The sequence below is a fragment of the Erigeron canadensis genome, chromosome 9 (genome assembly GCF_010389155.1).
Source record: "Erigeron canadensis isolate Cc75 chromosome 9, C_canadensis_v1, whole genome shotgun sequence".
Lineage (NCBI taxonomy): Eukaryota > Viridiplantae > Streptophyta > Magnoliopsida > Asterales > Asteraceae > Erigeron > Erigeron canadensis.
Genome location: NC_057769.1, coordinates 25,077,510 through 25,149,598, shown reverse-complemented (window position 1 = coordinate 25,149,598; position 72,089 = coordinate 25,077,510). Strand labels below are relative to the sequence as shown.

Here is a 72,089-nt window from a genome sequence, read left to right as displayed (position 1 = left end):
AAATGCATCATATCTAAACATAATCCTTTTCAAGATTTGTATATCCTCAAAATTTGGCTTCCTTAATTAGTTGAGTCTCGTAATCGGATGTATAGGTGCAAGAGAGAAATTAATTTTTAATTGAAGATTGGATTGAATTGGTTCACTGATGTGGGTAATTTTAGGAACTCGGCTAAATTAAATATTAATTACATCTATTTAGAGATGTTCGTTGATGTATTCAGCACTTGCCTCTCTTTCGAGCGTCCTAAAAATGAGTCAATTGCACTAAAAATGTAACAAATCGTGAATTGTCACACCTAAGAATGGTCAGGTGAAGCAGGTTTGATCATGGTTTAAAATGTGTTAGGTCAAAACGATAACTTAACCTTTCCCGTACAAGTTGGTAAAGCCATGAATTGAAAGGTTAAGTGGAGTTGAGCAGAAATATTGTATCACTGTCATATGTACTTTTTTTTTTCTTTCTAAAAATTATCTATATTTCCTGAATAAAAGGATACAAGAGGATTTATTATGACCAAAAATGAAATATATATAGCCTAATGAAAAAAAAAAACAAACAAACAAACTATGTAATGTACTAAAAACCAATATAAAAAATACAAGCTTATAACACTCTTCTAATTTTCTAATCTTGTGTATATCCTAAAGCTTCAATCTTTTAACTTTTATCTCTAAACTTTTATCTTTTAAATCTTGCTACAATCAAGGCTTTCGGTTTTAGTTTCTTGATACAAACTTTTTAGGTTTTTATGTTGTCCTTACTTTTAAACATTTTGGTTTCGTTTACGTTATATACATTTTTTAATATAAAGTAATTTTCATCATTATTATATCTTACATTCATATAACATTTAAAACGATATAATAGATTACATGTTTGTTGTCAACGAGTAATATTGTTATTACTAAAAATCACACATTTGTGGAGATTTCTAGTGATAGTATACTAATTAACTAGAGGATATGATAAGAACAATAAGATAAGATAGATAAATGAAAGGAAATGGATGATGACTTCTAAATTCTGCCACGTATGATCATTGCTTAGTCATGTATTTAGTTTTATAACTCTTAAACTAATTTTATATTCAATCTCCTATCTATTTTAGACCAAACTATATATATATATATATATATATGACAATCAAATAAAAACAATTTTAAAATAAGAACGGTGAGAACATTTAAAAAACATTATTTTGATGCATTAAAAGTCCATAAAACTAACATAGTGCATAACTTATTATCATTATTTAAGTATATAACAACACATTGGTCTGTTAAAATCAAGAAAATCATATTTTTTGTTTTGTGCATCCATCTTGGATGCATATTCTTCAAAATGATGCATCAACCAAAAAACGTGGTTTTTTCAATTTTGACGGATCAATGTGTTGTTAAACACTTAAATAATGATAATTAGTTATGCACTATATTATTTTTATGGACTTTTAATGTATCAAAATGATGTTTTTTTAATTGTTCTCACCGTTCTTATTTTAAGACTGTTCTTATTTTAAAACATCATTCTTTTGGTGCAAAAGACTTTTTAAAAGTTTAGACCATTCTTGCTTACGTAAAGTATCACATAAACAAAAAAAATGCAACTAGTTTTGATAACTATATGTCAAATATAGAATTTTTTTCTTGATCTCATCTTTAATTTTATCAATGTTATGATTATATTTTTAAGATGAAATTATTTTTGATTTAAAAAGATAGATCATTGTCTTGTATAAAATCAACGACCACCTATGGTTGAAGTGTCGCGTCACAACAAGCCTTTATTATGCCAATAAAATAAAATATTACATAACTGCATATATAATGTCAAACATTTTCGCTTTAAAATCAGTACTCGTAACTCGTATTTAAAAAATCAAGTACCTTAAGTCGGACATTTGTTTTGCCTATTTTAGAAAAAAGAAAAGTCAAACATTACCAATTCAAAGTTTATACCATCTAGAAGTCAAACGCTGTTTTGCTGCCTTTTTATATTTTTTTATTTTTAAAACCATCAGGTTCGATTTTCACATTCTACATTTGTATGAGTGAATTATTAAGAGGGGTTATTTACACACATCAACTGTTCCTAAAAAGACATCTGAAACGCCCTGTTTTATGTAAAACGTTGCCGCGTTTATCACCTCGTTTTTTATAAAACGCCGTGTTTGGCCGGTGTATAGATAGTAAAAGTTATAAGAAGAATTACACGTGGTCTGACATGTTTGGCCGTGTTTTATTTACCGTTTAACCTAATACGTATCGTTTTATGTAAAACGGTAACTAATACGGGGAAATGACGGACATGTGTGTCAGACCACGTGTAATTCTCCTTATCGTTTTTACTATCTACACACCGGCTAAACACGGCGTTTCATATAAAATGGGGCGATAAACACGACGTTTACATAAACGACACACTTCGGATGTATTTTTATGTACAATTGACGATGTATCTGTAGTAGTACTACTCTGCGAAAAGTTCTTATTTGCATTAATTGTATGTTCTTTAGAAGATAGCATCTTACCTTATTTTGCTAACTAAACAAGATATCAATAACTCAATAAGTATTATCGTCTACATCATAAATTTTCCAACAATATTTTGTTATAATGTATATTAACATTACCTCAAACAATAGGTTATAACATTTTGTGCATTACGCAGATAAAAAAATTCTAATATATATATATATGGAAAATAGAAACTTTTAATATTTAAAAAAAACAAATTATATATGACATTATCAAATAATCAAATGATTAAAACCCGTTTAATTGTATATGGTCGTTCATATATTATTAATTTTTTTTTTTACAGTTTGACACATTTTATTGAAAGAGAACTTAGATTCCTTCAGCCAGTAGGTGGGACGTGGACGACATAGAATTTCTTGTTCTTGCTCGATATACTAGTGGCGAATTCAAAATTTGTGGAGCCCTATCTATTGTGCGGATAAAACTATTTTGGGGTTTTTTTTGTTCCTTTAAGTTTGTGGTATTTTTATGTTTCTTCACTTTAAGTTAGGATGTTTTATATCTTGCCTTTTGCATCCGTGGGTAAGATAATTTTCTCATTACCATGTCCATTAGTTTTTTATGATGCACCAATTCGCAGGTATCTATCAACGAATAAAATATGTTATCTGTGTTCATTATTCGTGGTTATACAAGTTTACATAGAGATCCGTGGGTTATCATTTTAAATGCTAGACTAGAATCAATTATTTAATATCCTTCAACAGTTTCTTCAAAAGTCTTCCTTTCCCAATCTTTTTATCCGTTTAATTATAAACGCCCTTTTTAAATCGGTATTTAATGAAGCTCTAGTCTGTTTTTTTAGAAGATACTTTATACAATAAGATACAATATAATTTATTAAAAGAACTAAATGAATGTGAAATTTAACTTTCACAAACAAAGCTTTTTAAATTTTACTGCAATTAACAATGTGAAACAATATCACATTAATATCTACAAGTCTACAACAAGTACAATTTAAATTGTATATAAAATTAAATAATAGCACGCAGTTATTGATCCACATGTCACTTACATGGGTATCACGAGTTCATGGTACGGATTTATCCATGACGGATATAGTAAACCATTATCTGCCTGTAACCCGCAAATGAACAAATATATATACCCGTTATGTATCCACGGGTAAAATTTGTGAAAATGACCCATCCATGACAAATGGGCATCTGTAGGTTACAAGTTTTTTTTTTCCATCTGTTGTCATCCCTATGCCTTATGTAGTATGTTTTGTCTTTTTGAACTGCATATATGTATATATATATATATATATATATATTATGTAATTAGTGTTGAAATTTTAACTCTAATTAAATATTTTGTAATTTATTTTATTTTTAAAGTTATATAGTATACAATATTCAAATTTATCATAATATTTTAATTTAAATTTGTGACATCAAAGTGGATTAAACCGAAACGAACAGAAATGATCACCTACGTACCCCAGACCATATTCAAGGGAACTAGCGAATCGTGATCCCGAATCGTGACCCTAACTGGAGCAAATGGCAAATCATTTGATTATGATATTTGTTTTAAAGTAAATAATATGGGTAACGATGATATATGGATTTTAGTATATATATATATATATATATATATGGTGTTTGTTCATTTACATCTTTAATTTTTCATGAATCTCAAGGGTTTAATCTTAGCCCTTGGATCATTCCCATCAATGGTTAAGATTAACATTTACCCCTTATTAAAAATAAAACACGGAGGAGTATTTTCGTAATTTATACCAAAATAAAGAACCTTATCTTCCATTTCACTTCTCCTTTTTTCTCCTGATCAACACACACACACACACACACACACAGTCTCTCTCTCCCTCTCTTCTCCTCCATGGACGGTGACCACCACCACCACTACAATCTGGATCTTCATCTCAAATCACTAGCATCAACAACAAATGGAAGATGATGTTTAGATATTATTAGAGTGATATTTTATGTAGTTTATGTTTTTTATATAAAAAAAAAATGGATAAACAAACCATTTTTATCCATGATTTGTAGTTTTTTCTCTTATTTTTGTTTTTTCATATGATAAGAAGTTGTATCTTTGGTTGTTGTTGTTTAAAATTTTTATAATGAGTTTTGCCCACAAAGTGTTTGATGAAATGTCTAAACCAAAGTGTATGTACGAAATCAAATTTGATTATATACGTATTTACTGATTGTACAGCCAATCATACTCGATTGTACATAGATCTATTCTAAAATTTGAATTTGTTAAATTTGTGTTTTGTAACTTTGTTTGTGCAATCAAATTTGATGATGTATTGAGTTTTTAGTTACATGTGTATTTGTGACTATATGTCTATAATCAAATTTGATTATGTGTTGATATTTTAGTGATTTTTCTATTTTTGCAACTTTATGTCTAGAATCAAATTTGATTATGTATAGAGATTTTGATTTTGTGTACAATCAAATTTGATTATGTATTGAGTTTATAGTTACCAGTGTGTTTGTGACTATATGTCTACAATCAAATTTCATTATGTGTTGATATTTTTAATGATTTCTGTTTTTACAACTTTATGTATAGAATCAAAGTTGATTATGTATAGAGAATTTTGACAAAACAAATGAGTTTCATATCAAGAAACCTATTCAAAATCAAATTTGATTTTGTGCACACATTGAGACAAAACAAATGAGTTCCATACAAAGAAATCTATTCAAAATCAAAAATGATTTTTGGTATACAGTGTAAAAAGCTATACAAAATCAACTTTGATTTTATACATACATTTAGACAAAACAAATGAGTTCTAAACAATGAAACCTACAAAAAATCAAATTTGATTTTACGCATATGGTTTCAAAAACCTATACAAAATCATATTTGATTTTGTGCTCACATTGACACAAAACAAATGAGTTGCATACAAAGAACCTATTCAAAATCAAAACTGATTTTACGCATACAGTGTGAAACTATACAAAATCAAATTTGATTTTATGCATACAGTTAGACAAAACAAAGTTAGTCCATATCAAGAAACCTACACAAAACCCTTAAGCGTATCATATACATCCGTTCCCCCACTGTAGGCTTTAGCATTTTATGGTTTAGATTTTCCCGGATATTTACATGGTAGCTTAGGGTTTAGGTTTGAAGTTGTAGGGTTAGCCTACGACTTCAAACCCTAAACCCTTAAGCGTACTGTATACATCTGTCCCCCACTGTAGGCTTTAGCATTTTAGGGTTTAGCATCTAGGTTTTTAGAATGCAATAAAATCAAAAATGATTTTGCATAGACTTCCGGGGTTTTTACATGGTAGCTTAGGGTTTAGGGTTTGAAGTTGTAGGGTTAGCCGTTAGGCTAACCATACGACATCAAACCCTAAACCCTTAACCGTACCGTATACATTTGTCCCCCTACTGTAGGCTTTAGCATTTTAGGGTTTTAGAATGCAACTTTTCTAAAATGTATACATAACATCAAAAATGATTTTGCATAGATTTTCCCGGGTTTTTACATTGTAGCTTAGGGTTTAGGTTTTGAAGTTGTAGGGTTATGTAGGGTTAGCCTAGCCGTTAGGCTAACCCTACAACTTTAAAACCTAAACCCATAAACTTACCGTATACATCCGTCCCCCACTTTATGGAGTTTTTCCCAAATATATGTGTCAAATCATTTTTGATTTTGGTTTCTAATCATTTTTTATTTTGAATAGTTGATTTCATATTTTACCTAAGTGAAGGTTATTTTAGTTTTTTTGACCTATTTTATCTTCTGATAGAACAACAAAAATGATATACACAAAAATAATTAAAAACAAAAAATAAAAAGACACACACTTCCCCCTCGGATTAGCTTTTAGCCCCCAAGGGTTTAGATTTTAGGGTTTTATAATACAACTTTTCTAAAATGTATGCATAAAATCAAAAATGATTTTGCATTGATTTTTAATATTATATATGTGAAATCAATTTTGATTTTACACAGATAGTCTTAAAAAAACAGTTATACCTTAAAACGTACAAACTTGAACAAAATCATATATGATTTTGTATAGCTTTTTAACGCTCTATTCTTAAAATCAATTTTGATTTTGAATGGTTTTCTTTGTATGGAACTCATTTGATTTTGTATAGGTTTTCCCCAATGTATGCGTAAAATCATTTTCCCGGGTTTTTACATGGTAGCTTAGGGTTTAGGGTTTGAAGTGGTAGGGTTTAAAATCATTTGATTTTGTATACCTTTTTTTTTTTATCTCGTGATCACACTTTCCCCTCGAATTTGATTTTGAATAGGTTTAGTGAAATTCCAAATATCTACACAAACAAATGAAATTCCATCAAATTTGATTTTGAATAGGTTTAATGATACCAAACTCATTTCTTTTGTCTAGATGTATAAATAAAATCAAATATGATTTCGTATGGGTATTTCACACTGTATGCTTAAAATCATTTTTGATTTTAAATGAGTTTCTTGGTTTGTAAATCATTTTGTTTTGTTTCAATGTGCTATGATTTTGTATAGTTTTTCCCCAATGTATGCGCAAAATCATTTTTGATTTTGAATAGGTTTCAGACTTTATGAGTAAAATCAAAAATGATTTTGAATAATTTTTTTTTAAGGAAGACATTTGGTTTGACTCAATGTGCTACAGAAAATCATATATGATTTTGTTTATTTTCTTGACAATGTATGCATGAAATCATATATGATTTTGTATAATTTTTTACACTGTATGCGTAAAATCAAAATTGATTTTAAATAGGTTTTTTGTATAGAACTCATTTGCCTTGTCTCAAATTTATACGTAGAATCGTATATGATTTTGAATAAGTTTTTCATGGTGTATGCTTAAAATCGATTTTGATTTTGAATAAGTTTATTTGTACGGAAGAATATACAAAATCATATATGATTTTGAATATGTTTAATGATACCGAACTCACTTTTTTTTGTCTAGATATATGAATAAAATCATATATGATTCTGTATAAGGTTTTGACACTCTATGGATAAAATCATTTTTGATTTTACCTGGTTTTCTTTGTATGAAACTCATTTGGTTTTGTCTCAATGTGTTATAAAAAATCATATATAATTTTGTATAGATTTTCCTTAATATATGCATAAAATCATTTTTGATTTTGAATAGGTTTTTCACAATGTATGCGTATAAGTTTATTTGTACAAAATCATATACAAAATCATATATGAGTGTACAAAACAAAGTTACAATACACAAATTTATAGAATCTATATACAAAATCAAATATGATTTTACACATACAGTTACAAAAACACAAATCTCTACAACCTCAATCAAATGTGATTTTACATATATAGTTACAAACAAATGGGTTTTATATCAACAAACCTATACAAAATCAAATTTGATTGTACAAAACAAAGTTACAATACACATATCTATAGAATCTATATACAAAATCAAATATGATTTTACACATACAGTTACAAAAACAAAAATCTCTATAACCTCAATCAGATGTGATTTTACACATACAGTTACAAACAAATGAGTTTTATATCAACAAACCTATACAAAATCAAATTTGATTCAGAATCATAAAGGTTATCAAACTTTGGTTTAGACATTTCATCAAACACCTTAATGCAATACTCAATCAGATGTGAGTTGATACTAAATCATATATAAGAAACTTTGGTTTAGACATTTCATCAAACACCTTATAGGCAATATTATACCAAACAACAAAATCAATTAAATAACTAATAAAATTTAACAAATTTAAATGTTAGAAAGATCTAATCACATGTTCTTTAATTACATTTGAATATTTAGAATTTACACAACAAAAAGTCATCTTCAAGATTAATTGATGATGATGACAGAGGCAACGATGGCTATACCATATCGATTGAAACGCGATGGTGACCTGAGCACGGAATTGGTAGTGGTGGTGATTGTGGGAAGAGAGAGAGAGATCTAATCTATGTGTGTTTGTGTGTGTGTGTTTGAAACTAGAAAGAAATAATTGAGGTGTGAGATAATGTGCAAAATTACCCAAGTACCCCTATGTATTTTTTTTTTTTAATCTCAGTCGTGGATTGCTTTTGATCCAAGGGCTGAGATTGAGCCCTTGGGTTTCACCAATTTTGGTGGTTTCACATGAATGCAACTCATATATATATATATATATATAATGCATTCTCCTAATATATATTAGTAGAATTGTCAATTTTGACACGAAACTTGTTAACACGACATGACATATTCTTAATATGTTTCGTGTTTGATCTTGACTGGTTGATATTATGATTTAATATATTATTTGTATTAGTTAAGATATCTATAAACTTTTGTAACCATAAAAATTATTATCGTTATGTATTAGTTAAGATTTTTAAGAGCTTTTGTATCATTAGGGAATTTAAAAAAAAATATAAGTCAAAACTTATATATATATATATATATATAGTGAAAAGTTATTTTGAAAACCTTTTTTTTGCGAGAACCTTTGAGAACTTTTCAAATTAAGCTCAACCGATGATTATTCGTTACATGAAAATTGTTTTTTTAATTGTTTTCTGAATTACTTATGTGTAATTTTGAAGTTTATAATTGTGTGGAGGCATGGATTATCATCCGTTATACAATTATGTGAAAATTTGGATTCTTGATAACATGTGCACGAATATTGCTATGATTACATGTGATCGACTTGCATATATGTGATCATAACAATATTCGTGCATATGTGATCAAGAATTCAAATCTCCACATAATTGTATAACGGATGATAATCCATTCTCCACACAATTATAAACTTCAAAATTACACATAAGTTATTCCGAAAACTATCAAAAAACAATTTCCATGTAAAGAACAATCATCGGTTGGACTTAATTTGAAAAGTTCTCAAAGGTTCTCACAAAAAAAAAAGGTTCTCATAATAATTTTACCTTATATATATATATATATATATATATATTATATTGTAACATTCGTGATTCTTGACACTTTGACCATACCTACAATTTAACTAATTTTCGAGTTGGTGTAACACTCCACCGTTGGCGGAAATATGAGGTATCATAAAAAGTACAGCACGACATGGAATTATATAGATACTGTTAAATGCAATAGAATATAATGAATATATTCTCAAAACATGAGTTCAAAGTCATCATAATATTAGGAAAGCTTATTACAAGTACGCCCATAAATAGGAATAGCCCAAGGCATGTAGCCTTAAAGTCTGCTAAAAGAGAAGGAGCATTAATCTCCAAAGTCCAGCCTAGCATGCAAATCTTTATCACTGAATAATCTGAGTACCTGAAAAGTATACTAAAACGTGTCAACACAAAGATTGGTGAGTTCGTAGGTTTTATGTCAAAAAGTCTAGTCAAAGAAATAAGTCTTTTGTCGATTATTTTAAGTGAAACCAAGTATTTGTTCAATATATATAATGAGCAGAGTTACGCCATAGCCAGTCAATAGTCTCAAGTCTCAATGTCACACTTCTCAAAGTCACGAGACCCAAAGTCTCAAAGTCCGGTCTTACGGTACCTGCCTTAGTCCAAAGTCTCCAACACACACAGAAAACACGTCAAATAAGCACGTCATAAAGCACGACAAATAAGCACACAATCACATACATATAACAAGAGTCAAGCACGTCAAAAAGCATAAGTAACTCTATACGCACAGGCTCAATATTGAACATAAACAGAAATCGACAAAAACTGTTTGCAAAATAAGTATACTTTCCACCCTAAAACTTGTAAAAAGATGGGCTACGAAACTCACCTGAAAGCAACACAAGCACAAATATCCTAGATCAACGAACAAGAACACGAACAGTCAGATACACTCGAAACAAGCTCACTATCTGCCCAACAGTCCTACATCGTTCACAAGTCACTCCATAAGAACTTAATTAATTGCACAAGTCCATGTCCTATACTAGTGTCTTAGGAATGCCATTATGTCTTGTCATATGTCATAATATATATATTATCGTCTTTTTGTCCTTGTAAATTGTCCAATAATAATGTCACGTCTCATGTTTATATCTCGTCAATCATTTATATGGAATGCCATCATAAAATATGTTAAGTCCGATGAGTCATTGATAATTATTATACAAATGTATAATTTATATAGTCCTTACAAAGTCTTTTGACCAAGTCGACCAGCGTTGACCGACGAGAAAACGACTACCAAAATTAGATCCAAACACCATTTCATACCCAAATAAACATTTAGAAGTCAAAAATGTTAGAATCGGCCGGTTTGACCAAGTTTGACCGGCGTTGACCGAACCAAAACTCAAGAACAAGTCTAGATTCAAACACAATACGTAATCCAAATCACTTTTACAACCCGGATCTAGGTTAAATTTAACCAAAAACATCCAAAAATCACTTTTATTCCCGTTTGTTTCAATATATCGGTTTATATGTGTAACAACCCTCAATTTCCAATTAGGATAATTTACTTGGACTTATCTAGGTCCTTATCCCTAGAGGTTTATTAAGAGAATCGACCTTCTAGACATTCAAAGCATAGCGATAATTGCCCCCTAGTACAGTGAAATGCCATAAACAATAACTATAATTATTCAATACGATGTCAAGCTACAGATATTAGTTCTAATTGAACTTGACAAAATGCCAATGAACCAAAAATTGAATCTCGAGAAGTTAAGTTATATAAATAATAAGGTAAGACTCACAAGTTGTGATAACAATCATAAATCTTCACAAAGGACCAACAATTCAAACGCCAAACTAATTGACGTACATTTGAACACAAAGATATAATGACCATCTTGAAAATAGATTTATAAACTATTATGTACATAATAGTAAGCTTGAATAATAATAAGTACATAAATATATTGCAACATTTGGATAAGTCTTCCAATTAAAAGATATGCACACAACTTAAACTTATTATACATATAAACTCTTATAAAATCCACCAATCAACATACAACTAACCCACTTATTCTTACACTCATACATAAATATACATCACATATACATATACATACATACAAACACTAGTTAGGACTTAAACCCAACACAAACCACTTGGGTTAACCAATGAGTTCACTCCTAACCCACTACACCACTCCATTAGACCAATAGGCATCCTCCTAACTCCTTTTCTTCCTCTCTCCCACGTCCATACATCTGCACACACCACCCCACACCTTTCATTTTTGAAAACACAACACACACTCCTCCCAAAAACTCTCTCTCAACTATCTCCACCTCCTTCTCCATTTTCAGATTTCTCCAAGGCAAAATGGAGCTTGAAACTAACTAATCTAGTGTAATAATAAGTTCCATTGATCATCCAACAACTAGAGTCATGTATGGTGGAAGCATGGAGTCGATTTGGAGGCAACAAGGTCACGAAATCAGCCCTCTAAGGGGCTGATCGAACAGCAGCAGAAAACAGGAGCAAACAAGTCCCATCTTCTTCCTTCCTTTTGGTTCTTGATTATCAATGGGTACCCAACATGTTCCTTTGTTTGTTCTTCATCCCTTCTTTAATTTGATAGCTTATTTTCCCTTATTTTTGAGCTTGTAACAGCCAACAAATGACTCATGGGTTGCCATCAAGAACAAGACCCAACACCACATCCCATCTTGTTATTTTGATCTTCAAAGGTTGATAACTTGAACTCTTTTGATTACCACTCTTTTTACCTTTCATTTTATCACTAAATACACATATATCTATTCATGCATGCATATTTAAATGATGGAATAATAAGAAATAATCATTAAAAAGTCTCACACATAAAAGATAATAAGTTGATTGAGCTTGAAAGTGATAGATCTTAACATGCATGCTTAGATTTGCACTAGTTTTGATTGATTTTGATTTGGGGATTTGAGATGGATGGTTATGATTTTGAATTTGATATAATCTGTATATTTGATGTTAAGAGATACAAAACAAAGTAATAATTTTGTTAGTGGGAATCTAGAGGTTAAAGCAAGCAAACAAAACCATTGGTGGGATGCATTAACCAATAAACATTCTGACAGAATTGATCTCCTGTCTTAGAACGGGTAAACTGAACATGTGAGGACATTTTCAAGAAAAACTATCAAAATAAAAGTTGTAGACAAATGAGTTAAGATTAACCTCCAACTGGAATTACTCAAAAACAATAAACCAAACGAAAGATATGATTTTTCTACTGAAACTGGTCAAAACTGAAATTTTGTATGAATATTTTATAAACTTTAACAATTTTTATCTCCTAATCCATAAAGTTCCAGGAGGTCATACTTGGTGGAAAGTAATTTCAATGTGTTGTGAACTTAAAATAAAATCATGGGATTTTTCTAACAATTAGAACATCAAGAACTTTTATAAAACTTCTGATGTCGCAAGCAGTGCCCATTTGGGACAGTTTGTGTTTGGATAATTTTTACGGACACCAAACATCATCTAAAAATTCACCAAAAATTCACAAAAATACTAGATACATATAAGTCACTGTGTAAAAATCATGAAGGTCCAAATAATTCGTCTTGACCCCAAAATAGTAGCTAACATTTCTTAAAAATAAAGTATAAAACAGAAAATTTGTAAGTAATCTTATAAATGGCATAATGGGCTATGTAATGAACTAAGAACCATAATGGGCTAACCTGGCCCAAATAATGAACCCATAAGGAACACAAATCAGTAGGCCCACTTGGCCCAATAAGCCTTATAGCCCAATAACCACTATGACCCATTATGCACCTAACCCAAATAAGGTAAAGCCCAATAACTAATGTAAGCCCAAAACATTTAAAAGCCCATGACACCTAAGGCCCAATTGATAATGGCCCATAACACTTAAAAGAATTTCATGAGATAAGTGTAATCAAAATAAAACAAAGATAATTAAGTGAGATTGACATAAGTAATTATGTTAACCAAGCTATATATTGATATCACAAATGTTAATTCACGCTAAAATCGATTACACAACAAATGATGAATAAGGATAACATAACTTAATATGATATTTCTACATGATGACCTAAGATGCCAAGTGAAACCACAAATAAAGCCAAGTTACCAAAAATCTAACAACTTATAACTACGCATGTAATTAAAGTAACCTTTTACACCATCAATCGCTACAACCAAAACAATGCGAATGTTGGCATTATACTTGGATTCCACAATTGATAGCAACATAATGAAAGTGGCATTTCTAAGTGATGACTTAAGATAGGAACTTACATGTATTAGTCCTATCGTAGGGATAGTCTTGGCTTTCAAATGTGATTGAGAAACGTGACGGATGTATGATGGAGCGATTGATGGGAAGTACCCATTTTGGATAAGTGAATATAATATGCGGCATATCAAGGTGAGTCATAGCCCCCTTTCAAACTATTTTATGTGTTTAACTTTCGGGGTGAAAAACATGATAAGTAAAGTTATTTTATACATATATATGAAGTGTTTCTTGAAAGAAAGTTTGATATATGAAATGACTCTTGATAAGTATGATTATGATATGAAGTTATAACGTATGTTCCAAGTGATAATTGTTATATGATGAACTTGAGTTCTGTCTACCCGTTTTCTTTTCGGTACACTACTATTTACTCCTAAGGGAGGCCTGTAGTTAGATAGTTGCGCAACTAGGAATCGTCCACCCATCCAGAGCGTAACGGTGGAAGGTTGGTTACCTTTGTGATGACCATCACTTCTAGTCCGACCATTAGGGTGTTCTAGCTACGTAAGTTTAATCGGTCGTCCTCATGACACGATCCCAAGTATAAGTAAGGCACTTGATTGACAGCTTGTGCAAAGATAAGAAGTATTATAAAGCTTGGACTTGAAAATGGTAGTAGTAGTGGCTCAAGTATTTATTCATCAAAAAGCTATTTAAGTTTTGCCCTCGTGGTTAAAAGAAATTGAAGTTGAAATGATTGGATATTAAGATTTGAGTATTAAGATTTGAACATACGTTTTTGGAAAAGAATATTCGTAAAGATATTTGAAGGTCCTTCTTGGTGGTTCTTTATTTTTGGTCATAATTGGAAATTGTTTGGACACACGGATTGGGTATTGTCCCTCATATGATATCTTGAAAGACGTTGAAATTGGTGATATAGAAATGATTTTGGTAATCGAATGATTTTGGTATGATATACGATTAATCGATTTATATACTTTTTCTCTCATGATGATTTGACAAATGAGAACCTGAAATTTTACTATAGATTCTCCAAGTCTTGATATGACATTATGGTATTTGGAAACTTGATAACATGATATGAAAATTTTGTCGATCATATGGTTTGGATATTTCGAAATGTAATAGTAATCAGTTTTTCTAAGTATTAAAACGGTGATGTACCAAGATTTATATAAAAACCTATGCACTCACCAACTACGTTTTCGTAGTTGACACTTTTTCTACATGCTTTTCAGGAAATAAGCTTAAGCATTGAGGATTTATATGCTTCATGAATATTTGCATTGCCCTTTGGAGTCAAAGATCAAACCTTGTGATAGGCAATGGAATCCGCCTTGATCATTGTAGTACACTACTTCATGTGTTTGTTATTTGTTTCGTGAACTTAATATTCAAGTACGGTGGACGCATTTGTACTTGGAAATTGGTTCACATGCTTGTACAATTGTAAATTCTTTTATCAAATGAAACTATGGTGAATGTTATTTATAATCCTTTGTTTTGGATACTCGACTTTCTGTACATCTCATTGTTCCGCCTTAGTTGGGGTGTTACAATATGTACATGAACAAAAACCAAAAATCACATTACCACATCAAATCTTACCAAGAACAAAGATTTCGGATCAAAAGGTTTCGAATTTGAAGGATTTCGGTTACAAGTTTTCGGATCTAACCGATTTATGGCTCAAACTATTCGGATCTTCATATATTTTGGTTTTGTTTCCGGATCTATATAGTTTTCGGATATATATATATACATATCCACAAGCATTTCAACCGAAAATATATACAAAAATATAAAGATTTCGCCTCATACATCAAGGATTTGAATGATTTTGGGTATAACATCTTGGATTCAATGATTTTCGGGCCTTACTTCTTGGATCTAAACATTTTCGGTTCAAAAAGTTTTCGGATCTTAACAATTTTCGGATATATATATATATGAAGATTTATCAAGAAAGTTGGATATATATATATATACCCACATATATAAATGACCGAAAATATATATATATATAATTGAAACATTTTCGGGTTTGAGAAGATGAAGAAAAGAGAAACTGATTTATGCTTATTTTTGTATAAATTTTCGGACTATATATTTATATATATGAAAAATATATAAAAGTGAAAGAAAACAAGATTTTTGATGATAACAACCATTTTAACACTTGATCTAAACACCACTTACCAAGATCTTTGAAAAAGATGAAGAAAAGGTGGTGGTCGATGGTGGTTTGAGGGTGGTCAGCGGCGGCTGGATTTGAGTGAGAGGGAGGGGCGGCTAGGAGAGAAAGGGAGGAGAAGGAGTGAAGTGAGAGAGGGAGAAATGAAGACTAGGTTTAGGGTTTGTAAGGTTTTGTCCCATTTTATCCCATTACCCCCTTCTTTTGAATTTCTTTTAATTAGGTTTGACCCGACAATCTAAAAAACACCCTAGACCCGATAAAACATTTCGTCGACATATTTAAAAGTAACTTTTCAATAGCTTTCTAACGGATATAAACATGACTATATTTATTTATTAAATCTTTAATAGATTAAATTTTAAGTATTTCATTTTATTTGGCATTTGCAGAAGACAACTAGTATTCCTCTTGTTCTCGAGTTCACGTACAATTTTTTTTTTCTAAAGTCTAATGCTCATTAAGCCCGAATAAATCACAAACCCATTTATTCCATGATAAAGTCTTAGAGTTCTAACGACGTACATAAATGAAACAAACTAAAAATGATCAGAAAAGTACTTCGAGAAATACGATCAGATGACGGTTGTCACAGTTGGCCAACACAGATCAAGTGCAATTTGGAGTTCATTTAAGTGCATTGTGTTCATATAGATTATTTTATCATTTAAATTAGGACTTATGTGCTAGTCGAGGTCATTAGTTGCGCTAATCGAATTTACATCTTGAGATGACATTTAGATTGTTTGGCTTTACGGTGCTTGACGACATTAAATCTAGTTAGAAACATGAAATGGATCCTCCGTGGGTTTCACCCAACCCTATTCTTCCCCTTCTCCCCTCTCTTCATTTCTTATCTCTTCTTTCTTTCTTCTTGCAAGAACCACACACACACACACACACACACACACCTTCTCTCTCTCTCTCTCTAGAAAATTCTTACCAATTAATGTTGTTCAACTTAGATTTGTTCAAGAATCATCATCACCATCATTATATCTTTGTCATATCAAAAATTTAGGTTTCAAAGTGCAAGATTTCTAGCCATTTTGGGTCAAATTCGGGTTTGAAGACTAGGAGAAGATGTTGGTAAGCTAAACTCATCTATATTTATCATTTTATGTTTACTTTCATGTTTCTAGTTGATTCCAAGTAAATTCGAGTCACAAATCGAGTCAAAACGCGAATTAGGGTTGTTGATGGTTTAATTAAGGTTAAAAACGATTTTGGCATGAAATTGATGTAATGAAACAAATTTGTGAAGTGGGTTGAGTCTAATTATGTTTATATATGTGTAATTTATGCTTAAAAACGAGTTTGAGAGGTCCTTGGATCGATCATTAGGTCAAAATGGGGTTTTGGGGTGTTTTGGCTTGAAATCTGCTGCTGTTTGGGTGCAGATGGGGTTGATTGCGGTGCAGTGGGGAGTGTTGGTTCCCACTGCGGCGCAGTGAAATGTTGCTGAAGTGAGATTTCCTATGTCAACTTCAAACGCTTATAACTTTTGATCCGTAAGTCCAATCGAGTCATATGACCTATCGTTGGAATCATGAGAGAGTCTACTTTCTCATGGTATAGCCCTTTTGGTCTGAATCCTTGTCCATTTTAAAAATTTTGGGTCAAAGTGTTCTAGTTCATGCTCGGGAGGGTCATTTAGGCGTTTGTGGGATTTTGGCGTGACTCAACCTTACTTAACCAACTTGTGTAAGGTTATAGAGTTGACTTTGATGATACTATGATATACATTGATAGGTTGTGGGCACGTGGCGGTTGTTGGACTCTTATAGCTCGACATTAACTTGTCGTTTTGCTTGGAACCCGATCACGAACTCACAACCCCTTATGTTTATCCCTTTGCTATAGTCGAAAAATCAAAACCCAAAACCCTTTTATTAATTTGATGTAGTCGACCGAACCCAAAGAAGAGAGAAAAGAGATGAATTTTTAGGGTTTTTACTTATCAATTGTCTTTAAAAAATCCTTAACCGGAGCAAATTGCAAATCATTTGATTATGAATTTTTTTTTAAAGTAAATAATACGAGTAACCATGATATATGGATTTCAGTATATATATACGATGCATTCTCTTAATATATATTAGTAGAGTTGTCAATTTTGACACGAAACTTGTTAACACGACACGACATGACATGTTCTTAACACGTTTTGTGTTTGATCTTGACATGTTGATATTATGACTTAATATATTATTTGTATTAGTTAAGATATCTATAAACTTTTGTAGCCTTTAAATTATTATCGTTATCTATTAGTTAAGATTTGTAAGAGCTTTTGTATCGTTAAGGAATTTAAAAAAAAATATAAGTCAAAACTTATATATATAAGATGCGTATTAACGAGTTTCTTAAGGATTTAGTTGGATTTAACTGGTGCATCTGTTAACTTTCGTATTGTTAGGATTCAATCAATTTGTCACATACAAATAACACGAGTACATAACAGAAATAAATATGTAATATAAAGTTAACAAAGTTAAGTGAATGTGTACCTTTTAGCAAAGCTCCAAGAATCAATAATAATATTTATTATTATTGGGGTTTAAAGTAAAACTCCTCTACGATCGCACACTTGACACCACTACGAATGTATGCCCGATCACGAACTCACAATCCCTTATGTTTATCCCTTTGCTATAGTCGAAATCACAACCCCTTATGTTTATCCCTTTGCTATAGTCGAAAAATCAAAACCCAAAACCCTTTTATTTGATGTAGTCGACCGAACCCAAAGAAGAGAGAAAAGAGAGGAGTTTTTAGGGTTTTTACTTATCAATTGTCTTTCAAAAAACCTTAACCCTTAACCCTTTATATAGGGTTAATTGTAGTTTAGGCTTACAAAAGCCTTGTAAAAACCGGCCCCCATTATGTGAAATTAGGAATTGAGACAACTCTAATTCCTAATTTTCATTTAAGTCCTTATCTTTTCATAATATTTAATTAACAAACGTATATTTAACTTTTAACGAACGTTTATTAATTATTTCGTGAACATATTAATTAATATATTACATTAACATATTAATTAATTAGATAGTGTACTTGTGTCAATACGTGTGATTCCATACGCTTAAACATTTTCCGGACATGTGTTTATTTAACATGATCATATTCTAACACGTATTGTGCTCGTGTTTAATAAAAATGACACAATTAATAGTTAACATGTTGTGTTCGTGTTTGACTTTAACAAGTTTGTGTATTAACAAGTTTAGTGGAACCTGTTATAACTACTATATATGTACGGCGTAGTGTGGTATAGGAATTCAGTTTTTACTAAATATATTCGATCTCCCACTCATTCTCAAATCACATATACAAAAATTAGATATCATGTCTTCTGACACCTTTGAAAAGCCTGACCCCCCAAAATTTACATTCAAAGACATACAATTGGCCACCAATGATTTTGCGGCTGAAAATCTGATAGCTGAAACTAGTACTTCAAAGGTTTACGAAGTGCAACGATTGCAATCAGAAGAGGATGAAAAAGTAGAGCTTATCAATGTCCTGGTACATGTGCTTAAGTACGTTCTTACGGCTGAAACTGTATTTAGACTACCTGAAGCATGTTTCCCTTTGTTGTCAGTGAATAACAATATAATTTCTGTTGTTGGGTATTGTGGGAAGCTGGACGAAGAAGTTACGGTGATTGTCATGCAGAATGAGGCAAATGGAAGCCTGGATAAACATTTAAGTAGCAAAACCCTCACTTGGATTCAAAGATTGCGGATATGTCTTGGTATTGCTCGTGCAATACACTATTTTCATTATGGTTTTCGTGAGGGTATGAGTGTGATACATGGTAACATCAAAAGTTCAAGAATATTATTAGATGATAATTGGGAACCCAAATTATTTGGTTTTGAATTCTCCGTTGTGTGTAAACCAAGTCATCCACTTGTACGAATAATTAAATATGGAGGTTCATTAGAGTATATGGATCCAGCATTTGAGAAGACAGGGGGTATAAATCAGAAGTCAGATGTTTTCTCGTTGGGGGTGGTTTTATTTGAAGTCTTATTTGGGCAGAGAGCAAGGATTCAGAATGATAATAGATGGTATTTTGCTGATCTGGCAAGACGCCATTACGAAGAGACAAGATTGGATGAGTTGATCGATCCTGATCTACGACAACAAATGGACTCACAATCATTACACATCTTCTCAGAAACAGTGTATCGCTGTTTAAAGGAGCAGCGAGAACAACGTTTAGATACAAGTCGACTTGTCAAAAAGCTTGAGAAAGCCTTGGAGCATCAGCTAAGACATGAGAATCCTGTAAGCATATCTATATTTTGATTTTTCACTTCTACCTTTTCATCCATATAATAACTTTACTAATATAATTCTCATTGTTGAAGGAACTCGCGCCAGATAAACTTACCTCGATCGATAGCTGGAAGGTTATTTAATTCTTTCTAGCTTTTGTATAATTTTGCACATACTACACACGTAATTAAACTACTTTTAGTCTTGTGCCGAGATGAGATAGAGAAAGATTCAGACCCGAATTCTATTTATTTTTATTTTTTTATATAGGAGTATATCAAATTCAAAAGGGATAAGTACCTTAGAATGTAATGAACTATGCAGTAATGTTTATGTTATGTAATGAACTACTTAGATGTTTATTATATGTAATGAACTTTTAAATCCTATTTATTGGATGCAACCGGGTATATGTGACAACCATATAAGCTGCCACTTGTAAGTATTTTATTGGTCGGATACATCCAATAACTTGGATTTGAAAGTTCATTACATACAATAAACATCCAAGTAGTTCATTACACAAAATAAACATTTGTGCATGGTTCATTACATTTCCAGACACTTATCCTAATTCAAAAATACTAAAATATATCAAACTTATCTATACTATATTATAAAAGAAATAACCCATTTTATTTATGAAAGTGTTGAAAATATGTAATATTTTCACTTAGCACCCCTTAAAATATTTCAACATACACTACCCCATAACATTAATGATTAATTTACACTACCAATCCTTTATTCTTTAATATATTTTCATTAACCATTTACATCAATTATCCACACCACTCAACACCGTTTCCACCACCAACACTCGACCCCCCACTACAACGGCATTGTCACGACCACCGCCGCATTGCGCGGGTAACATGCTAGTCCAAAATAACCAATTTAGCCCGCTTATTACACTTCTGAAAAAGGATCAAAGATTTATATGACTATTTTATTCTTTTGTTCGATCTTGCCATGTTAATAAAATGAAAAAAAAAAAATGTTTAACATGCCTAAAAGATTAGTCTAACGATAAGATAAAACAATAAAGAACACATATCAAATTAAACTAAGGTAAAGATTAGGATAGAAAAAATGTGTTCATATGTTAATAATTGATTAACATGTTTTTTGGGCTAACCTCTCATTACTAAAAAAAAGGTAATAGCAAATGATCGACATATATCAAAATCAACGGTAATGATTAAATATAGAAAATGTATAATCAATATATCAACGATTGAATTCATTAAACATATTTTCGAAAATACATTGTTGGAATTAGTCTTGGAATTTGATGAACAAATCACAAGTTAAGATATAGAGTTAAGTACTTTTTTCGTCCCTGTGGTTTGTCGTTTTATCACTTTTCGTCCTCACCGTTAACTTTTGGCTAAAATCATCCCCGTGGTTTGCATTTCGTCCTTGATCAATTAACCCAGGGGCATTTATGTCTTTTCATCCATCTTAAGTGCAAAATTCATCCTTATGGTTTATCGTTTTTGCATTTTTCATCCTTATCTTTAACAAACCTCCAAACAAGAATTTAATCAAAAACCAAAACAAAATCAAATCAAAAACCTATATATACATACATATGAAGATATAATTTAACACCAGCGGTACGACTAATTTAATTTAATTTATAAAAATGTTATAAATTTTACTATAATTTAACTCAATCGTCAAAATATAATTACTATTTACTCAAAAAATACCAAATAGGTGCTTTATTATAAAGTATAAGTTTTAAAATTCAAAATTAAAAAAATATAGTATTAAAACATTAGAAAAAAATTTTTAAAAAAATTCAAAAAAATAAAAAATGAGAACACCAGAACGGTATTACCGTAAAATATCAAAAATGCCAGAAATAGTTGTATCGGAGTACCACCCCCATACCGGTATTGCCGGTAACACCGACCGGTATATACCTGCATTTAAAACATTGTATATACGTGTTTGCATTTGAAGGTGATTGAGTAGATTCTCTAATATATATATGTATATATAAGTTTTTGTTTTGTTTGGATAAGTTGTTACCATTATTTTTTTAATTTTTTTTTAAAGAGAGGATGAAAAATGCAAAAATGAGAAACCACATGGACGATTTTTGCACTTAAATGGGTGAAAAGACGAAAATGCCCCTCACGTGACTTGCATGTGAGGGGGTTAACGGCAAAGTTATAACGGCAGGGACGAAATGCAAACCACGGGGATGATTTTAGCCAAAAGTTAACGGCGGGGATGAAAAGTGATAAAATGATAAACCATAGGGACGAAAAAAGTACTTAACTCTTAGATTTATAAACTTGCTATTGTATTGCTACTTGTAATTGTTGTTCATACAATCTTAGAGACTCTCTTGGGTATGTTATACCCTTTGATCATACAGACACCAACACACACTAACACACACACACTAAACTGACACATGACATAGAGATACATAGTTTTTGAATTGTGTTTTTGAACCGTTGTGACTGTTTTAAAAGGTACCATGACACTTACAAAACTATCTCTCATAAAACATTTTCGTACATAAAAACATTTACATAGACAATCCTTACATTTGACACATATACATACAATAACATATTTTCAAACTTGACATATTTAACTCAAAGTTAAGGTTTACTTTTAACCCTTCCCCTTAAACTAAACCTTGGTTTAAAACGGGTCAACTTGCGTCGTCTTGCTTTTCACAACAAGGTTGGTTCTTCTTCATCATCCATTGAGATAAAACTCTTCTTGTGTGTCTTTCTTCTTGTCTTTTCACTTTGAACATTCCATTTTTGTTGTCATGCTGGTTGATTACTTGTTTTTTCTTGCTTGTGTCATACATATTTTATTTCTTGCAACACACAAGTCTTTTTTTCTTTCTCTGTCATGAAGGTCTTTATTTCTTGCTTTGCTACGATGGTCGTACTTGCTACTAAGGTTTTGATTGTATAGAAAGTCTTATTTGCCACTAAGGTCTTACTTGCTTGCTTAGAATCAAAGTTTATACTAACTCCTTGTTCATGATCTTATTAATGATCAAAATCCTTATTGTTTGGGCTACTTGCTACCCAATTCACTTGCTTTATGGGCTACTTGCAACCTAGTACGAACGTTGACCAACTTGCTAATCAACAATCGCACTCTTAACAAGTCTCTAATTAAGGCTTAACTTGTTTTGACCAAAAAATATGGTCTTTGATGCACCATGCAGGTTTGTTCCTTGCTATGAACCACAAAGGGCTCGATCTAACATATCATGAAACACAAAGGTTTCTTTTACTTTGATCAAGATTGATCTTTCTTATGTACCACGAAACATTTAATATCTCTTTGATTGAAATTTCTAGAGTTTGCACATACTTAGTCAATTTGAAATGCTAACATTTTTCTTACTTATTTTTGAAAAACTAGATTTTTACTTACTTTAAAACATCAAGGTTTCAGTAAACACTAGGTTTCGTAAAAACGATAGGTTTTTTCTTACTTAGTGAACCTTTTACTTTGTGAACCACGCGGGTTAAATTTCTTACTTCAATATTAATATATTAATAATCGAAAGAATTTTTTCTTGTAAAACAAAATTTTTTTACAATCCCAATCAATTAGAACTTAAAAAAAAAACTAATCGTAATATAAGTTTTCTTTTATAACAAATTTTTAATTAAAAAAAAAATTCCTTTAAATTTATGCAATCTTAAAACTTTAAAAGTAATACTAAAATTATATTTATCTATAATCCCATATATAGAGGATTGAGTTTAAGAAATTCAGCATAATTTTTTGTTCCCAAAATACCCCACTTCATTTCTAAAGTTTCAAACTTACCCTTCCACACACACACACAAAAAACCCACACATCCTAGAAACACAAATCCATACAAACAAAAACTCACCGGTGTCTTTTTTTATTTTTCTAATGATGTCACCGGCGCCGGAATCTGATTCCCACCAGTGTCTTTTTTTTTTTTTTTGTTTTTCTTGCATGTTTCGTATGTGATCACCGCAAAGTTGTTGTAAAAGTTAAATTAAAAAAAACTTACTATTCAAATATTTTGTGTCTTAAACTTTCTTTGTTGTCGTCACTCGTCATCCACATCACGAAAACAAAATAATACTCCTTCTGTCCCATATTAAGTGTTTATATTTAAATTTTTGAGTCTCTTGCTTTCATCATTGACAGTAAATATTTATGTTTGTGTTATATAAAATTTGATATAATATATATGAATTGATTGAGTTTTAAGTATTTTTTTATTGACATAACTTTTATCGATTAATATATTAACACAAAGATATATATGGTCAATCGGGGGAAAAAAAAAAATAGGCCAAGTAAAATAAGAAGGATGGAGTGTTGTTTGTTTTTTTCTCTTCATCAACACACCCTACTGGTGTTGGGGTGTTGTGTTATCTTCTTCCTTCCTTTTTTCTGTTTACTTTCGAACCAACGAGAAAAAAAAAAAAAAAAGAGGTTCCTCTCCCTTTGTCTTTGTTCTAGAGCGGTTACCAGATTGCCAAAAAAAATAATTAGGGCAAAATGGATCCCCAATTCTTTTTCTTCTTTCATCTTCACCGTCGCCATAGAAGAAGGTTTAAACATAATCAAATTCTGCTTCGCGTTCTTGGTTAGAAATCAACAATGTTCGATTTCTGGCGACGGTGGTGGTGGTGACTGGTTCAAACAGAAACACCTTCTACCGTCTTCTATGGCCACGGTGGTGGTGGTGGTTCACTTACACGGCGGTGGTGGTTCTATCTTTCGTGTTTTGCGGTTACTTCGCGGAATCCGTTTAGCTTCTCAATTGTTTGAATTAATCTTGCAATATGATGAACAAATCACAGGTATGGATATATAAACTTAATATTGAATTATATATATATAGGTTTTAGGTAAAACAAATAAAACAATATGTTCCAAACATTAAATTAAAACAAATAAGATAAGATCTTGACCTTTAGATCATGGTTAAATTGATGCACGAAGATTATTTCTTAACAAATAATGTTGCAGGGGAAAAACTTGGAACACCTAAGAATCCCACTTAGTGAAATAAAGTTGGCGACTAGGAATTTTGCAGAAACAAATCTTATTGGCTCGGGTGGATATGGTATGGTGTACCGAGGAGAACTTGATCATTATGATATTAAAAATTCCTTGAATAGAGAAGAGAAAAATAGAGATGTATGGCCAAAAAGGCGTAGCATTGTAGCTATTAAATGCATCCTAGGCACACAAGGAAAGCAAGGATTCTTTGCAGAAATTGAAATGCTTACTAATTGTAAGCATCAGAACATTGTCTCTCTTCTTGGTTTTTGTGACGAAGATCGTCATATGATCCTTATTTATGAGCTTGTTTCCAATGGAAGCCTTGATGATTATTTGGGAAGCACAACTAACTACATCAATCTAACATGGGCTCAACGCATACATATATGCCTTGATATTGCCCATGGATTGGATTATCTTCATACCAACACTAAGGACAAGCCAACCATTGTACATCGAGATATAAAGAGTGCGAACATTCTATTGGACAACAATTGGAATGCGAAGATTGCTGACTTCGGGTTGTCTAAACTACACCCTCTGAATCAAATAGGTAGCACCCTTAAGACTAATAATTTAGCTGGCACAGAAGTGTATATGGATCCAGAATATATGAAGACGGGTAAGTTGAAGAAAGAATCTGATATATACTCTCTTGGAATAGTATTATTTGAAATAATGTGTGGGAGGCTTGCATATGATGAGTTTTTCTATGTCGACAATGACAAGGGGATTCCATCCGTTGCACGACGTCTCTTTAGCGAGGGAAGATTAAAGGAAATGGTTGATCCAAACATAAAGCAAGCTTATGGAAATATCTTGATGATAAACCGAGGACTCAATCAAGATTCTTTGGACACATTTTCAAAAATAGCATATCAATGTGTGGAAGAAGCTCAATCAAGGTGCCCAACAATGGAAATTGTCATCACTGAACTTGAAAAGGCATTATTCTATGAAGTAAGTCATTGTTTACAAAATATTCCTCTCTTCTTTTCTTCTATTTTTGATCCCCACTACCGTTCTAAACAAAATGTTGAATTTATGTTCCCAATCAGGATTGGATTCCATGGAACAAACAGAAAGCTAGGTTCATATTTAACATGTTACATATGATAAATTTATCCATATCTCATTTCTCTATATCAATATAGTAATTAGAAAAAAATTATGATTTACCTAAAGATTAAACTCCCAAAAACCAGCTAATATAACCTATGTCGAACGTTAGACTATATACTTTCGATTCATAAATTATGGATTTGACGTTCATAGTATCTTTAATTTCGAACTTAAGAATAGATTTAATGCCACAACATAGTCCTATATATATTTTCATGGTGCCATCTAGCAACTAGCTGGTTGCCTTTTTCTTTAAGAAATTTGTAGTTATAAGAACATGCGATCACACTGATCTTACCATTCTTTCATTTTCAGTGATAAGAACATCTGTCAATTGTCAAATATATTGATTTATAATCAAACGAGAAAAATTAGATGTAACAAATTAAAGAGAGAAAGTTGTTTTACAAGGTTCTCAAAATTTAATGATGTATGCTTGCACTTGATTATAATCATTATTTTTAAGTTTGATAAATATAAAGTCACTATAAAATCAGAAAATTTATCTTAATACAGAAATTGTAGAACGGTTCAGTCCCGCCCATTGGACGGCCTATTATCTAATAAGTTTTGTGTTTAGACAAACATAATTTATATATTGTTGAATACAAATTGAGTAGAGAAAATAAGAATAAACATTGGAGAATTATAAATTATGTAATCTGAATGTTAACTTTATATGGTAATAGAATGGAATATTAAAATTAGGAACTACATTTACTGAAGAAATGATGATTCACAGGAAAACCACAAAGACAATCTCAAAATATCAGTTGAAGACATCAAATTGGCAACACAAAACTTTGACGATAAGAATTGTGTGGGAAGTGGAAGATACTGGAAGTCATACAAGGGGCAAGTTTCACATTCTAACAGTGATGGACATACAGCTGTTGTTGTAAAGCGGTGGGATACCAAGTTTGATCAAAGAGACCATCAATTTTTGTCCGAGCTAGATATTCTTTTCAAGTTTAAGCACAAGAATATCATTGATGTCGTGGGCTATTGTGAAGATAAAGATGAGAGAATTGTTGTTTATGAGAATATGTCTAAAGGGAGTCTTGATAAGTATTTAAATGATGCTAGTTTTACATGGATTAAACGCCTAAAGATATGCATCCATGTTGCAAGAGGATTGGAGATTCTACAGCAAGGTAAAGCTGAAACAGGCGAGACAGTGATACATGGGAGAATCAGAAGTGCTAACATTCTAATAGATGGTGACTGGAACGCAAAAATTTCAAATTTCGACATGGCCTATATGTATCCACAGAGTAAGAGTAAGGAAATCGATGATGCCATCAATGACGGTAATGAACTATTGGGTTACCTGGACCCACAGGAGATGATGAATATCGTATTTCCCCCTTCGGATATATATTCATTGGGTGTGGTTTTACTTGAGATTTTGTGTGGGAGATTGGCATGGCCAGAGAAATGTGAGGACCACTCTCAATCTTTAGGCCCTTTGGCTAAAAGTCGCTATGATGAAGGAAAACTTGATGAGATGGTGTTTGAAGGTATAAAGGAACAAATTGTACCTAAATCATTGACTACATTTCAGCTGATTGCATACAAATGCTTGAATGATGATCTTGAAAGGCGGCCAAAGGCATTGGAGGTGGTAGTGGAACTTGAGAAGACATTGGAATTCCAGGTATATTTTTGTAAAGCAAAGAACTATCAATTTTTACTCTAAAAATATTTACTTATTAAAAAAATAGTAAATCACTTGCACAAAATAACTATTTGTTGAAGATATTGATTGTTTCTTCAAAGGAAATGTTTATGTTTCGAAGCCAACTAAGCAATTTCAGACAAATTCAATCATTTTATTTTTAAAAAATCCACTCTGAAACTACCCACAATAAGGCACAAGGGTTAAAGAAAATGTTTTAGGTGAATCACATTTCTAAAATCAAAATGAAGAGTAGAACCATTATTGTATACACTGTATTTTCTAATTCTAAATTCTATTTTTTTGACAATGTGATGTTCTCACATATGAATATAAATAAAAAATAAATAGAATTTATTAGGTACATGTTTATTCTATAATAGGAGGATGTTGAAATATGGAAGACCAAACTGCCTAAAGATTACAAAGAAATACTTCAAATGTCAAATGTCTCGAGTAACTACTCTGACAAAAACAACAAGGAGCTCTATGACATGTTCAATAATGGAATGCTCATTCAAGAGAACAATGTGGTAATTATCTTTTAGCTCAGCTATATTGTATTTGGTTTTCATGCATGTTTTGCTCTTGATTTAATACAATTAAAAAAAAAGCATCCCAAGTATTCTGAAATCGCAAAAAATTATAATATCTTAAAATGGAGGATCTTTGCATACATTTTTGACTTTTCGTGCAAATGAAAATTGGTTTCTATTATTTTTTAAGCCTAATTATGATTTGACTGTGATGTATACCAGTGGTTTTCACTGGGTGAGAATGGAGAAAGAAATGAAATGATATCAGCAAGAAAATTTTGGTACCAAAGGCGGTGGTCACGTAAATGGCGAACTGTTCCACAATCAAGGTTAATCTCTCTTGTGGTCTGTGTGTTTGATTATTGGCTGACAAATTTGAAACTGCTAGGTACTCTAAAAAATAAAACTATTCAAAGCAATATTTCCAGCCATACTACCTTCTTAATTGTTATATTAATATTATTATAATACGAAAAGTTCATAGAGATGACCCATATTAATATGAGTCCGAAGTATTAATTTAATGGTAATTAGATTTTAAATGTTAATTTGGGCTCCTTTTTAAAAACATAATCTGTTTCATCTACATATGGTAATTAGATTTTAAATGACTAATTTTGACATCAATGTCTAAATCATCTGCAGGTTCCCAAAAGTAGCGGAGATACAAGACATTTCGAATTTAATGATTCAAATCAGGATAAAACCTCAGTTTTTATCTCCAGGTGTCAATTACAAGGTTCATCTCATCTTCAGATTTTGTAGTTTAACAAGATCTCGAGCTAAACGGATGTATGTGAATTTGAAGTACAAAAAAGGGAAGGAAACCTTACATGCATATTTTGGAACATGGAGAGATGATGACTGGATGATGATTGAATTATGCCAGTTCTTGTATTGTAGGGATGACAATGATTTCGAGGTTCTACTAGAAGGTTTTTCACGATGCTATTGTGGAAGTAACACCATCTATGTCCAAGGAATTGAGTTTCAAGCCATTGACAATGCAAGTTTGGAAAAACTCTTTGGATTTTATACTAAATTTCTTTTGTTTAAATTTAAGATAAGAGGGGAATAATAGAAAAATTATCATGATCGACATTACAAATTTATAAATTGGTTCTTAATCATTTTGCAGGCCATACATGAAAACATAGATGAGAAGTTAAAGGGAATCGAAGCAACCGAAAATGCAAGCTTTGAAGTATTGTTTATTTTCACTTTAGTTTATTTCAAAGCTGAGCCAAATGTATGGGCAACATTATCGTGTTCATATAATTGAGAAAGTCCCAAATTTTGTGCAGGTATTGAAACATGTGGAAATCCAGAAGACGGAGTTACATGAAGTAAATGCGAGTTTTAATAACATAGATAACTTGAAGCAAATCTGGAAATCAAACAGAAAGGGATATAAGGTCCAACAATTACCATGTACTCCTTAATTAGTTTTAACAGATCGAAAAAAATGATGGGAGTGGTAGACTAGATACACTAACTGATATCTCCTCTTTGTTAGTTTTCTTTTGTATTGCTAGAATGAAATATATTAACTATATTTGTTGTGTTGATCAACCAACAGTGGTGGTACTTGCTTAGCAAAATAAATGAAAAGAAAGATCATATGCTAAGTGAGGTGAACACAAAAAAAGATCATATGCTAAGTATAGTGAACACAGAGAAAGATTATTTGGGTTCTGCAAAGGAGGCTTTTACCGACTCTTTTGACAAGGGACCTTTTAACTTAGAACCATTAGCGCAATACAGGTATGCCTTTTGATCTAACTTCATTACGTCATTAATTTTCCTTTTTTTAGACCCTCAATTTTCCTTGTATGTTTCTCATAAATCCACATATACATGTATTTGGAATTTACTTATGATAAACTTGATGTGAGATTATATATAAGACCCCCATGCTATTGTTTGGTTGGTAGGTATTGTTTGGATTGTTGAAATTGGGATTATTAATGGGAAAGAAACCTATAAAATTTATGAATTTTCAACCCCGTTAAAGGGATGAATAAGGATTATCTAAAGTTGTTTTCAACTTTATTAGTAAAGCTGGAAGTGTCTTGACCCTTGGATTAAAATAAATGGTCAAGTTTCAAAAATCATCTTTGAATCTTGACCCTTGATTTTAATCTAAAGGTCAAGATTACCAACTTTACTAGTAAAATTATAAGCAACAAGAGGATTTTAATCCTATAGGGATGGGTTCGAGTTTCATTCAACTTTTGCTTCAACAAATTAAAAAAAATATTAATAACACCCATAGCCATCTTCCACAGGTTTTGGGTCCCAATACCTCAACGGTGTATGGGGGAGGTTGAGATGTAGGCAGCCTTACCTCTACCCTTGCCTTCGCATGGGGTGAGGATCGAACCCTTGCCTTCAACAAATCCATAACCATAGTAAAGCTCAACTACACACCAAATGCACCCTTGGTATTAGAGGTTTATTAGGACAGTAAACACTTGATAAACACTTGATGATAAAGTGTAGTAACAGTAATACTCCGGTATAACTAAGGTTTATGGTTGTAATTGTTATATTCTTGGTAAGATTAGTGGGTTTAAAACTTCAAATATATTATTTGGTGTATCATACCTTCTGAAAGTAACATGTAGAAGACCAGATCAACATCTCGAAGGATTTATGGAACAATTTTACCGAAAGGGTATTGATGATCGATAAGAATTTTTTAAATGCTCCAGAAAATTTCCACAAACATGGAGATTTGATGCTTAATATGTCGAGATTCAGAAGCATCTTATCAAATGGATGATGACCATGCATCGTGGAGATGGTAAAAAAGAGTAAGGGCATGAAACTCAGCAAATTGATGCCAAAACAGATTTTATTTATCTTGTGCATCAAAGTACTTGTAATGGTGGTAGAGATATAAGTCTGTCAAAGCCTCAAAGGGCTTTTTTTTGAGATTGGATATGAAGATGTTAACCAAAGTGAGCCTTTTTGTTCAGTAAATAAAGGTTTTACATGTAAATTTTGATAGAAGATGTGCAGCCAGTTGCAGACAGCAGTGGTGGAATCTTTTTTTGCCCAATGTTGTGGTTTTAGTATGATCCCGCCAAAGACACTTGAAACATAGAATCCCTGAAAGAGATAGCTTGAAACAATTACTTAAATAAAAGATATATATCTGGGCAGGAGTAATGATAAGAACCCCATATATTAGAGGGATTTAATTTTATTTGAAAATTTATATGTGCTTCCTTTCTGTCTGTTATCAAGTCAGGTCGTGTCATTATCATCACTTGAAATCCCATTCTTATATACTTTGTGCATTGAGACTGGAGACACATCAATAGTGCAAATGACTAAAATTTCATCTTTCAGATGTTTTGGTTCCATTGGCCTTAAATAAATTCTTTGTTGATATATCATACATGCAGGGTTGCAACTGAGTATGAAGAATTGCATAAGCCATCTGAAAACTATGACGACTGTGAAGAGGTCCTTTTTTTTTTCAAATTTCTATCTACTTTGAATTTGATTGATATGATTAAATTTTATGTATATTCCTTATGGTTTTGGTAATAAATTATTTTGACCCTTGGATGAACAGTCAATGTTACTAAGCAAAGTGAATGACAAGAAGCATCTTATGCTATCGGCGAAGGAGATTCTGTACAACTATACAATACTGAAGCTTATTCATTTGAAAGCCTCTGCCCGATCCAGGTTTGCCCTTTGAACTAATTTTATCATGGTAATTCGTTTAATATGAACTGTTATCCATGTAAACCTGTAAATTGAGTTATTTAGCTTGATTGACTCGGATAATTTTTGAATTTGTCATTTGTTAAAGCAAATGTATGTTATCTGAACTTTTAATATTCATGTATGTTGTCTAACAGAACACCAAAGAAATGACCAAAATTAGCTTAACCTCTTGGATTTAGATTTTCGGTCTCCTGGATCTTAAAAAAGTTACATGTATATCCAATGTAATGTTTATTTAAACTCACAAATATATATGATATATACATCCAGATTTCAAGAGGTGGTGGAGCTGCTGCCACAACAAGTACTCCGTATCAAGTGCAGGATTAAAAGTCAAATACTACAACCTAATACAGAATATGTATGTTATCTCGTGTTCAAGTTTTCCGAAAAGTGCTTTGGGCTCCATTGCCCGCTGATAGTACGAGATCTATACAACTGGAGGGACAAAGAAGCTGGAGTCGTTTATTTCATATGCCCAAGCTATTGGAATTTACATGATTATGTTCCAGAAAAGAGGGAAGATGGATGGATGGAGGTTATTGTTTGGAAATTCAATTCAACTTTGAGACTGCGAGATGATTTTGTTCCTGTTCATTTGAAGATGATAACTTATGAAGGAACTTTGTCCGGCCTTATTTTATGCGGCATGGAGATTCGGGCAATGTCCTAATATCTGTTTCTAATAAATCTATGTACCCGTACTTTTAAAGTTATGTAAACCACAATAACATTTAGAATTATTATATTGAATCTGTTTAGTAAGATTGAATCTACATTAAAAAAAAAAAAGGGTAACGAATTGGTACCCACATAACCCCAGCAGTCAAGGTTAATCAATCACTTAAATTCAATTCTGTCTCTGACAAGATTCGAACTCAGGTTATTTCTAGAAAGTAGCAGCTGGTGGTCAACTCTTCTAAGTTGATTTTGAATCTACATATGTAGATATGAAATGTAGATATGAAATGGTAAGTACTGTACGATTAAAGCCTATTGAAATTTGTAGCAAAGACTTTTACTACACAGTATCGATTTCTTATGATGTGAAATTTTCATTTAAAAACTAAAATTTCTGTAAAAACCAAAACTGATCAAAATATAATGTGATCTGAATCTAATAAATAGTGTTTTAATTGTATTTTCCAAAAACACAATGTGTTTTTAAATTATTGCTTTTATTGTGTAATCTGAAAACATATTGTGTTAAGTTTTAAGTCACAGTGTGTCTTTCATAGAATGTGAAAATTATAAAATTGTTCAAACACACTATGATATGAACTTAACACAATGTATTTTCTAAAAAATAAAAATAAAAATACATTATATTAAATTCAGATTACAATGTGTTTTTGTCAATTTTTTTAACATTCACGAAAATTTTAGTTTTAAATGATGAAAACCCTTTTTATGATTATGCAAAGTCCATAAGCATTTAATTTATTCGTTTTGGTCACATATTCCGTGGAGGAATGAGACATGGATATTACTATTGTTGACCTTTGGTTAGATCAAGTCCATATATTAAGGGAAGAGAAAGAGAAGAATAGAAGAAAGATGGACGAAAGCAAAGAGCAAGTATGAGTCTCCTGCTATGAGTCTCTTGCTCTTAAAAGGTGTAAACTGTTAAGCACGATACCCGCGCAAATGTGGCGGTGATCGTGGCAAAAACGGTTGGTGGTGGTGGCGTGGCGATTTCGTGTTGATAATTGATGTAAATGGTTAATGGAGATATTTTTAAAGATAATGAGTTGATTGTATAATTTAATTATTAATGTTAAGATGATAGTGTATGAAAATATTATATACTTTCAACGCTTTCAAAAATTAAATGTTATTCATTTTATAATATACTCATAGTATAAAAGTATAGATAAGAGAAGGGAGAACACAAGTTGATCCAATGCGCTACACATTTAACTTAATGGTACACTTAACAAACACTTTTGTGAAAAGGAAGTGATAAATCTACAACAATTATTAATAATCTACAACAAATGTATATGTTTTATGATCCAATGCGCTACACATTTAACACTTAATGGTACACTTAACAAACACTTTTGTGAAAAGGAAGTGATAAATCTACAACAATTATTAATAATCTACAACAAATGTACATGTTTTATTATACATTGTCCAACTGTATAAAAGTGGACATTGTTATAGATGGCTAAAACATGTTGTAGCTTTATCACTTCCCTTCGTGAAAGGAATGTGACAAGTCTTTCCATTCCATCCATCTTTCCTTCATACCAAACATGAAATGATGTATCCTCCTAGACTTTAAGTTGATTTTATTTTCATACTGATGAAAATAATATACAATTTCTGAATCACAATTTCTATTACGTGTATCTGCCATGAACGACAACAACAACAACTGTACCTAATCCCTGAGCGGGGTATGGGGAGGTAAGCTGTAGACAGTCTTGTCTCTACCCAAAGGTAGAGAGACTACTTCCATAAGAACCTCCGGCCAGAAAGATGTAAAAGTCGTTATAGGGTAAAGTGTTTATACCTATCATGTATGACAAAAACATGAAATGGGAGTCATTTCTAACAATGGCATAGAATTTGAAAATAACACGGATGGAAAAACTGGTAATTTAAAGGGGAAGTAATAAAAGCTAAAAGGAATTTCAAAACCTACATATCAATGTATCATGTGACGACATAGTCATCGCAGCAAACAGAGTTAGGACAACTAGACAATAAAATTAAAAAAAAGTTTCATCTGAAAACTAACAACCCAGCTAGCTGAATTTCACATTTACTCCTTCAGCAAATGAAGAATAAGTCTTCGATCAACCTTAGATTTACCCATTATTTCAGGAGTGCCCTTCGTCAGCGGTTGACGCCCTCCAAACGTGTACACAGCCGTTGTCAGTTTCTAGGTCAGCAAACTACTCATCATATCAAAAATGACATGTTCATACTTAGGTAGACTAGCTAAAGTGAAGGGCAGAATAAAATTTTACAGAATAAAATGAAACTTTATTTTTCATTTAAACTTTGCCCAAACCAATAATAATTAACGTAGGAAGGTGTCAAAAAAAAGTTGATTTTTCGGACTTTGAATAAAACTTATGCAGATTTAAGAGTAGCATGCAAATCTAAACTTTAAAGGCGGTAACTTCAAGTAGTACTTTGAATATAAGTCTGTATTCATTTTCGGTTTCTCCTTATGGAACCGAATAGTACTGAAACCGAACTCATTCCAAATCAAGAACCGATACCAAAATCGAATCCCCATCGGTACCGGTACAGGTACCGGTTTGGTACAGATTTTTTTTCTTTTCAACTCTAACTGGTAAATCCAACTAATTAATTAAAAGTCCCAAAGAGTACTTTTAAAGCATAAAACAGCCTATATCATCTTAATAGGAAATATCAATTTTGATTGAAACAATATACCATTATACAACACCAGAATAGAAGTGTTTCAAATCCATCTGAACAACCAGTCCAAAAACATACCAGGTTTGACTAATTACCTAACCTGTCCACTTTGATACCGCTACCAAATGGAAATGGTAACCAAGAGCATCAATGAATTATCAAATCAGAATTGGTGGTAGCAGCTAATTAAGCCATCTTCATTTAGGGTCACAGGTTTGTGCCTTCATCTCTGACTCTCTGTCTATGCATTAAGTTTTCTAATGGGATAACTTCTGAGTTACCTTCCATACAAAAGGGCATGATGTATAATTGAATATGATGAATCACCTTCCATACAAAAGGGCATGATGTATAATTGTATATAGTTGTCGACTTTGATTTAGTTAGCTACTAACAAAATATGGAAGACATCATGAAAGTGAATTATGCAACTTCTATGTATAAACTAAAGTTGGTCAAACCAACATGTGTGGACCCATCAGTCCGTCACTCATTCAGTTTACCACGTCTACTCGTCTAGTATTAATTGTGTCTGGAAACTCGGCTTCTGAGTTTAACAAATTTCTGTTATAGCTGAAGTTCGTTCTCTATATGTGACATTGCAGCCAGCGGATCAGCATCAACGACTTTCCTTGTGTTTTGACAAGCTAATGGCTGACATTTCCAGAAGCCTACATTCGAAGAACCGAGACAAGTTCACTCAAAATTTAACACTATTCATCAGACATGATTTCCGTGTCAAGTAAGCAATCTCACAAGTTTGGTGTGTCAATCGCCTGTATAGAAGAAATCTTTAGCATTTAAAAGAAAAAATCAAACGTCATCTCGAAGCTCTTGTGCTGGCGACTACGGTGCGTAAACGTAAATGTCGAGATGCACGCAATGATTCTGATGTTTGCAGGGTGTAGTGGCATTATTGTTTGTACAGCTGAAAATTATTCAAGAGGCTTCATGATCAAAACAAAATATGTAGAATATGATAATGGGAAAATTCTATTAACGATAACTTAATTTTTACCAAATATTTTTTTACTAAAGAAGTTATTTTCATTTAAACTTTAAAGGATTGTATTACTAATTTACTATCCGATATTGTCTATACTATCTAATAAAACAAATCACCATTTTTTCTTTTAAACTTTCGACCTTTAAAAAATCAAAAATACCTCTCTTTTTTATTTACTAATTTAATCATCTTCATATCTTAATCTTAATATATACTATAAGACAGTTGAACTAATGACTTATTAACCAATCAAATCGCTCAATTTTATCAAATTGACTATCGCTTATATCACCATTTAGATTAACTATAAATTAAAATTCCTAATAATTATTATCCAAATATATTATTATATTAGTATTTATATTAATTTGTAGAAAAAGTCTCATTATTTTACACTTTTTTTGTTTTTCATCAATAATTTACACTTTTTAACCTTGAATGCTTAATTTATATTTATTTTTAACCATCAATTTGAGAAGAGTTTTTTTAAAAAAAAAAGTAATGAAAAGTATTTATATTTAATTTTTTAAAATTACAATTATCACTCAAATCAAAAGTCGTAATTGTTAACGAAGAATATGAAAACAATCATAATTGTTATCTAATTATCATATGACATGCAATTGAAAATAAACTTATTCGTGTTATGGGTCCGTATCATGATCAAATACATATACTTGAATGTTAAGTACATGATCGCAAGTAACTTTATATTTTTAATTCTTAACTATGTTTCATAATAACATCACATTATGAGTACTAATGACTTCAAAAAATTCTATAACATGAAAATTATTGTATGTGTCTTATGGAAAGACTACGGCAAACTGTATAGTCCCGGAGGTGTAATAAAAGACCAAGGTATAATGTACACAAATAGTTGTAGACGGGGGTGAATACAACTTTTCGTTTTTCCTTACCTAGACTTTAAGAAAATAGTCTTAGAGATTCGGATATATATATATATATATATATATAACATAATATAGAAAGTAGGAATCAATAAAACAGTAAAGCAGAAATAAACATTCTTAGACACAGATTACGTTTTTCAAATGTAATCCTTTATTAAGAAATAATCTATACAAAGAATTACAGGGTTGTTGCGGAAACAAGATAACCTTCAATATCTAAACAACCCTTTGAAATGACAAACAACAATCAATAAGTTCTTGCTCAAAAGAAGCAGCCCAAGCTGTCTTCTCACAGGCTACGCTGTGTGTAAGAGCAGAGAGAACCTTTATGAAGAATGATTCAAAGGAATGTCACACATATGCCTTCAAGGATTGTAGCTTTTATAGGCGAAAGCTTAAGGGATTGTAGCTTTTATAGGCGAAACCTTTATGAAGAATGATTCAAAGGAATGTCCAAATAAGCCACGTATAAGAATTTTGTTGGATGATCAAAGGAAAATTAGAACGTGCCTTCATCGTACTTGTGGTCCCCAAACCTGCAGCACGATATTTTGATCGTCCAATGAGAGTATGGACACGCATATATAAATAAACCACCAACCTTGTAACAATTGTGATTCTTGACTCTTTGACTTCATGTACATTTTGACTAATTATTTAGTTAATTATATATTGAGAACAATTTGGAGCTCAATTAAGTGCAATGTGTTCATATAGATCAATTCATCGTTCAATTTGGGACTTATGTGCTAGTCGGGGTCTTTTGTTAGTACTAGTCGGTTCTTACATTTTTTTTTATGACACTTAGAATAAGACTACTTCCCAGAGTAATAGTCTAAAAGTGGCAAAAATGAAAATTAGACAGAATAAGACTACTTCGCAGAGTAATAGTCTAAAGTGGCAAAAATGAGAATTAGACAGAATAAGACTACTTAGCAGAGTAATAGTCTAAAGTGGCAAAAATGAGAATTAGACAAAATAAGACTACTTCCCAGAGTAATAATCTAAAGTTGCTGGAAATCAAAAATAGACTACTGGAGACAAAGAGAGTTTTTACTTAGGGTAATAGTGTAGCATTTACCATTTTTACTTATGCCTCATCTACCCAATCGCTTACACTTTCTTATCCATTCATTCATATCATCTTATCTTTCTCTCTAAACCTCTCCAAGAACACACACACATATACACATCTCTCTCTCTAAATTCTTGGGCTATTAATGGTTGTTTCAAGCTAGATTTACATAGGAATAATCATCCTTATCATCATCTTAGCAACATATCAAAATTTTGAAAAGTCAAAGTGCAAGAATTCTACCAATCTAACTCAAATTTCGGGCCAACAACTTGGAAGGGGTTTTAGTAAGTTACATTTCACTCAAATCAATCATTTTATGTTTATTAACATGTTTTTAGTCAAACCCAAGTGATCTTGAGTCAAATTGCAAGTCAAAATCGAAGTGGATCAAAAATTAGGGTTACAAAGTGGGTAAATTAGGTCAATTTCGAATCTAAGCTAAAAATTGATGTTTTGAATCAAGTTTTGAAGTGTTTTGTATCTAAATATGTTCATAAAAGCTGCAAAAACGAGTCCAAGCTTTCCAAGATCCGATTTTAGGTCAATTAGGGTTTTGTCAAAAGTCAAAACAGGTCAAAAACAAATTGAACACAAAATTGGTGCTATAGAACGAAATTGTGATGTGGGTTATTTTCATTTATGTCTAAAAATGAGTTTGAAAGAAGTTCCTAGTTGAATTTGAGGTCAAAATATATTGGGACGAATTTGGGTGTGTTTGGTTACTAGGTTTCAACTAGTCGAAAGTGTGCAGGTCTGTTTTTGGAAACACCGTAACTCGTTCGTTAGAGATCTTCAAGAGTTAAACCCTATATTTCTGAAAAGGTCTTTGAGCTCTACATTTTCTAAGAATTAAGTTTTGTCTCAATTGGTCATCTTGTGTACCGAAATTGGTCTACAAAACTGGAAGTAGACATGGGAAAAACTGAAAGTAGTCTACAAAGAATCCTTTGAGCTTGTTGACTGTCCATGGTATTTGAGTCGACCCATACCTTCTTGTACACATTCTTTCGGGTCCATTGGTTTCTTGTTCGAGTCTCTTGAGTCATTCATGGTTGGGAGTCATAAGTAGAACAAAGTGAGACTCTTAACTTGTATTGTAATGTATATATTGATAGGTTGTGGACATTTGGCGGTCGTTGGACGTTTATAGCCTGACTTATACTTGTAATTGCTTGAGCCAAGGTGAGTTTTCGTAGCTTCCTTTACTCTTTAAGAGTTGGGCTGAAAAGTGTACTTTGTCCATGATGACAAATTGTGAATTACATGTTGCGTGAAGGTTTTGATGATGTGCAATTATGTGATTTGTTGTATGATTACTTGTGCATGTATGATGAGTTGTTTTAGGATAGTTGGGTATATATGGAGGATTATAATGCCTTTGAAAGGTTGGAGATGTGGTGGGAAGGCTGCGGATGACCCTATATATAAGCATTAAAGGCCTTTCAAAGGTAGTATCATAGGAAGTATATACACATGGTATTTGGTTATGTGTGGACAATGATGGCCATGGATGATCAATTTACGTGAAATGAATGAAATGAGGGGTATGATGACAATACAAACGGGCACTTTTAGTGCTTGATGACATTATACGGGTACGATACGTACTTGATGACGATTATGGATGACATGAGGACAATTGAGAGACATTGTGTGCAAGTGTGAGATCATTTGTCATATTAGATACTTAATGGATGTCTAAATTTTTGTTCTTTATGATTGTTTATGTGATGGATGACATTGGTACGTGTTCTTGTTCTTTCTTTCCTACGAACTCACCAACCTAGTGTTGACATTGTTTAGTACACTTTTCAGGTAACCAAGATAACCCAAGAGCTTGATTGGCATTGCTAGAAGTTGGACTATGACCATGGATCTGTGATTCGTTATCCATTGATGGACTCGCTTAGGATCATGAGCCATCTTTTGATATCATTTTGTAAAACACTTGATGGTTGTATGCTCCTTGTGCTTTTGTAACTTGTAAACTAAATGTTGGGTTCACGGAATCCTTTTATTTTTCATATAGTCTCGTTCTACGATAATTCCATCTTGTGTCATGCTTTTCGGTGCATTTCGAGCCTAGCTCGGGCTGTTACAGAATGGTGGCCCACGCATGGTCGTAGAGAATTAGGCGGATTGACCTAGACTACGGCTTAAGTAAAACTCTTCATATAGCATTCATGATTAGGAATCTTGTATACAACGTGAACTATATGAGCATTATAAGTGTACGTTTGGGTTTCGTAGGAAGGTTCATTATATGTTATAACATGAGTGCAATTGGTTGACGTGATCAATGTGTTGTTGTGCGATGGTCAAGTACATGAGGTCAATGTGGTTACTTGAGGTCATGTTCATATTGTTGGCTTGAATTGATATTGTTTGATGATTTAGGGCAAGATGAAGTTATGGCATTAACATGATATAATATCGTGGCAACCCTAAAAGAGCCTGATCAACTATTTTATGGTTACCCGGTATTATAACAAGTTAATGACGTCACGGATTGCACACATTTGGTTTGGAGTATAATAAGGAACCGAAATACTTGATGGGAGTTGTTGGGTTGAGGGTTAGCCGCTGGTACACCCTGTATATAAACCCGAACGATAACTAGAGAGTATATCGGATTTGGACTATACTTTGAACCGCTTGTTTAGTTGCTTGGTTGTATTATGTAATTGAACATGAGTATGTGGTTGACGATGGACAATTATTGTGAACGTGGTATGATGGCATGATACATAACGATTTCCCCTAGAACATTAGTACTTTTACTTTAGCGTAACGATCTGATGTATGTGTGATATGTCGACTTGAGAGTATTATCTACTTGTGGGACTAACATGTGAGCATTTCGAGACTAACAATCGGGTCAACGTGTTACTTGTTTTATAGAAATGGTGAGGCCAAGGAGAGCCGGAGCTAACTATAGGGCTAACTCTCAAGAACCACAACCAGAAGCTCAACCGGAAGCACAAAGAGGCCGTGGAAGAGGCCGGGGAAGTAGAGGCCGTGGTGGAGGCCGAGGTAGAGGTAGGGGTCATGGTGAAGCCCCCATGCCAAACTTGGCGGAAGTGATTGCCCAAGCGGTCACTAACATTATGCCAACCATAGTTGCCCAAGTTACGGCAACTCTTGAAGGAAACAATGGGGCACCACCCAATGTGCCTCACAATGTGGAAGCTCAAGTAAATGGTAACAATGAGGGTGCTCAACCGATTGTAACGGAAGAAGAAGAGGCACCGGTGATGCAAGACAACTACATTCCCATGTACAACCAACATGGAGTGTATCGTCAAGGGTGTTCTTTCAAGGATTTCAAGGGTTGTGGAGCCCCCGAGTTTCATGGGGATGGGGGTCACACGGCTTGCATAAGGTGGCTTGAAGAGATTGAAGCAGTGATTGCTAGGAGCCATTGTACTTATAATGATCAAGTTACTTATGCAACCGGCATGTTTAAGGGTGATGCATTGAAGTGGTGGAACAAGGAAATAGGGGCGGGCAATGCTATACCTTGGGATCAATTCAAGGTCTTGGTGAAGGAAAGGTTTTGTCCTCCCTATGAGCTTCAAACTTTAACATTAGAGTTCGTGCAACTTCAAATGAATGGAGCGGATTACAAAGGTTACATTCGGCGATTCCAAGAGTTGTCAACACTTATCCCACACTTGGTGTCCCCCGAGGCACAAGCTATCCAAAAGTTTGTTATGGGCTTGACTCCAAAAGTCCGACACTTGGTGAATAATATCATGCCTACCTCCTTGACGGAAGCCATCAACCTTTCATTTTGTAAAACACTTGATGGTTGTATACTCCTTGTGCTTTTGTAACTTGTAAACTAAATGTTGGGTTCACGGAATCCTTTTATTTCTCATATAGTCTCGTTCTACGATAATCCCATCTTGTGTCATGCTTTTCGGTGCATTTCGAGCCTAGCTCGGGCTGTTACAAACCTAGATTTTAGGGATCTTCCTTGTCACGTCATACGTCTTTATCAACAAATCCAGGTTGTAACCTTCACTTGATTGTCAGACACAGATTGCTCGTTTGTCAAGAACAAATCTGTCTAAATGTTTCCAAGCTGACTGCTAATCCCAAGATGTCTTCCACCAACAACTTGATTTTCTATCTTCAATCCTCCTCTTCGACTTGGATTGAATGCTGTTATCAATTTGATGCAACTTGAACAACACTTGCTTCCATAAGATATTACAATTACAAAGTATGAAGCGTAATTTGGGTCAGTTACAGATCGCAAGCTGTATCAGCTTAGTCTGACCCAGATTAAGATACAAGAACCAAAAGATTTACAACTGTTTTCATACAGATTTGTCATCATTAAATTTACAGCATTCATTGGGACTCAACACAAACACTTCCATCAATATGTTTCAACTAATTATTTTTTTTTTTTTAGAACGACATTCTAATCTACTTCTACTCCTAAATTAAACGCATGTCTGGGATGAAACCCAAGACTATCGAAAAATTCCTATTAATCCACCCTCACAAATGTGGGAAGTGAGCTCGAACCCAGGTGGATCCCCCAAGGTTAAAGATCTTACCAATGGGCCCCCAACCCCATTGGTTGTCTCAGCTAATTATGACAGTGACGAACGTGTAATTATTGTACTACAACTTGCAAAATAAAACAATTAGAACCATATATCTTCAAAATTATAAGCTTTTATGATTTAAATATATGAAGATCTAATATTGATAATATTGTAAACCCCGTGTCCAGTGTTGGACACGGGACTTAATTCTAGTAATATACCTATAATATTCTTAATAAAATAATTTACAATATAGACCTCTGAACCTTTAAGATAATCACACTATCAAATTTAACATCTTTAACATAATCACACTATCAAAGTTAACATCAGTTACAGTAGAAAATTTTGATAAAAAGTTATCTTTAATAGAATTTTCCCATTATCATATTCAACATATTCGAATCTTGCATTAGTAATTTTTTTTTTCGTAAGCCTTTTTCTTTATTATATAACTGTTTATTAGTAGTATCTTTTTCACTCACTTTTTCACCTTTTCTTTTTATATTTTTTGCTAGATAATATGTTTAGGTATTTGGTTTCAAATGCTTGACATTCAACCTTTTAAGTTATATGTACATATTATTTATATATATTTATTTAGTAAAAGATAATTAACATGTATAAGTAAATAATTGATTTAACAAGATTTTTTTCCCACCACATATTATATTCAAAACATGAATATATATTATATCATTGACATTATCGTTATTATTATAGTTATATATTTTGTTAATCTATACTCCCTTAATAAGCAAACTACCTCACCCCTCTTTTAACACATCTACCTTTAAAATGTCTTTTATGCCCTCCTAATTTACACTAACCTATTTTTTATCCATCACGCTCATTACACACACATATGTCATCCGATTTTCGATTTCCTCTCCCTCTCCCCTTTTCTGATTTTCTCCCCTATAAACACCATCCACCACCGCCCCAAATACCACCATCTACCGTCGCAATCCACCTTCTATGTACGCTATCCCTCATAAACACCATCCACCACCGCCCCAAAAACCACCATCAAACCACCATCCACCGCCACCGGCTTATTTTTTTTCCTTTTTCATCGCCACCGCCCCACGAACCACCGGCGTTTTTTTCTTATTCTCCGCTGCATCGCGCGGGTACAACGCTAATTTATTAATAAAATTATAGTCGTAAAAAATTAAAACAAAAGTACATATTTCTCTGTTGTGTCATTTAATATTTTTCAATTTCTATTTATTTCTTTTAACCGGGCTAACACATACATATATACGATGAATTTTTTTACATAGATAATATTGTATTTCATTTGTTTTCTTCCAAACAATATGTTAGCATAATACGTATAATAAGTTATTACATTATTGTTATTCATGTGTCATTATTTGTATCTATATAGTTATTGTATGATGAACCACTAGGTTTAATCCCAGTAGTCAGGGGTATTTTACTAAACCTGCTATGCGGGGCCTCGGGGGAGTTTACTCCAAGGTCTCGAGTTCGAGCCTTGGTAGGTTCTCCTCGATGGTATTTTTCCAATAAAGGATGTGGTATGGTAAGAAAGACTATTTAAGATCCGCTTAGTGCATGACCCTTTTGTTGTGCGATTAGCACAGATCATACACGTCTGAAGTAAAATTAACTTGTCAAATAAAAAAGTTATTGTAGGAGTATGATGTTAATTCTAACTCACGTTATACTTTTAAATGTTGTTACAAACCATAAACGTTATGTCTCCTGAGACGGGATAAAACCAATTAATAAATAAAAGGGGTCATGGTTAGTTTTATGGGTTAGTTCTTCGTTAGATGCAAAAGAAGTAGACTCTCGAGATGGATTCGTTATATATAAAATCAAAAACGTCATTTGCCAGCAGTCTACCACCGATGGTTGAATCGTCACATCGAATCCGAGTCATGTTGTTTTTTATATATTTCAATCACCATCTTTTTCTCCATCAAAGGAGAAATAGTTTATGAAATCTCTAGGTTTGAGTTCTAACTGGGCTTTAAAATACATAGTATTTTCTTAGTTTGTTTTTTAGTAGTTATATGATTGCATTGAGTGGCAGTAGCGTTGCATTAAAATAATTAAATAATTAATACAAGTAACCGGGATTGATGGATCAAGTTTAATTACGCTTTAAATTAAATTATATTAATTAAAGAATACTGAGTACCTAACCGGGATTGATGGGTCTAATATATTAAGGAGAGTAGTTTACTAAATATTTTCTCCCACCTATTCTCACTCACCTAGCTTACAGATCACACACATCATCGATCGATCATGTCTTCCGACACCCCAAATATATTTACATTCAGAGATATACAATTGGCCACCGATAATTTCGCGGCTGAAAATCTGATAATAGAGACTAGCACTTCAAAGGTTTACAAAGTGCAACGTTTACAATCAGAAGAGGATGAAGAAGTCGAGCTTTTCAATGTCCTGGTACATGTACTTAAGGATGCTTTTACGGAAGAAAATGAGTTTAGTATGCCTGAAGTACTTGTCCCTCTAAAATCAGGGCATAAGAATATAGTTCTTGTCGTTGGGATTTGTGGGCAGATGGCGGACGGAGAAGTTAATATTACGATGATGGTCACACAGGATGAGGCAAATGGAAGTCTGGATAAACATTTAAGTAGCAAAACCCTGACTTGGATTCAAAGATTGCAGATATGTCTTGGTGTTGCACATGCAATACGTCATCTTCATCCTTATGTGGAGGAAGAAGGTGTGATACATGGTAACATCAAAAGTTCCAGAATATTATTAGATGATAATTGGGTACCCAAATTATTTGGTTTTGATTTCTCAGTCTTCTTGGCACAAAGTCAACCACTTGTACGAATAAGTAAATATGGAGGTGCATTACAGTATATGGATCCGGCATTTGAGAACACGAGGAGCATAAGTCACAAGTCAGATGTTTTCTCATTCGGGGTGGTTTTATTTGAAGTCTTGTTTGGGCAGAAAGCAACTATTCGGAATGGTAATCAATGGTATTTTGCTGATTTGGCAAGACACCATTACGAAAACAAAACATTGGATGAAAAGATCGATTCACATCTAAGACAACAAATGGACTCACAATCATTACACATTTTCTCACAAACAGCATATTACTGTTTGAAGGAGCAGCGAGAACAGCGTTCAAATACAAGTCAACTTATCAACAATCTTGAGAAAGCCTTGGAGCATCAGCTTCGACATGACAATCTTGTAAGAATATCGATCTTTTGGTTTTTCTCTTCTATAGCCTTCTACCTTTTCATCCTTTTATATATATATATACTAGGTCTTTTACCCGCACGATGTGCGCGTGGTAAAAAAGTTGAAAAAAAGTAAAGATTGTAAATATTTTTAATATTAAAAACCCGTATAAAACATAAAAAGAAAATGGTTTCTCACCCATTGAATAAGAAAATTACTTGGAATAAGAAAAAGGATAAAAACACAAATTATAGGTTTTCATAAAAAGTTATATGTTTTTGATAAATAAATACTTTCCAAATTTAAAAATCTATGTTAAGTTTTTACCTGTTTTAGTTTTTGGTATGAGATTTGATTTTATTATTTTTTTTAATATATGTGCTTCAATTTTGATATGGGATTTGATTTTGTTATTTTTTCTTATAATTTTGTGTATATAAAGTTTTTAATTAGTTTAATGTACTTGTAGGGAATCCTACGTATATCCAAAGTTAAACCATTATATTTTTAATTTTGTATATTAGTCTTTATTTTAATATTTAAATTCTTTTTTGACATATATAAATAAGATAAATATTGTAAACAATTATGGAAATGACACATATGATGTAATCCTAGGTGGCAATGTTTTAAAATAGGTTTAATTTTGAAGAGGGCTTTAAAATGCTAGGATTCCTACTCTTTTAATATATATATATATAGGGTAGAGATCCAAAGAAAAGGTTCTTAAGGAGAGAATGTTTGTTTTTTTATTTTTTTAGCTTGTTTTTTTAATATTTTTTCATTTTTTCATTCTTTTTTTAATTAACTCAATTCATAAAAAAATTTAGAAAAAAAAAAAATTCTAACCCGAGTTAGTAAGTTATACATGTAAGGATACGGTACAGGCTTCGCCCTGTAAGGATATTAATAAATGGTAGCTGGTGGGAGTCATAGGTCATTGAGGGTGATAGGTCATAGGGGTTGATCGGTGATGGGGTGATCTACCTTACGGGCTTCGCCCTTAGCTATCATGGCTCCGCCAGCCATAGTCTAAGAGGCTTCGCCTATAGGTTACGGGCTACGCCCTTTGAAAAAAATATATTTTTAAAAAAAATCTAAAATCTTTATATGAAATTGGTTAATTAAAGAGAGAATGAAAAAAGTGAAAAACGGAAAAAAAGTTCAGAAAAAGAAGCTAAAAAAAAATAAAAAAGGAACCTTCTCTCCTTAAGGTACCTTCTCATTTGATCTCTATCATATATATATATATATATATATATATATATAGGGTAGAGATCCTGGAAGAAGGTGTCTTAAGGAGAGAAGGGAGAGAAGGTCCTATGAACCAATCAGAACGCGACATGTGTCAAAATGAAAAAAATGCACGGTGGCATTTTTGTAAATAAATCAAACTTTTCTGAAGTGATCAGCCTGGGTTCCGATCAGCTTGGGTCTAGGTCAGCTTGGGTTCTGATCAGCTTGGTTGGTTAGCTTGGTCAGCCTGGGTTCTGATCAGCTTGTGTCTGGGTCAGCTTGGTTGGTCAGCATAATCAGTTTGGTCAGGTTGGGTCTGTGTCAGGTTGGGGTCTATTTAGGTTGGGTCAGGTTGGGTCAGCTTGACACAATTTACACGTAATCTACACAAATGTAGATTATGGGTTTTGGGTCAGCTTGGGTTCTGGGTTGGGTCAGCTTGGGTCAGGTTTGGGTCAGCTTGGGTTCTGATTAGCTTGGTTGGTCAGCATGATCAGTTTGATTAGATTGGGGTCAGGGTCTGATTGGGTCAGGTTGGGTTAGCTTGGGGTTGGGTCAGCTTGGGGTTGGGTCAGGTTGGGTTAGCTTGGGGTTGGGTCAGCTTTGGGTTGGGTCAGGTTGGGTTAGCTTGGGGTTGGGTTGGGTCAGTTTGGGGCCTAGGTCAGGTTGAGTCAGCTTAGTTAGCTTGGGTTGGGTCAGGTTGACACAATCTCACAAATGTAGATTAATCTACACAAATGTAGATTATGGGTTTTGGATCAGCTTGGGGTCAGGTTGGGGTTGGGTTGGGTCAGCTTGGAGTCTGGTTCAGGTTGGGTCAGATCGGGTCAGCTTGGTTAGCTTGGGTTGGGTCAGCTTGACACAATCTACACAAATGTAGATTAATCTACACAAATGTAGATAATGGGTTTTGGATCAGCTTAGGGTTGGGTTGGGTCAGCTTAGGGTCTGGGTCAGGTTGGGTCAGTTTGGTTAGCTTGTGTTGGGTCAGCTTGACACAAAACTACACATAATCTACACAAATGTAGATCCCAAGCTGACCCAGATTCCAGGCTGACCAAGCTGACCCATAACTCAGGCTGACCAATCTGACCCAACCAAGCTGACTAACCAAGTTGATCAGAACCCAAGCTGATTAGAACCCAAGCTGACCCGAATCCAAACTGACCAACCAAGCTGACCAAGCTTACCCAACCAAGCTGACAAACCAAGCTGATCATAACCCAAGCTGACTCAGACCCAGGCTGATCCAGAACCAGGCTGACAAAAGTTTGATTTATTTACAAAAATGTCACCGTGTTTTTTTTTTAAATCCACATGGCACGTTCTGATTGGTTCATAAGACCTTCTCTCCCTTCTCTCATTAAGACACCTTCTTATTTGATCTCTCTTCCACAACCATATATATATATGGTTGTATAGGTGCAAGTTATTTTAGGACCAATTTTAGGACATGTGTTTTTTGTAACTTATACACCACCATGATCATCTCCGACAACCACCGTGATTTTCCAGCCACCGCGTCGCCGGAAAATCATGTGTAAGTTAACTTACACATGTGTAAGTAACTTACACATGATTTTCCGGTGGGCCCGTCGCCGGAAAGTCTTATTGTTTTTACAAAAAAGTCTTGTATATCGTAGTAGATGATGATGGTGGTGTGTAAGTTACAAAAAACACATGTCCTAATTGGTCCCAAAATAAGAGGTGGTATTAATATAACCCAGCCCTGGGTGTTTGGTATTTTACCCGTACGATGTGCGGCAAGAAAAAGAATTGTTTAATACATACAGGGAAAAAGGTTTTTTAGGGAAAAAAATATAGGGTTAAGTGCGCTGGAATGTAACTAACTATGGCTGAAACGTTATATGTGCACAATTTCAAGTTGACATTTATTGTATGCGTGGACTTCCAAAAAGAATGATAAATCTTTTTCAGATTCATTAATAAAACTTACAAACTTAATTTTTTATTTATATATATATATTTGTAAAACTAAGTCATTGAATTGAAAGGATGGAAAGAACTCACATTGTTTTGGATGAATTAGAATAAAAACTCATTGTGTTGGATAGATTTTTCATAATGTACAGGAAAGATATTGAAGGAAATTGCTAAACTAAAAAGATAAACAAATATATACACTCAAGATTTATAATATATGTAACTATCTTTGTCTACAAAATTTGAATCTAATATTATTATTTTTATACGGGATATGAGATTTAATGATAAATAATTGGATGCAATATATTGATGTCTTTGTATACGTTGTTTTTTTTTTTTAATTTAATATACGTTAGTTTTTTTATTTAACATTTATTTAATAGATAAATATTGTTAAAAACATATGGAAATGCCATGTAGATAAAATCCTACGTGACAACTTTTTAGCATAAGTTTGGCTTTGAAGGTGGCTTTAAAAAGCTTGAATTACTATTCTTTTAATAATTATATATATATATGTATATAGTGAATATAAGGTTGTCCGACATCTAAACTTAGGTGTGGAACCCTTCACACATTAATTTTGTAGTATTTTTTTGTTTAATGAATAAATGTTTGACCCTCATGAATTTTATGGATTAAAAAATCAATAGCTGCCACTTTTTAGGAGCAACCTGAGTTCAAATCTTGCCAGAAGCAGAATTGAATTCAGGTAGTTGATTTACCTTGACACTATCTTTGCTAGGGGTTATATGGGTACCAATTCGGTACATGGGATCAAGTGGTTCCCATCAATCTACCATTTCTTTTTATGTGAGTATTCATACTTAAGCTTAGATACCCGACAAGTTTATATTATCATCCTCATATATATATATATATATATATATATGTATGTATGTATGTATAGAAGTCCACTTTACTGATATAATTCTGATTGTTGAAGGAACTCGCACCAGGTGGAAGGTAATTTCTTTCTTTCTAGCTTTTGTGTTTTGCACACACTACCGCGTGTCTAAAATAAACTACTTTTAGGTAGTGTTTGATAATGTTTTAATGGAAAAGTCATGATTTAATTTTGATTAACTTAATTCATTAAGTCAATCCAACATGTTTGTTATTGATTTAATTAGTAAAAAAAAAACTATACTGACTTAATCCATAAAGACATTAGGTTTCTATTCGGTCACTTTCTTCATTTAGTCACTTAAAGGATAAATAAACAAACAAGCCCTTAGTCTTATGAGGCTCTCTCAAAGTCTCAATAAGAATATTTTTCCACTTTATTTTATTAAAAAAAAAGTAATAAACCCTCTTAAATTGTATTCTGCTAACAAAGAGATCATTACACTTATTTATTCAAATGATAAGATTAGGAAAAAAGGATTTAAGAAGATTATTAAGCTATTTATTAAAAGAATATATTTTTCTTGTAAAATTATTAGAATGGTATATCACTTCCCTTTTATTAATACTATATCAGTTTATTTCTCTTATGAACACCCAATAAGTATCCACTTGGAATACTGTTTTTTCCTTATCTCTTTCTCTAACTTTTTATTTTTAATTTATTTTAACCAAAAATAATAAAATTATTATTTTAAAAAAAATTACTTATTATATTAATAAAATTATTAACAAAAATTATTAAACTGCTAAATTGATGACATATCAAACTAATAATATTTTATGTTAAATATGTTAATGTTCACGGTTAAAATGAAAGTTATATTAAATTAACTATAAATTATATATGTACAATGATTTGGTCTTCAACTATTCTACAAGACTGAAAAAAAAAAAGAAAACGCACACACATATATATGCATATATATATTTATATAGATTTTAGGTAAAATATAATAAGTATTAAAGTAAAACAAATAAAACAACAAGTTTTTTTATTGAAAATTACGGTGCATCATCAAAATCATCGTGCATTAATTTAACCATGATCTAAGTGTCAAGATCTTGTCTTATTTGTTTTACTTTAATACTTGTTTTACAATACTCAACCCCTATTTATATATATATATACTAGGTCTTTTACCCGCACGATGTGCGGCTATTTAAAATAACCTACGTAAAAAGAATAAAAATAAACATGAACTAATATATAATAATACATTAAAGCATATAAACTTTTTGAGAAATATAATGATGTATAAAGCACATAAAATTTAACAACCCAATTACTTTTCATATTAAAAGTTGAAAAAAATTTGAAGATGAAATCAAAAACCAACTTTAAAAAAAAAATATATGACAATAGTGTGATGTGTCGACACAATTATGTAATCTATATATGAAACTAATGTTGGTTTTAGGAAACAAAATCAATTTTATTAATTTCATAATTTTATTTTTTACATACCAATATATATTTAATATTTTTTATTGCATAAATAAATAAATAAATATTATGGAAAATTATAGAGATGACACATAGGATAAAATCCTATATGACAAATTTTAAAAATAGTTTTAAATTAAAGAGGGTTTTAAAAAGCTAGGATTCCTATTGTTTTAATATTTATATAGATATATATATAGGAGAGAAATCAAATAAGAAGGTGTGTTAAGGAGAGAAGGGAGAGAATGTCCTATTGGCCAATCAGAGTGTGACACGTCACCTCTATAAAAAAATGCGCAGTAACATTTTTGTAAATAATTTGACTTCAAACCTAAGCTGACCCAATCCACCTCAAGCTGACCCAACCCAAGCTGACTCAACCCAAGCTGACCCACCTTAACCTGATTCAGCCCAAGCTGACCCACCCCAAGCTGACCCAACCGAACCCCAAGCTGACCCAATTGAACCCCAAGCTGACCCAAACCCGTAATCTACATTTGTGTAGATTATGTGTAAATTGTGTCAAGCTAACCTGACCCAACCTGACCAGACCCCAAGCTGACTCAAACCTGACCCAAAACCCAGAACCCATAATCTACATTTGTGTAGATTATGTGTAAATTGTGTCAAGCTAACCCAACCCCAAACTGACCCCTAACCAGACTCCAAGCTGACCAAAACCTGACCCAACCTAGAACCCAAGCTACCCAAGCTGACCCAAAACTCATAATCTACATTTGTGTAGATTATGTGTAAATTGTGTCAAGCTAACCCAACCTGAACAGACCCCAACCTGACCCAACCCAAGCTGACCAAACTGATTATGCTGACCAACCAAGCTGACCTAGACCCAAGCTGATCAGAACCCAGGCTGACCAAGCTTACCAAGCTGACCAACCAAGCTGATCAGAACCCAAGCTGACCCAGACCCAAGCTGATCGGAACCCAGGCTGATCACTTCAGAAAAGTTTGATTTATTTACCAAAATGCCACCGCACATTTTTTTCATTTTGACACATGTCGCGTTCTGATTGGTTCATAGGACCTTCTCTCCCTTCTCTCTTTAAGACACCTTCTTCCAAGATTTCTACCCTATATATATCTATATAGGGGTGAGATATTTTGAGACCACCTCTTATTTTAGGACCAACTAGGATCATTGATTTTTGTACACCATCATCATCTACTACGATATACAAGACTTTTTTTAAAAACACTAAGACTTTTGGGCGACGGACCCACCAAAAAATCATGTGTAAGTTAAGTTACACATGATTTTTCTGTGGGCCCGTCGCTGGAAAGTCTTAGTGTTTTTACAAAAAAGTCTTGTATATCGTAGTAGATCATGATGGTGGTGTGTAACTTAAGAAAATCAATGGTCCTTTTTTGGACTTTTTTTAGTTGGTCTTAAATTATCTTTCCCCTATATATATATATATATAGAGGAAAGTTATTTTGAGAACTATCAAAAAAAAAGAACGCGAGAACTAATCTGGGCCACACATCTCATCTCCTTTTTTCTCTCTCATCACTTTCATCCAAATTTTTCAAAACGTTTTATCTCACAAACCGTATAACGTTAGACGAAAAAAAAACCATGGGTAGTCTTAAAATTTCGTCCTCTTTCATTAGAGATGCGACTTGATATACTTTTGACAAACTTTTAAATTTCGAAATTTTTTTTTTTTTCGAATTTTTTTTTTTACCTGCACATGTGTAGGATGTGTATGATGTATACCCTATACATGTCCTGCACATGTGTAGGATTATCGCTAAAAAAAAATTTAAAAAAAAATCAAAATTTAAAAGTTTGTCAAAAGTATATCAAGTCGCATCTCTAATGAAAGAGCACGAAATTTTAAGACTACCCATGCTTTTTTTTTTCGTTTAACGATGTACGGTTTGTAAGATAAAACCATTTGAATGAATTGGGTGAAAATGAGAAGAGAGAAAATTAAATATCATCAAGATCAAAATCAATGGCCATGATTGATTCTCGTGTTCTTTTTTTTTTTGATGGTTCTCAAAATAACCCACCCCTATATATATATATATATTATGGTCATTGTTATAATAAAACAATTATTAGAATAAAATACTCCCTCCGTCCCATTTTAGTTGTCATGTTGACTAACTTTGACCGTAAATAACTTTGTTTGTGTCATGTAACACTTGATATAAAATATATGAATGGATTAAGTTTTTAATGTACTTTTCGTTCATATAAGTTTCATCAACTACTATATAGTACAAAATCATTATGCATCATGATAATATTTGTGCATCAATGTATATACTTTGCTCTATGAATATTCGTTCATCAACTTTTTCATAATCGAAAGGTTATGATATTACTTTATTTGTTTTATCTTAATACTTATTTATAATAACCAACCTCTAGATAATATAATAATATATAAATCTAAAATAGAAAAACACAAAAATTAGAAAAATACCCCCCCCCCTCTCTCTCCCCTTTCGACCTCATCTCTTTCTAGTCGATGGGTTTCGAAAATACGAAGCAGGAGGACGACGACCATCTCGACGAGGATCGTAGGCTCGTAGTTGTAACTTCCTTATGGATGAGATTCGCAAATAGGGGAGGAAGAACTTAATAAGAGATGCCCGAGAAAGAAGAAGAAGAAGAGAGGCAGACAGATTTATAACAAAGCTTTATTTTATAAAAGAAAAGAAAAAAAAATGAGAAGGTGAATGTTGAATTTAAATGAAGTTTGATTTTTATATATCTCATTCAAAAATACTAATATATTAATATTATTATAAAAAAAAAAGTTAACTAGCTTTGTAGATTTCTGAAGAAAATCAAATAATGATTTATATGAATATTTTATTCTTGCTATATTAATACATTGAAAAAAAAAATTTAACATGCTTAAAAGGTAAGCCTAAAGATGTATCTAACCAGAAATGATCGACACATGTCAAAATCAACGGTAAACATCATATTCAAGGTTGTAAATAACGTTTCGCGATCCCTTCGCGGTCAACCACCTTTAAGGTTAAATTTTATTTCGCAGCGTTATAACGACATTATAACGGAGACTATAAAATATAAGAGAATTTATTTTTAAAAAAAATATAAATATGCTAGCAATGAAAAAAAGTATGTGAAAAAGTATGACAAACCTGAGAAAACAAAGCAAACACCTTGAGCAAGCTTGAGCAACACGAACAAACAACGAGCAAACATTAACATGAGCAAACGGTAAACAAGCAAGTGAGCAACAAGTAAACAACTGCTTAACCTGGATAAACAAGTAAACAACAAGTAAAGAACAAGCATTAACCCGATTAAAACAGGTAAACAACTAAACAACTTGATTAAGTACTTAACAGTAGACAAGCAACAGTCCTAGCACATAAGAAACTCAAAAATTAGCAAACAAGTCCATAACTAGCTTAATACACTTAAAAGTTAAAAAGACCCCTGCTGATACGTCTACTCCCCATCTCAACCGCCTCCAATTTGAACTTTGGTATGCACAAAACCATTTTGACTGAAACTTATTCAAACTCTTTCCAAAGCTCAAATGCTCGAACCAAAACATCAAAAATAGTAAAATCACATATTACAACATAATGGATACATCCAAAATCTTAACCATTCACATTTACGTTAAAACGACCAAGCGGGTCACTCGCCCGGATTTAGCCCAAGTGACAAAATGGGTAATTACACCCCATCAAGTTGAACATTACATACAAAGACATTATCCTTGACTCCAAAACATAACTTTATATTTGTTTCAACAAATCGGCACAAAATGGCTCATTACCTTCAATCTACAAGCTATTTCAAGATCAACAATATGCACTAGCACTTCAACAATCAACACCTTCAAATCAACAATACCTAGTTCCTTCTTCCGGAACTACCTATAAAATAGTAAACAACTAAAATATATGCGAATGCTTAGTGAATAAACTTGCATACAAATATATATATATATATATATATGAATGAAGGCAAAAAAAAACACAAAAGACTATCGCATGTAGTCAATGGTACCGTTATACCATCACTTGCATACTCACTTTTGCACTAACACATACATGGATCCGTATACGCTAAACAATAAGCAATGAGGTTCTTAGCCCTCATCTCAATACAACAAGAGATTCTTAGGCCCCATCTCAATACAACAAGAGGTTCTTAGGCCTCATCTCAATACAACTATGGGGTTCTTAGGCCCCGACATCAAAATTAGTCCCTAACGCCGAATCGATTACCACACACAGAATCCACCATCATATGGTAATCGAACCAACACACATATAAGCGTATGCAAATTTACTCACCTCCTTCGCGACAAACAACAAACAAGATAGCCACAATAGGCAAAGCTTTCAACCTAACAAATCAACATAATATGCATATAAGACTTTATTCACAATCTTGGTTAAACTCGCTTTACCAAACTATCAATTCACTAGCAATCCTACCCACCCAAACTCATTTTCTTTGAGTTGACTCATTTCCAAGTCTCATTTAACAAAGTTCAATCGTTCCAAAATCATCAATCTCAACTATCATTTTGCTAAAATCTCAATTGGCATCACCATATAGCCCTTTCATATCATAGTTACTAAATTCTCATTTTGGGGGAAATAATACAAAAATTATCTTTCAACCCAAAAATCCCTAAATTGGATTTCCCATGAACCCTAATTCTTAATAGAAATCAAAACTAAGTTAGAAAACCTTTAACTTAAGGAATGAAAGAATAAAATTAAGGATTCAAGTAACAATTTCTTCTCCTTCTTCTTCCTAATTTTCATCCACCACCACCACACTTAAGTCCCCACTTTTCAATTTCTTAGATGATGGATATTATTTTTATGGTTAATCTTTGAAGGTTTTATTGAATTGTTTGGAGAATTAGAAGTTAGTTAGGATGGAGTGAAAGAAGCTTGAAGAAGATTTGCGAAAGAGTAAGAAGTAGTGGAGGAGGAATGACTAAGGGGAAAAATAGGAGGCTGGCACTCTCCTGTGATGCCACGTCCATATCAACTTTTGTGGTAATTGTTTACCCTTTATCTGCTAAAGTTCCAACTAAATTAACCCCATATTCAAAAATAAAATACTAGAAAATTAATTTAATGTTAAAACTACAAAAAGAGGTTAATTTACTCATCTTAAAAACTTTGGGGTGTTACGGATCATTGGTGGAGCACCAGCATCACATGTTGAAGGTCTCAAGTTCGAGACATGGGAAGGACATTTGAAGAAATTTTACAATAAAGTCATTCAGTGAAACAGGTTTGAGTCTTACACAGGGGCAGAGTTTTATCCCAATTAAATGTCGTGCCTTCGGGCGGTTAAGTTGGGAGTTTCCATTCCTACTCGGCATTGAGGGTGAGGAGGCTCTCTAACTTGGACCCGGTTAAGACAACGTAAGTTAGATACTCTGTTGTGAGCAAATGATGCTCACCTTTCAAGAAAAAAATGTATGACCTATGTACCACACTACCGTAAATCAAAGGAAGGATGATAATTTCCCAAAAACAAATACAAAATATAAATTCAATCAATCGGCCACTACTTCCCGCCTTACACATGCTAAAAAGGATAGATTAAATATCAAGCTTGAACAACCCTTTAGACTAATGAGAGTAGCCCATTAAGAGAATGCCCTCCCACCTATCATGTATTGACATGTGGCACTCGCTAATCATGTTTTTCTTCATCAGTTTTAAATAACAAATAAAAAAGCTAAATACTCGTACAAGATTAGAACTACCGACCTCTAACATTTAATATTATGCACAAACCACTTGATCTAACATTATATTTGTTTATTTTTTTAGAAACTACGTACGGTAGATATTCAGTGAATATTATAACTAATTAAAAGACATTGATAATATAATTGTCAATCTTTGTGACTTATCTCTTTCTATTTTCCTTTATATTTATTATCTTTGTATGTGGAATATAATTTACTTTAATGTAATATAAAACTAGATTATATTGATAATTTTATCTAACATTAAAACTAACTAAAACCGACATTTAGATTATTTATAACGTAAATAAATAAATACTATTGACTTATATATGTTAATGATTGTTTTCAAGTAATATTACTTAAAATATAATATTTATAATAAATTTAGTGTAATGTGTATATTACTATGCATCTCATGAGCATAATCTAGTAAATATATATATCTAAACTAGGTATTTTACCCTGCGCGATGCGTGGCTAGTTATAAAGGTTATTTTATACATTAGTAAATAGGTATTCTATAAGTTTATTATGTGGAAATTGATTATGTTATAGTTCATGGTTAAATTCTGGTCACCTTTTGACTTTTCTGACATATCAATATTACAATCACTCAACCTACCGTAGTTATTAAACACTTCTTTTGAGAACATTTACCCTAAGATATTTTGATATCATCAACAACACCATTTGTGTAAAAATAAATCAAATGTAAATCGATAATGTAGCAAATTTCTACGTGGCAAAGTCTAGAAATATTTTTAAGTTGAGTTGGATGACTTTATAAAGCTAGGATTCTTATTGTTTTATTAGTTGTATAGATAGATATATTGTGGATATAAAAATCATTAGATAATGGGTATACATATATTATATTTGTTATTTAAATATGCCAACTAAGAATCCATGTAAGACTAATTTAAATTTAAATAGAAACTATTTATTTAGAAATGGATAAATAAGCAAAAATCCTACATGTAATTTAAATAAAAAGTAATACATAGGATTTTCCATATCCTCTCTTAATTATATAGAGTGTTTCCTCCGTAAAAAAATAAGTTTTGCATCCATTAATGTAACTAGACACTTTTTGTTGTAAATGTCTTTGGCGTGTACAGATACATACATCATCGATGATCATGTCTTCCGACAGCTTTGAAAAGCCTGAACCCATAGAATTCACATTCAGAGATATACAAGTGGCCACCAACAATTTTGCGGCTGAAAATCTGATAGTAGAAACTAGTAATTCAAAGGTTTACAAAGTGCAACGTTTGCAATCAGAAGAGGAGGAAGAAGTCGAGCTTTTCAATGTCCTGGTACATGTGCTTAAGGATGCTTTTACGGAAAAAAATGGGTTGAGTATGACTGAAGTATTTGTCCCTCTAAAGTCAGAGAATAAGAATATAGTTCTTTTTGTTGGGATTTGTGGGGAGATGGATGAAGATATAAATATTACGGTGATGATCACGCAGAATGAGGCAAATGGAAGTCTGGATAAACATTTAAGTAGCAAAACCCTGACTTGGATTCAAAGATTGCAGATATGTCTTGGTGTTGCACATGCAATACGTCATCTTCATCCTGATGTGGAGGAAGAAGGTGTGATACATGGTAACATCAAAAGTTCCAGAATATTATTAGATGATAATTGGGAACCCAAATTATTTGGTTTTGAGTTCTCAGTATTGTGCGCATCAAGTCATCCACTTGTACGAATAAATAAATATGGAGGTGCATTACAGTATTTGGATCCGGCATTTGAGAACGCGAGGAGCATAAGTGACAAGTCAGATGTTTTCTCATTCGGGGTGGTTTTATTTGAAGTCTTGTTTGGGCAGAAAGCAACCATTCAGAATGATAATCAATGGTATTTTTCTGATTTGGCGAGACACCATTACGAAGCAAAAACATTGGATGAAAAGATCGATTCACATCTAAGACAACAAATGGACTCACAATCATTAGACATCTTCTCAGAAACAGCATATTACTGTTTGAAAACGCAGCGAGAACAACGTTTTAACGCGATTCAAGTTGTCAAAAAGCTTGAGAAAGCTTTGGAGCATCAGCTTAAACATGAGAATCCTGTGAGATTATCTTTTAGTTTTTCTCTTCTACCATTCATCCATATATATATTAAAGTCTAATTTACTAATATAATTCTCATTAATTGTTGAAGGAACTCGCACTGATGGCAGATAAAGGTACATTGATCGACAACTTGAAGGTAATTAAATATTTTATAGCTTTTGTGTTTTAAACATACTGCCATGTATGTGTGTTTAGATTTGTTTTATGAGGGGGTTTATACAAAGTAGAATGTGAGTATTCCTTTGACACGAACCCATCCCATAATAGCCTGTTTCCAATACTCAATGGCTTGGTCGAATCAAGCCTTCGTAATCTTAGAATTGGCTCGCATCAAGCCATAAACTACGTGTAAAACGTACTGGATCCCAAAGGCTAGTTTAAAAGAAGAGAGGACACCTAGGTTTATAAACCACCACTCAATTCTAGCAGCTGCTTCAAACACCTGTTACAACAGGTGTCAAGCTAGGACCACAACAACACCAATTAACAACAAGTGTATTTACACTGAGTCATGGAAGCCATAATGGAGCCGAGCCGAGCTAGCCAAAAACAAAGGTGGCTCTAAAGCGATGCGAGCGTGCTAAGTGCAAAGTGCGTCAATAAGATGCCAAGCCTCATCTCCCATGACCCCAACCCCAGGCACGGGCGCGTCGGGTGCTTCACACCCTCCGTACTAACTTGGGGTGAGACCCCTTATAAGGAATTGATATTCCTTCAATTTTGTTCATACAAATGCATCAGTATTAACTGTTTTATTCATACAAGTTATATTACTTTTAGTTTTGGATATTTTTTTAACTAAGTATTAGAATGATAAATGATTGGCTTTGTTATAATTGAATAATGATATAGTGGATTAAGGATGAGTCATGACTCTTGGATCAAAATTAAGGGTCAAGATTTAAAACTTATCTTTAAATCTTGACCCTTGATTTTAATCTAATGGACAAGATTCTCAACTTTATTAGTAAAGTTTGTTTTAACTTTAGCGAATCTCAATCTATCGTTTTAATTTGTGATTTAAATGTCAGAAGATATCAAGTGTATCAAGTTTGACTGAGCTACTAAATCACAATATTTATAATGATTTATATATGGTAGTCAGCCGGTTTTTTGATTTAGATTTGGGGTTAATGTATGAAGCGAGTATCGTTGAAGAAAAAGTTTAGAGGTATTCGCGTTCTTACCATCCCATTTACTCTTATTTAATAATGTTACAGGGGGAAAACTTGGATCACTTGAGGATCCAACTTAGTGATATAAAGTTGTCAACAAGGAATTTTGCAGAAACAAACCTTATTGGGTCGGGTGGATATGGTAGGGTGTATCGAGCAGAACTTGATCATTATGATAGTAGAAATGCATTGTATATAGAAGAGATGGATAGAGATGTATGGCCCAAAAGGCGTAGCATTGTAGCTATTAAATGCATTCGTGGCACACAAGGAAAGCAAGGATTCTTTGCAGAAATTGAGATGCTTACTAAATGTAAGCATCAAAACATAATTTCTCTCCTTGGATTTTGTGATGAAGATCCTCATATGATCCTTGTTTATGAACTTGTCTCAAATGGAAGCCTTGATGACTATCTGGGAACAAGCTCATCTAACTACATCAACCAAACATGGGCTCAACGTATACATATATGCCTTGATATTGCACGTGGGTTGCGTTATCTTCATTCCAGCACAAAGGACAAACCAACCATTATACATCGAGATATTAAGAGTGCAAACATTCTATTGGACAACAATTGGAATGCAAAGATTGCTGACTTTGGGTTGTCAAAACTACGCCCTATGAATCAAATAGGCAGCACCCTTAAGACTAATACTATTGCGGGCACAGAAGTGTATTTAGATCCAGAGTATAACAAGACAGGTAACTTGAAGAAAGAATCTGATTTATACTCCTTTGGGATAGTATTATTTGAAATAATGTGTGGGAGGTTGGCATATGATAACTTTTTCTATGCCAACAATGAGAAGGGGATTCCATCTCTTGCACGACGACTCAAGAGTGAGGGAAGATTAAAAGATATGGTAGATCCTAATATAAAGCAAGCTTATGGAAATATCTTTACGATAAACAGAGGGCTCAATCAAGATTCTTTGAACACATTTTCAAGAATAGCATATCAATGTGTAGAAGAAGCTCAAGCAAGACGTCCAACAATGGAAAATGTCATCAGTGAACTTGAAAAAGCATTATCCTATGAAGTAAGTCATTGTTTACAAATTATGTCTCTCTTCTTTTCTTCTCATTCTTTATAACAAATTTGTTGTGATAAGAACACATGATCATACCATTAGGAAATGGAGTCAAAAAAGTTCTATGTGGGGGCATAATAAAGGTGATCATAGTGTCCTATTTGGGTTCCTGGGTTTGAAATTGTTTCAGAGGTCAATAATTGAGCTAAGCAAAACTCAAAATTCATATCTGAATTTGGTTGAATAGATATATTGTTGAATAAAAACTAAGTGCAGAAAATAGGAATAAACATTGGAAAACTATATTTAAAAGTAATGGAATTCAAACTCTTACTTTATATTATATAATGGAATGGAATTTACTGACAAAATGACGGCTCACAGGAAAACCACAAAGACAATCTCAAAATTTCAGTTAATGACATTAAATTGGCAACACAAAAACTTCAATGGTATGAATTACGTGGAAAGTGGAAAACATTGGAAGGCATACAAGGGAAAAGTTTCACACGCTAATGATGGTAGACACACAATTGTTGTTGCAAAGCGGTGGGATACCAAGTATGATCATAGACACCATCAATTTTTGTCTGAACTTGATATTCTTTTCAAGTTTAAGCACAAGAATATCATTGATGTTGTCGGCTATTTTGAAGAAATGGATGAGAGAATTGTTGTTTATGAGCATCTGTCGAAAGGGAGTCTTGATAAGTATTTAAATGATGCTTGTCTTACATGGATGAAACGCCTAAAGATATGCATGGATGTTGCAAGGGGATTAGAGTTTCTACATAAAGAAGATGAAGATTTGAACAACGTGGTGATACATAGAAGAATCAGAAGTGCTAACATTCTAGTAGATGGTGATTGGAAGGCAAAAATATCTAATTTCGACATGTCCTTAATATTTCTACAGAGTAAGGATATGGATGATGTCATCAATCACGATAATGAAACATTGGGTTACCTTGACCCACAGGAGATGGCGCAATCTGTAATATTCCCCGCATCGGATATATATTCATTGGGTGTGGTTTTACTTGAGATGTTTTGTGGGAGATTGGCATGGCCGGAGAAATGTGATGATCATTCCCAATTTTTAGGCCCTTTGGCTATATGTCGCTATGATGAAGGAAAACTTGACCAGATGGTGTTTGAGGGTATTAAAGAACAAGTTGTCCCCAAATCATTGACTACATTTCTAAAAGTTGCATATGAATGCTTGGATTATGATACTGATATGCGGCCAGATGCATCAGAGGTGGTAGTGGAACTTGAGAAGGCATTAGAATTCCAGGTATGTTTTTGTAAAGTAAAGAACAATTATCAATGTTTACTCTAATATATACTGATTAAAAAAATAATAAATCACTTTGCACAAAATAACTATTTGTTGCATTTGTTAAAACACACATAATTTAAAAAAATATTTGGATGAAAAAGTAATTATCTGATATGAAAACACAGATTTAAAGAAGAATGTACATATATGCTTTTTCAAAACTGCAACGTATAATTTATTTGAAAAACGCAACACCAAATACCCTTTTTTTTTCAAATGAAATGTTTTTTTAAACCCTAACTAACCAATTTCACACAAATTCATTATATATTTACAAAAATCCACTGTGAAACCAGAACCCACAACAAGGCACAAGTATTAAAGAAAAGGGATTAGTTTCTTGGAATGTAACTATCTTTGACCGAATGTCTATAGTAGGAAAAAACTAAAGTTATGTGTATTATATGTAAGCAACTTGAAAAAATGTTTATTGTATGTAAAAAAACATACGTGGCAACCATATACAGGTGCCACTTGTCAGATTTTAATTGGTTGGAAAATTCTTACATACAATAAACATTATTTCAAAGTTGTTTACATACAATACACACAACTTTAGTTATTTCCTACTATGGACATTCGTTCAAAGTTTTTTACATTTGCGAAAACTAATCCCTAAAGAAAATGTTTTTAGGCGAATCACATTTCTAGAATTAAAATGAAGGGTATTGTGTACATTGTATTTTTTTAATTCTAAACTGTTTTTTTATTTGGTTAACAATGTGATGTTCGCACATATGAATATAAATAGAATCTATTACATACGTTTTTGTTCTATAATAGGAGGATGTTGAAATATGGAAGACCAAACTGCCTAAAGATTACAAAGAAATACTTCAAATGTCAGATGTCTGTAGTAACTACTATGACAAAAATAACAAGGAGCTGTATGAGATGTTCAATAATGGAATGCTCATTCAAGAGAACAATGTGGTAATTCTCTTTTTAGCTTAGTTATATTGTATTTGGTTTTCATGCATGTTTTGCTCTTGATTTCAAACAAATAAAAAAAACGCATGTCAAGAATTCTGAAATCGCAAAAACTTATAATATCTTAAATTGGAGGATTTTTGCATACATTTTCGACTTTTCGTGCAAATGAAAATCGTTTTTTATTATTTTTTAATCCTAATTTTGACATGACTGTGATGTATAACAGTGGTTTTCACTGGGTGAGAATGGAGAAAGGAATGAGATGGTATCAGCAAGAAAATTTTGGTACAAAAGGCGGTGGTCACGTAAATGGCGAACTGTTCCACGATCAAGGTTAATCTCTCTTGTGCTCTGTGTGTTTTATTATTGGATGACAAATTTGAAACTGCTAGGTCCCCTAAAAAATTAAATGTTAACTTGGGCTCCTTTTAAAAAAAAAGAATATGTTTCATCTACTTTTTGGGGGGAAATAGAGTAGATGACTAATTTTGACATCAATGTCTAAAAACATCTGCAGGTTCCCAAAAGTAGCGGAGGTGCTAGACGTTTCGAATCTAATGATTCATATCAAGATAAAAGCTCAGTATTTATCTCCAGGTGTCAATTACAAGGTGCATTTCATCTTCAGATTTTGTAGTATAACAAAATCTAGAGCTAAACGGATGTATGTGAATTTGAAGTACAAAAAGGGGGATGAAATCTTACATGCATATTTTGCAACATGGAGAGATGATGACTGGATGATGATTGAATTATGTCAGTTCTTGTATTGTAAAGATGACAACGATTTCGAGGTTTTACTAGAAAGCTTTTCACGATGCTATTGTGGGAGTAACACAATATATGTTGAAGGAATTGAGTTTCAAGCCATTGACAATGCAAGTTTCAAAACACTCTTTGGTTTCTATACTAGATTGTACTTTTGTTTATATATAAGATTAGAGGGAAAGAATAGAAACATTATCATGTTCAACACCACAAATTAATAAATTGGTTATTAATCATTTTGCAGGCCATACATGAAAAAATAGATGAGAAGTTAAAGGGAATCGAAGCAATCGACATTTCTAGCTTTCAAGTACTCATTGGTTCCTATTACAGATATATTGTATTTACTTTACAGATTATGTGCTTCATTACATGTTAATTAAAGGTCCTACAAATTCTATGCAGATACTAAAACATGAAGAAATCAAGAAGACAGAGGAAGTACATGAAGAATTGCTTAATCGATCTGAAAACTATGAAGACTTTGAAGAGGTCCATTTTAAAATTTCTATCTAATTTGTATTATATCCACATGATAATGGTTTTGGTAACTATTATTTTAACCTATGGATTAACAGTTAATTACAAGAAGCAAAGTGAACGACAAAAAGCATCTTATGCTATCGGCGAAAGATATGCCGTACTACTCCACAAAATTGAAGCTTATTCATTTGAAAGCCTCAGCCCGATCCAGGTTTGCGTTTTGAACTACTAATTTCATTATGTTAATTGGTTTAATGTGAACTGGTCCTTGAACTGTTCCCCATGTAAGCCTCTTATAGGAGTTTATTTCGCTTGATAAACTCTTAAGAGTTTTAACTTGTAAAACCAAAATTTTGATATTCTTGTATGTGGTATAATAACACCAAGACATGTCACTAGATCGACTGAAATTACGTATACTTCCTGTTCCGTCTTTCAAAAGTGATTTTACGTATCTCCACGGTAAGGTTTAATTAATCGCATGATCTATCATCATATATACATACAGATTTGAAGAGGTGGTTGAGCTGCTGTCACAACAAGTAGTCATTATCAACTGCTGGATTAGAATTAAATTATTACAACCTAATACAGAATATGCCTGTTATCTTGTGTTCAAGTTTTCAGAAAAGTGTTCTGGGCTTCATTGTCCAGTGGTAGTACGAGACCTATACAAGCGGAGAAACAAAGAAGCTGGAATCGTTTACTTTAGATCCCCAAGCTATTGGGATTTACACGATTTTGTTCCACAAAAGAGGGAAGATGGATGGATGGAGGTCATTGTTTGGAAATTCAATTCAACTTTGAGACTAAGAGATGATTTTGTTCATGTCCATTTGAAGATGATAACTTATGAAGGAACTTTTTCCGGCCTAGTTTTATGTGGCATGGAGATTCGGGCATTGTCCTGATATCCATTTCTTATAAATCTATGTAATCGTATTTTTAAAAGTTATGTAAACCACAATACAAAATTTAAAATAATTATTTGTACTTAGGTGTGTGTGTATGTGGGGATGTGTTAAGAGTGTTTCAATGTTCTGTTTATTTTTTTGTTGACATGTGAGATATGGACTGAAACTGGGTTCTGAATTTGAGATAGTCTTGAGCACGAACAGAGTGGATCTACATATGTAAATATGAAATGGTAAGCACTGTAAGATAAGAGCCTATGGAATTTTGTAGCAAGACTTTTACTGCATACAATATCGATTTCTTATGATTATGCAAAGTCCATAAGCATTTAAGTTGTCCGTTTTGGTCACATATTTCGTAGAGGAATGTGACATGGATATTTCTATTGTTGATCTTTGTGTTATTCACATACATATCGGTAAACTGCTATAACAGAAGAGAGAACACAAGGTGATCCAATGCGCTACACATTTAACACTTTATGGTACACTTAACAAATACTTTTGTGAAAGGAATTTGACAAGTCTTTCCATTCCATCCATCTTTCCTTCTAAACTTTAAGTTGGTTTCATTTTCATACTGATGAAAATAATATAAAATTTCTGGATCACAATTTCTGTTAGGTGTATTTGCCATGAACACATGAAATGGGAGTCATTTCTAACAATGGCATAAAATGTGAAAATAACACGGAAAGAAAAACTGGTAATTTAAAGGGGTAGTAATAAAAGCTAAAAGAAATTTCACTAATTATAGAAACCTACATATCAATGTATCATGTGACGACATAGTGATCGCAGCAAACAGAGTTATAAAGGACAATGTAAAAAAAAAGGTTCATCTGAAAAACTATCAACCAATCATATTGAATTCAACAATTACTCCTTCAGCAAAAGAAAAAACAGTTTTTCATAATATCGGAAATAATGTTCATACTTAGGTAGAGAAAAATGAAGTGTAGTAAAATGCTTACATTCTATATCATCCCAAAATTTTACACAATAAAATGAAATGTTAATTGGACTTGCCCAAACCAGTAACAATCAACGAAGGAAGGTGTCAAAAAGAGTTGAATTTTCAGGGTTCAAACTGACTTTAAATATATATTATGCAGATCTTAGATCTTAGGGTATCATGTAAATTTAAGGGTTGCAACTTGTTTACTTATATATGGGCTAAAAGAATTGTTTTTATCACAAATGGGTCACATTAAATAAAAGCAGAGTATCTATGTGGGGGAAATGTCATAGTGGTTAAAGTCAAGTCACTTATGGGGCGTTTGGTAGAAGGGAATCATTGAGAATGGAAATGTAATAAAGAATGGAAATAGTTAGAAAGAGAATGAGTATTTGGAAAGAGAATAATTACATTGTTTGGTAACAACAGAGAATCATAATAAGAGAAATATAAAAAATAAACAAATTAATATGAAATTTTTTTTTAACAAAAACTAATTATAATATCATAATATAAATAATTAAAATTAATAATTAAATATATGAGAAAAAAAGAAAAAAAAAAGGTAATTTGATTTCATTCTCACCATTCTTCACCATTTTGGGAGAAATCATGAGAATGAAAATGATTCTCCCTTCTACCTCTTCATTCACCTCTACAAGTAGCAAAAATATGAAATAAAAGAATAACAAGAGGTGATGAGATACATACAGTTCAATTTTACCACTTTGCTGGTTCTTATCATTTGAGATCATGTATAACAAACAGCCCATGCATGACATACTCGAATCTGTCGGCTGGTGAATTTTTGTTTCCCTTTCATTAAGTTGGAGCGTACCATGTTTGTTAATATCAATGAAAGGTGCAGAGGTGACAACTTCAACCATTTACAGATTTTTTTTTTATATCTTTTAACAGGTAAATCTGACTGATTAAAAGTGACCCAAAGAGTACTTTTTAAAGCATAAAACAACCTATATCATTTTATTAGGAGAAAATGAATTATTATTGAAACAATATAACTTCTGAGATCTTAGAAAGTAACTACTTATACAAAACTGGAACAGAAGTGTTTTACATCCATCCGAACGACTGGCACAAAAACATGCCAGGTTTGACAGATTACCCAACCCGTCCACTATGCTGTAATTTAAAGTTTTCATTCGTTATAATAATCACGTAAACCTTCCACCAAGTGCATGTAGGTTCACCATACACAAGTCTCTGAGTATTTTTTCATTCGAGGATCAAAATATAAATAACGATCAGTGTTTGGAAATCAATATAACTTTAGTCCAAAGGCTAATGTATGCATTCAAGTTAAAACTTCTATTGTATGTCTCCAACTTTCTGATATAATGATCATATGTATAAGGTAGTACTTTTTGTTGACATGGAAAAAAATTTGGATTCCAGGTGACACCTCATTTGTGTGCCACAAAAGTACCGCCGATTAAACACGATAATAATACTCTAATTAAGTGTTTTAAACACATAACGTTAAATACATACTCAACCAGTAAACCCAACTATAAAGTAAAGTTATTCAAGGAAAAAGGAAAGGGTTAAAGTATCTCAGGATGTATGTAACTTGTGCATATTGTGTGAAAAAAAACTTTAATGTGGTTCATTATATGTAATAAACCTGTAAAATTGAACAAATCATGTAAAAAATGGGTTGGATGCTCATGTGACACCACCCAGTTTTGAAAGTTAATTATATACAATGAACCGAATGAATGTTTTTTTTACACAAATAGAAAAAATGAACAAATTACATACATTCCTAAATACTTAAACAAAAAAAAAAAAATCATGTTTTTAAATAGCAGCATCTTCTTGCTAACAATTTGTAAGTTGTTCAAAAGAAAACGTGGAAGTATTGATCGATTATTGTATAAGGTAAACACATAATGTGTTAGATATATGTACCTCATCTAGAAGTCACTAAGGGAAGATGACTTGACTCAGTTGAGGGTGGGGTTCTAGTTTAGGGTGTGTGCTTTAAGGATGGAAATAGCTAGGTTGCCGGTGTTACGTCAAATGGACGATGATGGTACAAAATGTTTTTTTCTAAAAAATGGGACTCGGATGATTTGTGGCGTATCTTGGCATGTAGCCTTCGGGTTGGCAGTTATGGCTTCTTCGACTTCCAAATTCCAAAATGCTCTAAGGAGCCCAAGTGTTTACTTTTTTTTTAATAAAAAATCGGTCACTTTTCTAAATTCCGACAACCTTTTAATTTTTCAGCATTGGCATTTTGAACTATTGGCAAGAATTGGCTTACTACACCCTTTGGTTTAGCAAGTTTTGACAAATTTGATAAGAAAATAAAAAAAAAGCCATGTGGCACGTTCTTATTTGCTAGACAATTTGTCAAAACTTATCTATTTGTCAATTTATGACACTGTATCCTTGTTCCTAACAAAATAATAATGAGTTGATAATTTTGTTGACATTTAAAAACAAATGGACTTAAATTAAAAGCCTTGTTTTATGTGTTTTAATATTGATTTTAAAAGACAATTCTAATTTAATGTTATAAAAGAGTATTCTAACATTTTACTTAAATTTATTTTAAAAATTAGTGTTCATTATTATTACTACCCATTTAAAATCTTTTCAGGTGAACAGTAACTTTATATAAATTTTACCGTTTAATATATATATAAGATTTACTAAGGTTAAAACAAAGTTATAATCGGATGGAGTGGCAAAGGTCTGTTCCTTTTATAGGCAGTACGTCTCTGTGATTTTTTCGGCCCCATGGGACTTTACTCGACCCATTCCCCACGACCCCAACTTGGGGCATATTTGTTTTTAAAAAGATTTTTTTGTTGTAGTTCAACAATCTGGACAGGAAAAATTTACGTTTTAGAAGAACTGGATTAGGTGTATTGTGTTTGGGTTAAGTGATTTTAATTTAAGTAGTAACTAAATATCCCGATTATCATATCAAAGTAAATATATAAAATAAATGGAAAAAAAAAGACAAAGGATGGAGTAATTTTAAACATTTGTTTTACTTTACATAGTTAGTTTTAAACTTTTAAGTTTAAAGACTTATAATTTGTTTTTTTGTAGTATTGATTTTTTTTGAACTTTGCGGTATTCAATCGAATCTATTATTTTATTATTAATCCGGGTTCACCGAACCGAAGTGAACCGAAATGAGCCTACCCCCTCCCGAACCAGATTCGCGGGTCCCTGCGAATTGTGATCCCAAATCGCGAACCTGAACGGAAACGAACCGCGAATCAGGTGACCATGGTTGGTGACTCCATCTAGTTTTTTCTATTTAAATGTCAAGTTTATTTATAATATGTAAAATTTTTGTATTTGAGTATTTTTTTATGTTTTTTTTTTCTCACGATTCTAGCTAATTTTTTCATTTTTTTTATTTGAATATGAATAACAAACAAATTTAATATTATATATAGTAAATTTTATTATTATTTGAGTGTTTCTTTTCCTTCATATTTTTATGTTTTTTTTTCCCACATGATTTTAGGTAACCTGTAACACCCGTCATTTAAAAACATTGATTTTAAAAAACTTTACCAAACGACGTTTAAAAAGTAGCGGAAAAGGATCACTTAAAACTGCCTCATCCGTAACCGGATGGTACCTTTATAAAACGGTGTTACTAACGTGCATCATCACAACAATATAAATGAAATCCAAGTTATGACACCAACATAAATGTCATCATTATTACATGTTCATAAATCATAAATGAAAGTAGCCAAAACGTAAGGCTATGGGAAGTCTAAGCATTCAACAATCTATGCTAGTCTTCTTTATTACTTCTACCCATCTCATCGAGCTAATCCTTTCCTAGCTCAAGCTTGCTTATCCTGAAGGCACAACATTTTCAAAAAACAAGTGTTAGCTAATAAATTAGCTAAGTAAGATAACATAATTTAAAAACATTTGCCGATTCATAATATATTAACAAAACATGTCATAAATGTTAATATCACATACATATCACATCACAAGATAAACATAACACAATAGGATCATCATATTCTTAATGTGCCTAGCATTTCTTTCTTATCTTTCTTTCTTTGCCTAGACGTAGGCTAAGTGACTTACGCCACTTACATAGGGATGTGGGGATTGTGTGCAGGTGGTCGTAGACCATACATGGAGTCCTTACACCCGACATGATGGGTAAACCTTTCGGTGGTCCATCGGCGTCGTTAAGGAATTGACAAAGTCATTTCCAACTGAATAAACCGTTTATGCCTTTACGCAATGGTGGTTAGTTACTCCACCCGGAATACTCAAACGTAACTATGCCATGGGAGGTATCATGATTCCCAAACCACGTGACCACGTACGCCCTAGCTCCGAAGAACTAGCACGGGTTAAGCTTAACACAACATCTTGAATATGCTCGAGACTTCTTAATTATTTTAGCTTAGGCTACACTTTCAACTAAACTAATCACATACATCATCTTTTACTTTAGGGCCCTTATTCGTGCACGTGTCATGGCAATCCTATTCATATGTCTAGTGACTAGGTGTTCAAGCCATGCAAACATTCATAAAAACATTTCATCATTTCATA

General features: G+C 32.6%; 3 protein-coding genes across 3 annotated transcripts; all 3 read left to right on the top strand.

Moving 5' to 3' along the window:
* Nucleotides 1-19,282: 19,282 nt before the first annotated feature.
* LOC122583405 (probable serine/threonine-protein kinase PBL28) lies at nt 19,283-20,251 on the top strand. Its single transcript, XM_043755810.1, has one exon. It carries the CDS (start codon nt 19,283-19,285, stop codon nt 20,249-20,251), a length of 969 nt encoding a protein of 322 aa, XP_043611745.1.
* A 4,386-nt stretch (nt 20,252-24,637) lies between these two features.
* Nucleotides 24,638-33,113, top strand: LOC122581197. Its single transcript, XM_043753367.1, has 12 exons — nt 24,638-25,063; nt 25,233-26,228; nt 27,133-28,047; nt 28,452-28,601; nt 28,827-28,933; nt 29,250-29,610; nt 29,743-29,808; nt 29,909-30,019; nt 30,184-30,368; nt 32,018-32,078; nt 32,191-32,306; nt 32,619-33,113. Exons 1-12 carry the CDS (start codon nt 25,046-25,048, stop codon nt 33,019-33,021), a joined length of 3,489 nt encoding a protein of 1,162 aa, XP_043609302.1. The 5' UTR covers nt 24,638-25,045; the 3' UTR covers nt 33,022-33,113.
* A 12,480-nt stretch (nt 33,114-45,593) lies between these two features.
* LOC122583404 (tyrosine-protein kinase JAK1-like) lies at nt 45,594-62,360 on the top strand. The gene is made up of 5 exons (XM_043755809.1): nt 45,594-46,532; nt 58,928-59,899; nt 59,992-60,039; nt 61,124-62,122; nt 62,304-62,360. Exons 1-5 carry the CDS (start codon nt 45,594-45,596, stop codon nt 62,358-62,360), a joined length of 3,015 nt encoding a protein of 1,004 aa, XP_043611744.1.
* The last annotated feature ends 9,729 nt before the right edge of the window (nt 62,361-72,089 follow it).

Bases quoted from the DNA above. Each gene is read 5' to 3' on its own strand.
- LOC122581197 (XM_043753367.1), top strand. The intron at 26,229-27,132 runs GTAAGTCATTGT...GATGATTCACAG, and splicing joins AAAAGGCATTATTCTATGAA to GAAAACCACAAAGACAATCT. The intron at 32,307-32,618 runs GTTTGCCCTTTG...ATATACATCCAG, and splicing joins AAAGCCTCTGCCCGATCCAG to ATTTCAAGAGGTGGTGGAGC.
- LOC122583405 (XM_043755810.1), top strand. From the start codon at position 19,283: ATGTCTTCTGACACCTTTGAAAAGCCTGACCCCCCAAAATTTACATTC.
- LOC122583404 (XM_043755809.1), top strand. From the start codon at position 45,594: ATGTCTTCCGACACCCCAAATATATTTACATTCAGAGATATACAATTG. The intron at 59,900-59,991 runs GTGAGATTATCT...TAATTGTTGAAG, and splicing joins AGCTTAAACATGAGAATCCT to GAACTCGCACTGATGGCAGA. The intron at 62,123-62,303 runs GTAAGTCATTGT...AAATTGTTTCAG, and splicing joins AAAAAGCATTATCCTATGAA to AGGTCAATAATTGAGCTAAG.